Genomic DNA, 72089 nt, shown 5'->3' with positions numbered 1-72089 from the left:
TCCTTTTCGATAAAATTTAACTCGCGATGACCCCCGGCAGCCGCAACAAATGATTGGTATGTTTTGCTTGGTCTGATACCGGCCTCCTCGTTATTCTCTATTGTACGACGAATGGACATGCTTAGTTCCCTGTGCTGTTTGAGTATCTCTGCTTTGCTTGGACAGCAGGGGTGTGAATGATCGAGCACAACCTTTGAAATAATCCAAGCACCGACATCCTTCAATGTGTGTATATAAATTCTTGCAGGACAGTTTAAACCGGCTGTAGGATTGGTCTTCTCGGTCGGAGATATTTTAGATTTCCATTTTCTCTCTCTACTACATGTAATCAGTTGATTCTTAATCTCGTTTCCCTTCCTATTTGTGCACCGAACTCTTGTAGAGAAACCTGCAGCCTTGGCGTAGTTCCTGTAAAATTTTCCAGCATCTTCAAGGGTGGTAAAGGTCATTCCAACCTTCGGAACAAGCTCGTCATCAACAACCGAGAGAGGCTGCACAATACACCGTGTCAGAAACTGTGAATACACCCGTAGATATGATTCAAATACACCCAATCATGCCTAATATGATACAGCCGAACCGCAACAACTCAACTACACAATGACCTTTAAAGCCATAAACTGTAAATACACAGGCTGCAGAATACACCATGTCAAAAACTAAAAACACACCCAATCATGTCTCATATAATACACCTGAACAACAACAACTCAATTAAAATAACAAAACCAGTAGTGTAGATACACCCACACTTCTAGCAAAAATACACTCAAAAAAAGACCTGATCTACACCCGAGCGTCTGCTATAAATTCCAGGTAATTAATCACAACTAATACATTGAATCGACAGATTCATGTTAACGTGTTAGTTTCACATTCAATGTTCAGCAATTTTTCAACTACACAATGCTATACAAATTACTGAAAGAAAATTCATTATGTAAATCAAACCTCAGGAACTTCGTTAGATTCAAATTCATAATCCACTTCGCCTGGATTCAGCTGAGAATCTGAGGTGGAATGATCCATTATCTTCAAAACGAGTTCAAACTTTGATTTCAGAAAACAACAAATCAAAATAGAAAACGAAGCTCGAGTTGCAGAGAAAGGAAAAAGTAACGTAAACGAAGAACATACCAGTGAGAATGGGAGAGGAAAAGAACGATGGAGAAGAACGAGGGAAGACGCGCGAGAAGAAGAACAACCAAATCTCAAAATAACGAAAACGAAGAAGGAAACAAATATTTTAAATTTGGTAGTTAGATATACGCGGGATCTTGTATAGCGCGTGTAATCAACGTATGTGGAGCAGCGCGTATTTTCGTTTTATTGTTTAATGAGCTTGTAAAACATACAAGCCCTAATGGCTTGTATGCAGAGTTTTTCCGTTAATTTATAATCTTTAAAAGACTAATTTAATTAATAAAAATTTTCAAAAATAAATTTAGAGAATAACTCATCTTTCAAAAATTAAGTTGACTATTAATACCGTATTTATGTTATGGATGTGTCTGGTAAAAAGAAAAAATAACTAAAATAATTTGAACCAAATCCTACTTAAAATTTTCGATTAAGTCCAACAGATCAATTTCAAGGTTTCTACACAAATCCGACTAATCTAACCGTCGATTTTTTTATTATCTGTTTGAAAGTCTTAAAAATTAAGTTTGACCAAAGCATAAATTTTGTAAGAATACTCATATAAAATTATCTAAATTAACCATTAATATAAATAAAACAAAATAATTATGAAGTACTTATATTAGAGTAACTTAGATATATTTGATAAAATCTTGCATAACTTTCAAGTCTTTTTTAAATCATCTCTAATAATTCTCCCTCTTCCTTAATAATAATATAATTAGAAACAACCAAGATCTTTTATATTCTTTTTTTTTTCTAATAATTATATCTTGCTGCTGAAAATAATATCACATTTAACTAAACTTTACAATTATTTATCTCATCTCTTAAGATCTATTCAAATTAAATCAAATCAAATCAAATCAACCTTATTTTAAAAATAAAAATGAAATGAATGGTATCATCATGAATAATAATAATAATTATTATTATTATTATATTATTATTATTATTATTATTATTATTATTATTATTATTTCTGATTTATAAAACAAAAAATTTAAATTTATTTTTATTTTTTAATTTTTTTAGTAATTAAATATTATACTTTTTAGTTTTTATCAGATTACAATTTAATATATAAAATGAAAAATGTTTTAATAATAATAATAATAATAATAATAATTAATTATTATTATTATTATTATTATTATTATTATTATTATTATTATTATGTCCGACGTGGTTGTGCTCTTTGGGTGGAGAATGATGGGTTGAAAGGGGACCATTGAATCATATATGGATTCAAATAGAGTTATAATCTAAACATTGGTGGCAGCAGATAAGATTTTCAATAACTTCCTCTAAGGAGTTAACATTACAAATATGATTGAAACACAAATCTATGATATGATATGATTCGATACGATACATGCATGTGGCATGTGGCATGTGGCAAATGGGCATATCCATTATGAGTCATGAGCTGTACACAAGTCAAACCTTCTTATCCTCATCTTTCTTCTCGTGCCTTTATCCACCTCATCCTTAATCCTTATAACACATAAACAAATTATTTTGCAACAAATTATATAAATAGCATAATAGTCTAAAAAAATTAAAAAATTATCCAAATTTATTATTTTTAGTTATTAATTAGTTATTAATATTTAAAAAAGTAAAATATTAAATTAGTCTCTTATTTTTAGATGTAATTTTATTTTAATTCTCAAAATTTAAAGTATAATATTTGAATCTAAAAAAATTTTATTTAGAATAATTTACCTATTTAAAATAAATGAAAAAAAAATTTATTCAATTACAACAATTAAAAATTAGTTACTTGCATATTCTGATTCATTTTTATATAATCTGTGATAACTTTTTACGTTTTATAACTAACACATAAACCGTGGTAAACTCTAACGGTTTATGAAAAAAACATCATAAACATAAATTGTGGTAACCTTCCACGAATTATGAAGTGAACATTGGGAGGCATAAACCGTCAGTTTGGGCATAAACTGTGTTAGCCTACCACGATTTTATAAGATCAGTTTGAAAGGTTACCATGGTTTATTGGAGCTTACCACGGTTTATGTGTTAGTTGTAAAACGTAGAAGGTTATCACGGATTATGTAAAAATGAATCAGGACATGCAAGTAACTAATTATCAATCGTTGTAATTGAGTAAGCTTTTCCTCCATTTATTTTAAATAGGTAAATTGCCATTTTATTTAGTTTCAATGTAGTCTCACCTTGAAGTCAAAGTTAAATAATTAATAGAATATTCTATATGACAATAGTACAAGAAACAAAGTGGATAATTTAGAGAACAAATACAAATTCTAGAGGTACAAAATTAATAGTAGATACATCAATACATTTATCATTCTTTGGAGCTTGTACTTGTTCTCCAGATTATCGACTTTATTCTTGTACTCCTGTAATGTAAAATATTCCATTAATTATTTAACTTTGACCTTACAGTGAAACTACATTAAAGTTAAATGAAATTTTTTTAAATTCAAATAAGATATTTTAAACTTTAAAAACTAAAATATAATTATGCCTAAATATAACGGACTAATTTAATACTTTATCTTATTTAAAAATATAAAATAAAATATATTATTAAATTATTAAATTAAAAAATGAGATTAAAAGAATTGAATTAATAACTAAAAATAAAAAAATTTTGATATTTTTTAACATTTCTCATAATATAATATTAACGTGATATGTTATTATTTAACTGGCGACAAATACTAATTTACTCTTTTAGTCTCTAGAATATTCAAAAGATTATAAGTGATTGAGTCAACTACTTTTTTATTATTTATATGATAATGTACAATTAGATTATCGTATAATATACAAATAATATATAAAAAGAATAATGTATTATTTTATTTAAAGCATTAAAAAATATATATTTATTTTTTAATATTAAAAATAATAATATTCACATAAAAATTAATTATTATATATTTATATATATATTATTTAATTTATTTTTAATTTATATTTTATATAAATAATTATTTGAGTTTTTTATTTAAATAAAATATTTGGGCTTCTATATTACCTGATTCTCCTAAATAATTTTCTTGAATGTGAATCCCCTAAACCATATAATATATAAATCGTCCTAGGGTCGTGTGTTTTAATGAATATATAAATCATTGTACCCTAGGACGATTTATGCATGAATTGCATAGGTGAATAAGGCATAAATCGTCCCAGCCCACTGTGTGTTACGAATAACACGTAAATCATCCTAGCCTAGGATAATTTATACATTTTAACCTAAAACACTCTACCCTGGTACGATTTACGTGCTTCTTCCTAACCCTCTACCCCCTAACATGATTTACGTGCAAATCCCAAACTCACAAGCTCCTAGGATGATTTATGTGAAAACTTTTATGTATAATTCGAATTCTAACTCATTTAGAGTAAAAAGACATGTGTTTCTTTAATATATGACAACCATTTTTTGATGCAATCACACCATATTTACTACTATATCAAATTTGAGTTCAATTAAGAAGTTAATTTTTCAAGTTACAATTTTTTTAATTTATTTTTATTTTAAAATTTAAATTTTAAATTTTAAATTTAAAAAATATAAAAATAAAAAATTAATTTACAATAAAAAATAAACTAATATTAATTAAAGTTAATTTTCATATATTTATTCATTAAATTTATATTATGTTGACTTATTTATTTGTTCTAGAATATTCTACTACACAAATATTTATGTAAATCACATTATGGGCTTGATTATATATATACTATAAGAAAATGAAATATTTGTAACAAATATTTTGTAACAAAAATTTTGTAACAAATTTAAAATTGTTACAAAAAATTAATTTTTGTAACAAAAATTAGTGATTGTTACATAATAATAATAATATTTTGTAACAACAATACAATTTGTTACAAAACGTTTTGATATTTTGTAATAATTTGATTTTTTTGTTACAAATTATTTTGGCTTTTGTAACGAATCGGTGTGTTGTTGTAAAATTTTATAATATTTTGTAACAAAAAATGAAGTTGTTGCAAATATTCAAAATATTTTGTAACAAAATATTCATTTGTTTTAAAAATTCCAATTATTTTGTAATAAAAATTAATTTGTCACAAAATTTAATATTGTTTGTAACAAGTTATTTGTTTGTCACAAAATATAAGAATTTTTATAACTAAAAAAATTATTTTAAAATGTTAAAATATTTAAAATAATTTTATTTTGTTTCCAAAATTTAAGTTTTTAAAATATTATTTGTATTAATTAATTATTTTTTATGAAAAATCAAAGATTAAATGATTAATTTTTAAAAATGGTATATATTATTTTATATTTTTTATAAAATTAATATATAATTTTTATTAATAATCAAGTGTTAAATGTTGATTAAAAATTAATTTTTAAATTAAAAAAATTATTGTTAAATACAAATAAAAATCGTCCTAGGGCTTGTGGATTTGAGATTTGCACGTAAATCGTGTTAGGGGTAGAGGGTTAGGAAGAAGCACGTAAATCGTGCCAGGGTAGAGTGTTTTAGGTTAAAATGCATAAATCATCCTAGACTAGGACGATTTACGTGTTATTCGTAACACACAGTGGGCTGGGACGATTTATGCCTTATTCACCTATGCAATTCATGCATAAATCGTTCCAGGGTTCAATGATTTATGTATTCATTAAAACACACAACCCTAGGACGATTTATATATTATATGGTTTAGGGAATTTACGTTCAAAAAAATCATTTAGGGGAATCAGGTAATATAGGAGCCCAAATATTTTATTTAAATAAAAAATCTTAATTATTTTAGTTTTTTTTTTTTGTATATACCTGCCATGATTATAAATAAAAAAAAATGATAATGTAGTTATAAAAAGTACTATATCCTTTATGTTGGGAATAATTAACGATTCGATGCACTACTAATTCATAATGATTTTCTAGTCGGATTACAAAGTAAATTAGGGAAAGAGTATGAGTGCAAAGGTCCCTAGGTCAAGCTTGGAGGAGGAAAAAATACAAATCAAATTTTTTAGGGTTAAGTATTTTTTTGTTTTTACAGTTTTAGGTTAAAATTAAAATTGTCTTTGACCTTTTTTTGTTATTAATATCATCTCCAACGTTACAAAATATTATAAAATCGTCATTTTTCTAATTTTTGGACAAAAATACCCTTCGTCCATCATTTACCCTCATTTCTTTTTTTTCTTTCAACAACACAAACAGAGAGGAGGGAGAGCAAGAAAAAAACGGAGGGAGAGGTGGAGAACGAAGAGAAAAAAGAAGAGAAGAGGAAGAAGAAGGTGCCGCCAGTGAGAAAGGGCGTCGTTGCTGACGTCTCCTTCGGTGCCGATTCAATCCCGTTCTCTCGTTCGGCACCGACTCCTTCTCCGTCGCGCTCTTTCTCTCGTAGCGCCGACCTGCTTTCTTCCTCTCTCGCAGCGCCGCGCCTCTGTTCTGCCTGCTGCAGTGTTGCGCCTTCGTTCTGCCTCCTTGTCGCATCGCGCTTTCTTCCAGATCTATTCTGCTTTCTGTTCTGCTTCCTGTTCTGCTTCTCTGTTTTTCTATTCTGCTTCGTGGAACTCATCTCTTTCCAGATCTATTCATGTAGTTAGCTCTTTCCCTCTTTCGTGACTAAATTTGTGTCATTAATTATTTGAAAATTTTTTGGTTTAGTTTTTAATTTTGGCATGAAGTTTTTAGTTGTTACATGTGGTTCTATTGTTGCTGAATTTGTGTTGCTACTTCATTTACTAATTTACAATCCTATAATTTCTGTTGTTGATTTTAGATTTGAAATCATAGTTGATGATTATTGAATTATTGTTTGATCTAAAATTTTTATTAATTCATTTTGTGGTTGTTGCTGTTGGTGCGTCTGTATTGAAAGTTAATGAGTTTTTTAAGTATAAAAAAAGGGGAGAAGGTTCAGTTGGGAAGGAAATAGTTGGAGATAGTAGGTGGGGTAGTAGTGGTTTAGGGTGATGAATTGGTAATAGAGAAACAAAGTATGTTGATGATGGTGGTAATTGTGATGGTGATAAAGAAAGGAGCGAGAAGGAGAAATTCTGCAAGTGTATTAGTGGTGACTGGTGAGAGTGGGTGGAAAAGGGTTAAGGTGGTTATTTTTATTAGAGGTAAAATTATCCAAAAAATATTATTTTTTTGTGAAAAGGACGATTTTATAATGTTTTGTAATGTTGGTGATGATATTAATAAAAAAAAAGGTCAGTGACGATTTTAATTTTGACCCAAGACCTTAGGGACGAAAAAAGTACTTAACTCAATTCTTTAATATCAAGTCCTCTTATCTATTATTAAAAAATTAATAATCTAAAAAGAATAAACTATCATTTTTTAAATGAAAGATGAAAATAGTCACAAAAAAAATGAAAGATGAAAATGCTGATATTTTTATCTATGTAGACAGAAATTCAAGTTATATCTATTAAAGATAAATTTTTGTAGACAAAATTATTTAAATCCTAAAAAATTAAATAAAATTTTCAAACTACCATATAATATAACTTAACTCTAATTTCTAACTTTACTCGACACTACCATTTTTTTAATTCCAAATCTTACCACTACTCTCATTCCCAACTACCACCATCACTGTTGTCATCACCATCATCGCCATCGCCATCACCACCCTTCCTCCTCCCTCAACTTATGTACCATATAAATTCAACTTCCAGAATCTGACAATTTTTCTAATGGAATTCTAGATTTTCTCACCAAATTCGTCTAATTACTCACTTAATCAAACTCGCATACTATAATTCACACTCCAAAATTTTCATTTCCATTCGTCCCAAAACCCTCGATCGGCGTCAATTTTCGAACAATTCGATCGATTTAGCTACGATGACTCTCACGTATGGGTAAGATTCTCCGAAAAACTGCGAAGCTGTCCTCTAATTCTACATCGCTGTCTTTGTCTTCGATTTCAATAATTATGTTATCTACTTCTATCACCAAAATAGTTAGGAGGTTACATCATTTTAAGATTATAGGATATTTTTTTTTGAAGGGAATTGGAATTGAAAAATACATGGCTTCGGATGTGTTTTCGATTAGTTGCAGGAGAGGTAGTGGAGGTAGTTGAGATAAGAGAGAGAGAGGGGGATGAAGGGTTTGAAAAGGAAAAAAAGGAATATGAAGAGAGAGTGCAATGTGGATGCAATTAGGGATTCAAGTGCCAGGATTTAGAAGAGAAGAAGGGAGAGATCATTGTGAGAGAGGAAGGAGTTTCCGGTGGCTATCGTTGCTGATATTATTGCCGCCGGATTCTGTCAGTTGGAGGCGGTTGAGGGAGGAGGAAGGGTGCTAACGATGGCGGTAGGGATAAGAATAGTAGTAGTAGGATTTAGAATTGGGAGAGTGATAGTGTGCTCTAAATTAAAAGTTAGAGTTAAATTATATTACATGATAATTTAAAAATTTTATTTAATTTTTTAATATTTAGATAATTTTATCTACAAAACTTATTATTTATAAATATAAATTTAATTTCTGTCTTACATAGATAAAAATAGTAACATTTTTATTTTTAATAAATAAAAATAGTAATTTATTCATCTAAAAAGAATCATTATTGAGATATATAATCATATACTATCCACTACTAATAAAACATTTTCTAAGAATTTACTTATCAGTATTTCAATTCTTGGTTCATTGATTCATTCTACTAATTTTTAAGATAAAATGTTAGCATAATTAGATTTGAATTTTTTAAATTTTGAATTTTGTTTTAGAAAATAAAATATAATTTTTTATTATTTATTTTATAAATAAAAAAATTAAAATAAAAATTATTTAAAAATAAAATATTACACTTTATCTTTTAAAATAAAAATTTAAAATTTAAAAAATTTAAATTCGAGATAATTGTGACAAAATGTTACTGATGAAGCATAGGTCAATTTGTGAGCAATGGTGACATGATGACATGATGAGAGGGCAAACAAGCAAGCATGATAAATGACAAAGCCATAAAGTTCAACCAACCAATTGGAAACTGCCCATGCAATTTCCATCCATCTATAAGGTTGGAGCACGTGGGTGTGGAAATCGAGTATTTAGGAAAAAAGAAAACTAATTAAAATGTGATTAAAAAAGAAAGGAAAAGGAAAGAATGGATTGAAAAACTTGTCTATACAACAGACTGAGCAGAGATATTTAAGGCTAATTAAATGAATGGAGGCGTTATAAGAAATTTAATTTGCATTAATGGTCATCAGAGCAATGTCATTTGTGTAATGGTAAGAAGATAAACGAGATTTGTATGTTGATAAAATTAGAAATGAGAAAAGTTCAATTTCGGGTAGTGAAATTAATATCCTACTATTCTAGAAGGTTAGCATAATAGAATTGTTTAAAATTGTTTTTTAATTATATTCTAGAAAATTTTACAAATAATAATAATAATAATAATAATAATAATAATAATAATAATAATAATAATAATAATAATAATAATAATAATAAATTGTTACGATATCTTTCTTTATATAATATTGATATTTCTAGATTATTCTTAAATTTATTTAATTTTAAAAATTAACTATTAATAAAATATATGGCAATTTTTTTAACTATACACAATAACGATGATATTAATTAAATAATTAATTTATTTAATTTGTCTAAGTGTTGAGTCTAAATTCTATTTTATACTTGCAGCAATGCATAGAATCACAACAAATTAATGATTATAAATTTACAAATTTAATTAGTTTTACTCGAAAAAAAAAAAAGAGAAGTTACAAAGTTTAATTCAGTGCACATTTCATTTGTGTAAATCTTACTTTTATCTTATGATATATAATTTATTAGTGGGTACTCTATTAAAAATTTTATAATCATTTTTATATAAAAATTCTTTTTTTTTTAATTTTAAATGATAAATTATAAAATTAAATTTTAATATATTATAAAAATATTATTTTTATTTAAAATATAATTAAATAAATAAATTACATTTTTATACAAAAACATCTTTATTTAAATAATTTATAATCTATTTTATTTTGATAGTCCTTTTTGCATTAAAAGGAGGGAATATTCGTATTTGTCGTGGCTTTATGAAGCAAAATAAAGATGGTAAGAAGAAGATGTGGACCTGAGTCTGAAGTGACCCTCCAAATAATAAAAAATTAAATTAAAAGAGGGTAGTTATGAGGGTGACTCAGGCCATGATATGGATGTTTTGAAATTTAGATCTTATCCTCATTTCTAGTCCTAGTTGTCCTAATTGACATGTTATGAATTTCACACCATATATGAATATGATGATAATGCCAAACATTTAACTATTTATATATTAGTATTATCCATACACAACTTAATTAATAATTTAATTGGTCAAAGTTATCCAATCCTTCTTTTTTTCATTTGCAATCGTATAAATAAGAATCAATATTTTATTATAACTCCTTCAGAGTTTTCCGGTCATGAATTGAAGGCCTTTTGCATTTCCTAGATCAGAGAGAAACCAAGATTTTCTTCTATCTTCTTCTTCTTCTCTTCTTCTTCGATCTTCTTTGAATTTCTTGGCAGATATATGAAATAATAATAATGGGGAATAAGGCACAAGAAACGTTTATAGAAATGGGTAACGATAATAAGAAGAATAATGTGAAGGGAATAATAATGGAGGATCATTGTGAATGTAGCAGTGGTTCATCAATATCCATTGGATCAATCTCAGAAGACACAATGGATTCTTTGTGTTCATCATATTCATCTGATGAGTTGACTGAGGATGCATCATCATCATCATTTTCTTCTTCTTCATCATCATCACATTCAAAAGATGGACCTTTGTTTGAACTATCAGAGCTCATGAACCATCTCCCTATAAAGTAAGCAATATATCCTCATCTCTCTCTTGATTATTATTTTTTCAATTGTTATTATTATTATCATTAGTGCAATATTATTATTGTTCAGGGTTTTGTTTTAAGGGCACTGCTTATTAACATTTATATGTGAAGAGTTTTTTATTGAGAAATTTTATTTTATTTTGTGTAGTAACTAGTAACCAATGCATTCCATTCTTGGAAGTATGTTATTAAGTTTTATCATATATTATTATTAGAAACTTTGATGATTAGTATTTTTCCTCATATTGAGTTATTTATTTGTTTTTTGCTTAATTTTTAGGAGAGGGTTATCTATGTTCTATGAAGGGAAGGCACAATCTTTCACTTCATTGGGAAGGGTGCAAAGCATAGAAGATCTTCCAAAGAAAGGAATAACAACAACAACTTATAGCAAGAGAATGAAGTCTTGTAAAAGCTATGGTGGAGGCTTGGATAACCAAAATAATAATAATAATAGAATATCATTCACTCCAAAGCCTACAATATCAAAGAAAACTTCTCCATCCACAAGAGGGTCTTTTTTGTCTTTACAAAGCAAAAAAGGGAGTTTCCTTGGTGGATCTAGGCCTTCTATTTCTGTACACAAGAACTTTTGAATTGTGTTATAGCCATTTGGGAGCTTAGGTTTTTTCCATCATGTACAAAAATCCGGAAAATTTTTGTTTTTTAATCCAAAATTTCAGCTAATTATGAGTCTAATTTCCTAGAATTATGATTCCTTGTTGCTTTGTTTTCCATGGTGGTATATTATAACTAGGGTTCAATTATTGATAAGTAGGGAAATGAAGGGGCTATTAGTATTAGGTAATCACAATTATTGTGGGGGAAAATGGGTAGAAAGGAAACTTATGTAACCTTTTTTGTTTAACCTATTAAATAAATTTGGAAATGAGTTTCTCTATATCATACTAGTTATTCTTGATACTTGACATGGGTTGAAGCTAATGTTTGTGGATACTTGAAGCAATGTATATTCAATAAGGTTTTATTTATTCCTTTATTTATTTTTTAAAGTATATTCAAGGACATTTGAAATTGAATGAGCTAAGAAGTAAGAACCATAAACAGCTGCAAAAGAAATGGCTCCTTTGTACCCTGTGAGTCTGTGACACTTCATCATGAAGGAATAAAAGTGGAGGTTCAATACTATGTATTATCATCATACTATCAAAGTGAAAAATAAAAAGATAAGCATTAGTTATTCTATGTGGTAACTAAAAACTATATAACTTTGGGATTTCAAAGTGTAACTCAGTTTCTGGGAATGAAATTAGTCGACACAAAATCCATGTTTGGTGAACTGGTGAAGGCCAAAATAGACGGTTTAAGAATGGTGAGCTACCAAATTTAAGTGCCTTTGGATACTGATGGTAGTTTGTCAAATTAAAGTTTGAATAAAATTTAAATTTAAGTGCCTTTGGATTTTATAGGATTGATTTTGGGTAGAAGTAAGTTTGTGTTCATATGATTTATGTTTGACAATTTTATATTAAAATTAATTTTAAAAAAATAAATATTATTTGGATAATATTAGTTAAAATAACTTTTAATAGATAATTACTAAAAAAATATAACATTAAATTATAATGTCATTTTTTAATAGATGTTTAATTTTTTTATACTTTTTTTTATATTTTTATATAGTATATTTTTAGTACTCTTAATACCTTTTTTAGTACGCTATAATTTTTTACTATTATTATTATTATTATTATTATTATTATTATTGTTATTATTATTATTATTTATGGTTAATTTTTTTGTTTAATTTACTTTACCTAATAGAATCAATAAATTATATTATAAAAAGATAATAATAAATATAATGCACAAAAATTACCATTATAAAAATATATAATGTCAAATAAAAAATTAATTAAAAATATAAATAATAAATAATAGAAATAAAGAGAAATAATAAAAATTCTATAAATGATATAATAATACGTATAAAGTATAAAATTGGTAAAAAAAATAAATGTTAAATGTTAATGGCTAAAAGCCGGTAACGCAGAAACTAGAAAATTTTTGCTTTTTATAAACGTAGTTTTGTGACCAAAATTAATTCTGCGTTTATAGAGAGAAAAATTAGTCCAAAAATTGAAACCTTCAAAGGTAAAGAAAAATTAGTCAAACCAAAAATTGAAATTTTTAAAAAAAAATTATAACGTGCTTTTTCTTTCTAACTCGCTGCCAAACACACCCTTAGTCCTTGTAAGAATAAAATGTTAGTGTTAATAATCAAAATAGTTTATAAAAGATCAAATGTGTTTCAATTTAGTTTTGGAAATATCAACGTCTCAAATTAGCCTCTAACAAATATAATTGCGAATCAAACAGGAACACGGAAACACAAAATCAATGAGATATGGATAGAGATATTGAATTAATGTATTTTGTGTTTATCCTGATAGAAATGACATAGAAACACTAACAAGGAGCCCAACTTATTTTTTTTTTCATTATTCTTGTTAATTTTTTATAATTATTTTTATTATTATTATATTTTTTCTCAAAATTTTTGAATGAAAAAAAATAAGAACAAATTAGATTTTTATAATTTGTTTTAATTTATCATCAAACAGAATACAAGCACACAAAATTTTATATCTCTATCCTTTGTGTTTTATTCTTAGAGTTTTGTTTTATCCTATTTTCAGAAATAAACGCAGAGCGACACGCCATCATTTAATTAACAGAAGGAATAATTTGGTTTATTATTATATCTTTCAAGGCTAATTTAAAGCATATGATCTAATAAACATGTAATATTTCAAAGATTATTTTGGCAGCATAATTGTAATATATTATTGTACACACAATTTAATCATTCTCTTACAACTAATCCCATTCAAACAGTTAGTACAAATATAACACTAGTGTTAATCTGATAATTTTTTGGTGACTTAGTGTTAATCTGATAATGATAATACAAGATTGTATAGTTCAAGAAACTCAAGTATAAATGAAACCATCTACAATATCTTTTTAGAGTAATTAACCATTTCTGACCATGAAAGATTGAAGCGCTGACAATACTGACCATGACTAATTTAAATTAACTTTATAACCATAAAAGATTTGATCCGTTTGATATTTCTAACCCAACGTCAATTTTTTAAATTTTTCGTTAGTAAGGCTTCCTACGTGGCTGTTTATTATCCAAGGTGTCATTAATTTATTTTAATTTAATAATAAAATAATGTTACTAAACTAATCACCTAATCAGTCATCATCAGAGTCTTTTGGAGTCTTGGTACCAAATAGAAACACCAAGGGTTTCGCGCGCAGATGCTCCAGTTCTTCATCAATGGTGATATCGACTCTCTTCTAACCCAGCGGACGTCGTCGCTCTTCACTGGCTTTCATCGTCTGTGAGCGTTGCAAGTGTACTCGTCGTCGTGGAGGTCCTCTGTGTTGTGCATTCAGAGCTTGTACATTCCCGTGTCAGTCTTCGTTATCGCGTTAAGGTGCCCTCAAAGTACTCGCCGTCGCATTCCCGTCATCACTCTTGTTGCCTATGTTCCGGTTGGTGCCTGCTTCTACTCTTTCTTTTTTCCATTATTGTTTTTGGTTTTTAGGTTAGGGCAAATGCTGCCATTGCAGAATTCCTAATTTACTAATGATTTTCTTTAAAAATGTTACAAAAATTTTACTAATTAGGTTATTGATTGTTGGTGATTGCTGATTAATTTTACTAATCATCACTTGTTTAATTTCTTGCTTCTTTAGGCTGGACATAATAGAAGAACATGTCAAAAAAAGAAGGACGACATGGCTGTACCCAAAGAAGCAGGACCAGTAGCAGTCCCAAATGCAGCACCGACAGCAGTTCTAGATGCAGCACCGGCAGCACCAGCTGCACCTGTAACAGCGCCATCTATGGTGATTCCGACAATAAAATACTTATATATGTTAATGTAATTATTTTCTCATAGTTTTTAATTGTTAATGCAATTATTTCCTCTCTAAACAGATAATACCAAACCCTGATCCACTTATTCCTCCTCAAGCCAACCAACCTCCAATTCAACTGGCACCTATAAGATCACCACCAATCAGACCTTCAATGCAGAATATTCCCTCTGATAGCAAGAGGCCAGCCAAAAGGAAGAATACCAAGAGGCCTCCTCCAATTCTGTTCAACAACATGAGACCTCCTTCAATAAGCAACCCCTCAAGTAGGCCTATTGTTAGCCAAGAAACTATGCATGGTGCTAGTGTTGGAACCGACTCCAAGACTTGGAGCACCAACAACTGGATTCTCTAGTGGCAGTAGTAATTCCACACCTAGTTAGGGCCTAAGATTGATTGGATTAAGGAACTTTTGTTGTAGTGTTTAGATATGCCTGTTACATAGACCATGTTCACTTCAATCTTTTTGGAAACTTAGTTATAGTATTTTGGTTTAGAGTTACATTGACCATGGTTTGTTTTGTTACTTAGTTCTCATTAAACAACTATGATGAATCAGCATGAACTTATATGTTTACTATGTTAATGGGAGATGATTACATATTTGGCATTGTCCCACATTGATTTGGTACAAGAATTTTCATTTAGTAATTGTCACCATTCATATATATTGCTATGCGCAGGTTAAATTAGAGTTTATGATTTGAAATATAAGCAGCTATGTCAAATTTCAAATATCTAAAGGTTATTTTTGTCAAATTTTCATTCATTCGGTTCACAAATTTTCATTAACTGTTAATTGTCACAACTTATAATTGTTATATCAAAGTTAAATCAGTGTTTGTGATATGAAATATAACTAATTATGTTAAATTTTGAAATTTTTTAGTGGTTATTTTTGTCAAATTCTCAATTTTCGTGGTTAAATATGTCAATAAATATATAATTATCAGGTTAATTTTGTCAAAAAAAATTTAACAAACTAGAAACTGGTTCAACGCCACATTTCCCTTCCCATTCCAATTCAATATCAACCCAGGAAAAGAATATAATCAAATCAAACCTCAATTCTACATTTTAAACGCGAGAAACATGATTGAAAGGAAGCACAACACAAGTCCTGTAACAATGGACAAAATTCATATCCTAATTTCTATAATATCTCCCTTAATCTTTCCTATCTTCATAACTACTTTCATAATAAACATAGAAGAAGAAGCATGATAAACGCAAAAGAAGAAGCATGATTGCTATCATAATAAATCCATATTCTACTTTCATAACTACATTCTCAACCTTTCATAACTAGGGTTTCAGATTTTTGAATAACCCACACACTTATGAAGAAGAAGCACATATGGTTATTATGGTAAAATTAGGCAGTAAAGCCACGTTGGAAAGCTAAGTTGGAAGGATACTTGCCACGTAGGAAGCCTTACTAACGAAAAATTTAAAAAATTGACGTTTGGTTAGAAAGGTCAAACGGAGCAAATCTTTCATGGTTATAAAGTTAATTTAAATTAGTCATGGTCAGTATTGTCAGCGCTTCAATCTTTCATGGTCAGAAATGGTTAATTACTCATCTTTTTAATTAATGATTTAAAGTTGTAGGGTTTATGAAATCTATACTAGAAAATCATATTCATTTATTGTTTATCACTAGAGGATTAATGTTAGATTCATAAGAATAAATGATTGATTTATCCATTTAAAGTAATTTACGCGAAAAACTCTCTTTAATAGAATATATAATATGCTGGATATCTTACTCGCAGATTTATTGAAGTAGTTCAACACATTGTTGTACGACAGGTGAATTGTGGTACCATTCGAAAAATTTCTATAAATATCCAGAATGAAATAATTTCAGAAAGAATTTTGATACAAACATTAATGGTTGGTGTATTAATCTTTCTTAACAATTGTAGCTTAAAACCTGCTTTGAACAAACGTATTGGCATAGAATATTTCATCATACCAGACGTTTTTGTTTGATTCCAAGCACATATTTATACTCAAACTCATAATCTTAGCTTCACTCACTCGGAAAAACGTATAAACTATAACTTCTTGATGTTATTGAATATTTATATTTTATTTTAATATTCCGTGTCCTTTACGTGTCTAAAACTTAGGTTACAAGGAATATGATATAACTGTAAATAAATTTCAAGTGAACTTTCATTAAAATTTCTATGCTATAAAGCATTCCCTATCAACTATCAAGCATTCACTATGTTGCTGCTTTAATCTCAAAAATGCAAATAAACAAAAAGAGAGGTAGATATAGTAATATAATTTAAATTTAATTTTGATGCAGTTTTACTTGTGTATCTAAATATGTAATACTAAATCAGCAAAAATAACTACATTTTACCTTGACCACGTGAATGGTCATAAAAAAACAGATATAGTTTACCATAAGAGTTTTGATTTTGTGATTGTCCCTAAAACTTATGTACAAATAAAAAATTAGAGCTGCAAAAGCTTTAGAATTTGAAGGAATCCTTTTATGAAAGAGGTCAAATCTTATAAACAGGTACAATTCCAAGGAGATGGAAGCACTTTCTCATCACAGTTGCTGTTGCTTCACATAACAAGAGTCTACTACTTTCCTCAGGCGACCCGACAACCTGCCACGAGCGAATTTGTTCGATCAAAGGACTCACGAAAAATGTTAATGCGATGTGAGTCAACACAGCATCCCACACTTAATGTGTACACATAACTTATGACTTATCTAAACATTATTCTAATATTCTTTCACTGCGTCAGAAGTAAAGTTGTGAAAATAGCAAGGATAAATATACCATAAGTTGGCTTTAGAAGTATACCTGGCAATTAGAATAAAACTTTTTTGTGAAGATTTCTGACAAATTATAGAGGTATTCACACAAGACATTAGGCAATAAATTGGTGCATGCTTCCTCAATAACCTGAAAAAACAAAACCGTACAAAGATCCACATGACTACATGAGCATAAGTATGGTTTTTTGGACTACCCAGCCATTTTTGAATTGTGGTTTTATGTCAAATTCCTTTCTTGATGTGAATAGAGCTCCAGTAACATAGTTATAAATAAAGGTCTAAAGCTCAAGAACATGTCCTACCTCCGAAAATTGTATCAAATGAAGCCCCAATGCGCGCTCATCTTCGTGATCCAATGCTATTTTAGCATTCTGTCGCAATACGTTGTTAAACATAAAATAGATAGTAAGAAATATGCACTAATTGATCTTTAGCTTACTGAATAACTAAATAATATCACAATCACATTAAAATAGAAGGGTGCTAAATTGAAGTATACAAGTTAACCATGCCAGAAAGCAAACCTAGCCATAGCTCTGATATTTGTATCATGTATCTTGTAAAATCAAACAACAAAACAACTTCCAAACTTTTTCCCATTATGTGGGGTAATTGAAACTATACATATAAAAATACTGAAATAATTATGGATTTTTTTTAACAACTAACTACATATAACAGTTAATAAACCAGTACATCTTGATCCCAAGAAGAAAACAAACTTACTCTTTTTACTTCTTCTATGTCTTTACCAGATTTCCTGATGATCGAACAGATCCTAGCATGTGCATACAGCAAATAAACAGCAGTATTGCCCTGTTTCAGGAGTTCAATATGGTGAAGAGAACTACTAGCTTACAAGTCTGATCTATTAAGAGAGAAAAAAAGCGGCTCAACACATAAATAATGGTCATTAAAACTAAGATCTGTTTTGCTCTTGCTTCCAAAGCATGAAAACAAAATTTGCACAGCTATAGTTTTGCACCTTATCATTGAGCATCTGATCAAAGTTGAAGGTGTAATTTGTTTGTTTATTGTTCTTCAAGTCAGCATACCTGTAAACACTATCAAAGATGAGATTACAAGCCAACAACTCATTTAGGAGGCCAAGTTACATAGTTGTGACTTATCTATTTAGCATTTGACACTAGCAAGAAGAAACCTAAAGAATTAAAATCAGTATGTATCAACAGTATTCAGATCATTGGCAAAAAATCTTAAACATCCCACTTATAACAATTTAAAAAATTCAGTCCACAGGAATTCACAAAACTAACACTGCAAATAAGCAGAAAACAACATTGTACGACAGGACATAGTGTTGATTTAGAATAGAAAGAGGAGTAGTCAATGTGAGATGAGCTTACTTAACAGCACCATAACCAATTGCCTGTGATGTTTTCTCAACCTCCTCCTCAGGCCATCCTTTAGCTGTATCTGAAAGAACATAGGATTTGGAAGGTTAAAAATCTGGTGTAAAATCTGGCATGCATTCACAGATAAACAAAAATTCATGCCACAGATACTTGGATGAAGATAAGAAGTAAAAATTCAACCAGGAAACTGGTACTTTAGTACTTTACCACGTTCAAGAAGGGCAGTTTTACTGCGATTCTTGGCTTCATCAAGCAAATCAACCAATCTAACAACCTCAGTGCTACGAGTCCGAAATCTTTTTCCATCTTCCCCAAGAACAAGACCAAAACCTACATGAGTAGCTTTTGGGTATGAACCATCATCAGCTGGCAGCCAACCTGCGCGCTTAGCAGCCTGAAATGACAATTAACACTTTAGCTCATTGGAACATAAGCAGAAGCACTTGCAGTACCATGAAAAATTAAACAATTTTGTCATTTTAAAATTTGATTTAAAAGTTAATAAAACAAAAGCAAAGGAGTTGGACATATTTATGGATTAAATCAACACAACACACACACTTGATAAGCAAGAAGATAAAGTAACCATATGATACTATGATAATTATTAATTTAGGTATACCTTAAATAGCATATCAAAGTGTTGCTGCTGCCCAACATCTGTGAGATATATAATCCACTCAGCTTTTTCTTCGTTTATCCGATACCTACAATGGTTCAAATAAAAGAGATAATCAAAGTGGAGAAGGTTCCCCAGTAAATACATTTCCAATTCCACACAAAGATAACATTGCAGAGTGATGAAAATATCACATGAAATATCCAAGACAAATGTTGACAAAATAATTGAGTATACAAAGTCAGCAATTGTAACAGATTTCCAAAAACATGTACAAAAGCCTAAAGGCAGAAACAGACCGAAGTGCTGCTAGATCAGTTGAAGCATAGTTGTAACCACCATCACTCTTCACAACAATCAGTGGAATGTTTACATCCTGAACAAATATCACACGAGCACCTTTATCATCTTCAATGATTCCTTTTTTATTCAATTCCTCCAAAACCCCAGGGATATATGGATTATAGAAGCTTTCTCCCTGTGATCAAATATATCATCATTCAGTAGAATACTAAAAAAGGGGATATTTACTGATGTAAGTAAAAGATCCTCTAATTAGTTCAACATATACTCAATGTATTATTGATTCATTCCTACACTAAGTTTAAATAGTGGCATAATGAAATCACAAATAATGCCCTTCCAGCTACAATATTGATAAAGCAATAAACCAAATAGGAGTTCTATTTCATATAAAATTTCAATGCTAGTTGAGAATATAATTTCAACAGAAGACCAATTTAACCAGACATAAGAGAGAAAGAGAGCAGGTTCCCAATGATAATTTGAGTAAAGTAATCAACTAATCATACTATTAGTTATAAAGACAGAATCAGACCTATATCATGAATTGAATAAGAAGCATAGCAACTACCAAAGTTTCCAACATACCCAAAAATAATAAGCCAGCATACAATTCTCTGAGGTTTCATAGTTCATTGGGTGGGGGGGAGTCTTTGGATTCTTTTTTTTAAGGTACAAAAGAATAGGCATCATTGGTGAACAAAGTGATTAAAAAAGGAACCTAGAACCTTTACCTTTTCCTCCAATTGAATACCAAGGCGTTCATAGACCCTGTGGAATTCAGTTCTACTAATTTCACAAATTTGTTTCCAAGCCCTGTGATATGTGTCTTCCCCACCCTAAAAAAATTACATATACACAAAATTCAAAAGCAGGTTTCACAAGATTTATGAATAGAGAAATCAGGAAAAAAAATCAAGATATAAATTACCTGAAGCCGGACAACAGCCTGTTGAGCCCTTTGTTTAAATTCAGGATCACTGTCGAATCTCACTTTTGAGGCCTTATAAAATGTCTGAGAAATTCAGCAGCTCAGAAATATTAGAATCACTGATAATAATCCAACTTTTCCAGGGAAAAAAAAAAGTATCATAAAAAATATATGTTGTCAAAACCATAAACATTATCATTGCCAGGTTGAAGGCTCATTTGCAGTAATTCGTAAAGAGAAATATTCATGATCAAACATAACCCAAACAATTGCTTCACCCTTTACCTTCTTTCTACTTTAAAGAGAAATGAAGAGAGATAACTAATCACTTTTATTTAAGGCCTTTGCCCATTTAGAAGTTTGATAGCATTTATTGCAAATTGACTCCTACATACCTTAGGAATGCATAGTTTTGCTTCCATGCGAAAAAATTAATTTAATTAGAATTACTACACAAAAAAGAAAATTAACATTTGATATATTTGTAAGATGTGGATGAAGAAACACCAATAAAAATATAATATTTAAAATCTAGATAAGAATAATGGGAATAAATACATCTTAATGTATTTCTCACCTGAAGATCTCCAATGGCTGCTTCATTGACATCTTCTGGGTTTGGAAATTTTTCAAAAAGGAATTCAATGAGCATTCCAAACTGCAAAATAAATGGTTGGACTTGAAGCCATATGGTGCAAATACCAAAATGAGAACTTTCCAAAATGGAATGTTTTATAATTCAAGCAAATATGCCAAAAGGATATCCCTATAACAAATCAGAGGACATTGCTAATCAGGGAGAAGGTGAAACAGCTCAATATCCAACTATTTGCCCGAGAGATAGGAAACAGTGTCTTAGTAGAGATCACAGTATCACACAATGCCTGATTCCTCCTAGTTTTTTTGATAATGAAGATATAAAAGCAACTTAAAACATTTATTGTCCCAAACAGAATTATTATTTAGTTGCCAAGTCACCAAGTAAATGATAATAAACATAACTTGTCAAGTTAAATGATTGTTGCAAACGATTGGCCAGAGGCATATGAAGAAACCAAGCTTTGATAATAACCACATACAAGTTTAAATTTGATGACACAAATAGCATAATTTGGGATACTATATCTACCTGTGTTCCCCAGTCACCAACATGATTTCGGCGTAGAACCTCCACGTGTGAAAATTCAAGCATGCGAGCCAATGTGTCCCCAATAATGGTAGATCTCAGGTGACCAACATGCATTTCCTTTGCTATGTTGGGTGACGAAAAATCGACAACAGCTCTCTTGACTGGAAGGCATGGTGCCCATGTATCAATACCATCAATTAGCATCTTTTGTAAGCTCTGCAGGACAAATATTTTTCATGTTAATTGCAAACTGAATTCTTGAATAAGCTCAAAAATCCAAACAAGGTGAAAACAATTACTTTCTAGAGTTGCAACTTTCGATCAAGCCAGAGGAAACCTCTCCCAAAACCCCCAAAAAAAGAGGGGGAGGGGGACTTGGATATAAGATAGATACTACTTTTAGAACTAGAAGGTCGAAAATGCAGTCACCTTTGCTATCCAATTCCTTGATAAGACAACATTCACAAATCCAGGGCCAGCTACAGAGCATGATTCTACCATATCAGAAGGGGGAAGATTCTTCATTATGGCCTACACACAGTATCATTTGACACAGAAAAGTCAGAGTCTTATTCAAAAATCAATAATTCATATGAGAATTTAAAAGAAAATAAAGACTGGTGAAGCAGGAAGAAGTAAAAGAAACTTCACATGTTATACCTGCCCAACAGCAGTAGGACCCCTAAACTCTGTCTGCTTTCCTTTTATCTTAGACCATAAACCCATTGCATTATTACTGCCAAGGAAAAAACATTATTAATAAAACTTAGTGGTTTACAATGCTTGATAAACAATGCTATTACAGCCTCAGGTATATGTTGACTGGCGGGAAAATGTTTCAACATTCAACTCACCATTGGTAATCGCCAAATCTTACACCAGATTTTGCAATGCAAGCATCAACTAATGGTGCTACATCTGTCTCGCTAGGTACGGTTGCTCGCAGAGATACCCCAAACAGCTGTACCAACTGCCTTTTAACATTACCCATGTTTTCGGCACCCTGGATCGAAACAAACAACATTAGTCCTAAGATCAGCACCTTATTGCAAAAACTTAGGATGCCCTATGGGAACTCAATGAACTTACAACTGCCATGGTTGACAATGTCTGTGCCGTAGTTGCCGTTGTAGCAAATTAACCTGTCTACACAACAGCAACAAAACGGACTGATGTCATCGATGCAGGGTGTAATAAGCCTTTTAATAATCAACTTCTTAATTCATGACTGAAAATGTAACTTCTATTCCAGTGTACTTACACTTATTACGGTCTAAAACACAAGAAAGATTCAAACCCAAAATAGGATAATATATTGTAACAGAACTCAAGTTTGCAGTGTTGCATACTATCATCACCTTCAAACATTAACAAAGATAACATAATAGAAAACAGAAAACCCGTGTCTACAAACAGATAAGTTGTATACAAAACTTGAGAGCGAAAATCAAACAAGAGACCCTTCTAGCTCTTCAAAATAAAAATAAAAATAAAAGATACATCTTTTTAGCATGAGTAAGAAAGAAAAAGGGCAAACTATGAAGCTCATCAGATTGTGACCGTGCCGTGAAGTAAACTTATTTCTAGTGGAACAAAGCATAGAAATTGAAATGAATATTTGAAAGATAGAGAGAAAACTGACCAGAGGAAGAGTGTTACTTCTTGTGTTAGTAGATTCTCCTACAATTTGTTGAGCTTCCGTTATGGAATTGCCATTTATAGCACCTCAAAAGCAAATCAGCAATGGAGGGAAACAAGAATGGGACACGGATGCGCAACAAACACCGTTAAGCTTAACCACCCGAACCATGTTACTATCCCATTACTTTCCGTTGACTTTTTTTTTTAAAATAAAAAAATTGGTTTGAACATTCTCATCGGAGTTCAAGTGTTCAACACTCCCCGGTGTAGGATGGGTCGCCCGGGTCTGAATCGATTTGTTTTGGGACCCAAATCGGGCCAGCCCGGTTCAAGATGTGGCATATCATATTAGCATTTACACTTTAATTCTAAATGTTCAATGATTTAAAGAACAAAAACGAACTATAATTCAAATAATATTTATTTTATACTCATTTAAAAATTATAAATTCAAATCTTACTTTTAATTTTAAAAAAAATAAATATAAAATATATTTCTAAAAATTTAGATATAAATATATGATTAAAAAATGAAAATAACAAAAATATGCTTAAAAATATAACTACGTATATATACAAAATTCGTCATTAAATTAGTCACAACTATAAAATGTTTCGAAACGAATTTATTTTACTTCTAATAATTATTACATTTATAAGATTTGGTTTAATAAAAATCTCATTTTTAATAACTAATATATCAACGGTAATTTTTAAAATGACATATCTAGGGAGGCAAGTACAAGCGGAATTCTTTTTAAAATATAGTTTTTACAAAATTATATATTTTTCGTTTTATAAATCAAAGTAAGCATAACTTTTAATAAATATAAATAACAAAATTATATCTAATAAAAGTAAGTAAAAATGGATTGTGCCAATGAGTAATAGCTCAAATGGCATAGTCACTCCATACTCAATTAAGAAGTTGCTTATTTGAGTCTCCTATATTTGGTAAAAAAAAAAAAAAAAACAAAGTAGAAATGGACTGCTGCGCGCTTCAAATTTTTGATATTTTGTGTAAATAGATAAATAAATTAATTATTTAATCAACTCAAATTAGTTTAATTTAAAATAATTATAATAAATATAAATAAAATAAAAATTTGTATCTTGAATAAAATTTAGTATTCATAATTAATTAAAATCAAATTTAAATATTTATTATTATACAAAATTATATATTTTTTTAAATTTTAATAAATATAATCTAATTTTTTAAAATTTTAAAAGTTATCACCAACTTTTTAAAATTATAAATATACACACATAATATTTTAATTTATTAAATACTAAGTGCTTGTTTGGGTGCCATTATTTTAATAAAAAAAGATATTTTTTTAATAAAAAAAGATATTTTTTTAGATATTTTTTTTTACTTTTTAACGTGTTTGGCAAATTTCTAGTAGTAAAAGTAAAAGTATTAAAAAAATAAAAAAAAGATCTTTTTTAAGAAGCTGTAATTTATATCTTTTTTTTAAAAGATCTTTTTTCTTTAAAAAAATATATTTTTCATGTAATAAATAAATAAAAAAGTACTTTTATATTATTATACCTAAATATAATTAATAAATAAAAATAATTTTTTATATGAGATATCTAAACATAAAATTACTTTTATTTCTTCATAAAACTTTAAAAAAGAAATAATTAAATTTTTTTTTTTTAAAAAAATTCACCAAAACAAGCTTTAAGCGAGATGCTTGTAGTTTTGAGTAGCAGTGGAACAGCAGTTACAACTTACAACCTTTTAAAAAACTTTACTTACCAAACAAGAGCTATACTTGAAAATTTTTCAATGGGAATAGATTTTTTTTTGTATGTTTTAATTATTATTATAATAACGTATGATCTATCATCATATATTCTTGGGTAAAAAACGTAAATAAGCCAATGGAGCTCAGAAATTACTAAATTCGTTAAATTGAAAATTGTCTCAGGAATGAGCCAAAGCACTTCTTTATGCAATTCGAACCAGCTTAGTTCGATTTGCACTTGTATATAATTCGAACTGAATCAACTCGAATTGTTTAGCGAAATTAAGAGTAATTCGAACCAGCTTGGTTCGAACTAAAAACATACATAATTCGAACTAGATGAGTTCGAATTATATAGGAGGAAGCTTCCTAAAGTAATTCGAACCAGGTTAATTCGAATTACACACAGCACGCGTTTCCAAGTAATTCGAATTTGACTATTAAAAAATTAATAATTTATTAAAAAATTTATTAAAAAATTAATAATTTAAAAATTAAAAAATATATATATATATATATATATATATTATTTCATACATTAAAAAAAAAGCTAACAAAATATTTAATTACGAGACTTCTTTAAAATATTTGTGATCTATCAATTCGAATTCCATACAATACTCTTTTGTCCATTTTTAATAGCTTATGAATATTTTTTAATAAATTTTTTTAATAAATTTATTTAAATTATACTACAAAAAATATTTTATCCTATGCAAAATAATTTTAAAAAAATGGCTTAAAAGATGTTATGAAATATTTTGTATTAGAATAAAATATATCTTTTAAGTCATTTTCATAACATCTTTTAAGTCATTTTTTAAAAAAATGGCTTAAAAAAATAGCTTAAAAAATGGCATAAAATTATTTTGTATTAGAGTAAAATATATTTTTTAAAAAAATAGCTTAAAAGATGTTAATATATTTTATTCTCGTAATATATTTTAAGTCATTTTTTTTTTAAAAATGGCTTAAAAATAGCTTAAAAGATGTTATGAAATATTTTGTATTAGTATAAAATATATCTTTTAAGCCATTTTTATAACATCTTTTAAAAAAATGGCTTAAAAGATGTTATGAAATATATTTTATTCTCACAAAATATATTTTTTAATTGTTTTGTATGGAATAAAATATTTTCTTTCATTTCTAAATTATTATTGACTATGTAGAGTATTTTATTTAAAATTTGAGTACATGCATGTATTTACCTAAGTTATTAGAACATTACAAATTTTTATAGTACTCCTAACATTTTTTAAGCCATTCTTTTTAAATTATTTTGCATAGGATAAAATATTTTTTGTAGTATAATTTAAATAAATTTATTAAAAAAATTTATTAAAAAATATCCATGAGCTATTAAAAATGGACAAAAGAGTATTGTATGGAATTCGAATTGATAAATCACAAATATTTTAAAGAAGTCTCGTAATTAAATATTTTGTTAATTTTTTTTAATGTATGAAATAAAATATATATATATTTTAATTTTTAAATTATTAATTTTTTTAATAAATTATTAATTTTTTAACAGTCAAATTCGAATTACTTAGAAACGCGTGCTGTGTGTAATTCGAACTAACCTGGTTCGAATTACTTTGGGAAGCTTCCTCCTATATAATTCGAACTCATCTAGTTCGAATTATGTATGTTTTTAGTTCAAACCAAGCTGGTTCGAATTACTCTTAATTTCGCTAAACAATTCGAGCTGATTCGATCCGAATTATATACAAGTGTAAATCGAACTAAGCTGGTTCGAATTGCATAGAGAAGTGCTTTGGCTCATTCGTGAAGCAATTTTCAGTTTGGCGGATTTGCGTAATTTATGAGCTCCCTTGGCTCATTTACGTTTTTTACCCTATATTCTTTATATAAAATTTAAAAAAATGTGAAAAAGATTTTAAATCATAAAAAATTATCCTTGATAAAACAATACAAAAAAATTAAGAGGATTCATATTTATTTTGAGAATGGATATGGAATCTTTTATAATTTATAAGACGTTATTCTCGTTTTTATCTTTCAAAATTATTATTTTTATTTTATTTTATTAGCGCAAGAAATTTTGGGGCATTTTTGGTAGCATCACCACCAAAACGCAAAAGTGGCGACCGCAAAACGCAGACATAAAAAATCACAGCAATGGAAGCAGCTTAGCATCATGCAAAAGGAGCATCAGCATCAGCATCCATGGCCTTCTTCTTCTTCACTCTTCTTATAGAATGAAAAAGTGCTTCTGCGATCGAAACTCACAACGCAATCTTCATTCTTCAGCACCATCACAATGGGTAACAAAATCGCGCGTACCACCCAGGTTTCGGCTACGGAGTACTATCTCCACGACCTTCCTTCCACATACAATCTCGTCCTCAAAGAGGTCCTTTGTCGTGGAAGATTCTTCAAATCAATTCAGTGCAAGCACGATGAGGGTTTGGTGCTCGTCAAGGTTTACTTCAAGCGCGGTGATTCCGTCATCGATCTTAGGGAATATGAGCGTAGACTCTCTCACATCAAGGACGTCTTCCAATCCATCGAACATCCTCACGTTTGGCCGTTTCAGGTTCCCCAATTCATTGACTTGCCAGTGAATTTTTGTTTTTTTTTTTTTGTTTTTTGTTTTTTGTTTTTTGTTTTTTGTTTTTTGTTTTTGTTTTGTTTTGTTTTTTATGTTATTTATCTTATTGTTCGCGGTGTTTAATTGATTGGGATGTGTTTGGTTTTGGTAGTTGAGGGTTTTCACTATGGGGGGCTTAAAGCTTTGAACTTTGATGTGCCAATGAAAGCTCGTAGCTTCACTTTGTTGGGTTTCTGATATTTGATGGCATTTGTGGTTATTTACTTGTTTGGTTTAGTGTACTGCCAAAGGAAAATTTTGACTTCACAAGGTAACTTTAGTAGAAGCAACTCATCGGCACTTCTACCAGAGCGGGAAGTAAGGATTTTGATTCTCGTATAGGTGAACTTGTTTTCTGTAGAATTGACTCATTCAGTGTGTTGAATTCACCTTCAAAAGCTAGCTCCCAAGACTAGGATTATTGACTCTAGGATCAATAAAGTGCAGAGTGTACGATACTTAATTGCTTTCTTGGTTTATAATTTTAGAGGTTCGGGGAATCTGAATGGATAAAAGGTCCATTTAGTTTTCAAGAATATAACCTTTTCCCCCTATTTATTGTTTTCAATATTTTAAAAAATGCCACATTATACCCTGTGTTGTTTAAGAGATTAAGAATGATTGAAAGCTCAGCATTTCAGCTTGTTATTTTCAGATTCAAAGGCGTAAAAAATATGGGTTTATGTATAGTTTGTAGTTGGACAGAATTTTGAATACTCTCTTGGCTACTGAAAAGATATTTTGCGATTTTATGCCAATTTTGGATTTACAGGTTTATTAGATATAGGGTACTTTATCTACTTTTCTAACTATTTCGTTCGGTACTTGACTTTAAGTAGATCTTTCTCATTCCTGATGTGGTGGTGTCATCTTGCAGTTTTGGCAAGAAACAGATAAAGCAGCATACCTCTTGAGGCAATATTTCTTCCATAATCTGCATGATCGGCTAAGCACTCGGCCTTTTCTCAGTTTTGTTGAGAAGAAATGGTTGGCTTTTCAGGTCTTGTTTACTCTTCCAGTTCCCTAGAGTGTTAGCATTTGATGTTTTGGTATCTTTGCTGACACTATATTTCTTTTTGGATAATATACAGCTGCTTTTAGCTGTGCAACAGAGCCACGAGAAGGGAGTATGTCATGGTATGTCTTGGTTTAATTGGATTTGAAGCCTTGCCTCAAAAAAAAAAAAAATGCATATTAGCAAGAAGAGTGGAGAGGGATCTATTAGCAGCAGCATCTTCTCTTATCATGGCTTGGCTTGACTTGTGCATTTACTTGTATTTCTGCAGGGGATATTAAGTGTGAGAATGTGCTGATTACATCCTCGAATTGGCTGTACCTTGCGGACTTTGCATCTTTCAAACCTACTTACATTCCATATGATGACCCATCGGATTTTTCTTTTTTCTTTGACACTGGTGGAAGAAGACTCTGTTATCTAGCACCCGAGGTTGGCCTCCCTTTGATATCTGTTTAATTTATTTTTATTATCTATCTTATTACATTTTGTTGGCTCAATCATGATGTTTAATGCTAATCATGTGTAAAGCTTGGTTTAATATTTGGCCTCCCTTTGTTTAATGCTAAGCTTGGTCTTGCATGTTCTTTTGAAACTATTCCATATGATAGTGCTGTGTTTTGTGTTCTTCCTTTTTGTAATTGATCTGAATTTCATTATACACGGGCAAGTGGTCTTACAAGATAACTTAATATTTAGAGGCTTAATTAATAAGAGAATTTGGCAAATGCTAAATGGCTTTTATTAAAGCCTTTGGATATTTTCAATACAAATCGAGGTGTGCAAATTGAAACTCTGGTGAATTTAAAACCTAAAATCTGTCATGATTCTTGGAGCACCCACTCCCAACTTTATCTTTTGTATATTAGCAGATTTGTCCAACTTTATTGCAGAATTATTGCACAGGGATTATTCGTTTTTTGCTTATTTGAAATTACATATATAAAATTAACCTATAATTAGCGAGTCAGAAGGTTAATCCTTCTGGTATGTGTGCTAAGATCTGTGCTTTTTTACCGGTTGCTATTTGTCCTTCCCTAACATGATTGTAATCCCACTCACTCTATTTTTTTCATAAACTTCTTTGGTTGTTAGCGATTTTACGAACATGGAGGGGAGATGCAGGTTGCACAAGATTCCCCTTTAAAGCCTTCTATGGATATATTTGCTGTCGGGTGAGCATTCCTTGCTGCAAGAATCTTAATCTAAGGAGAAATATATAATTTTCCAGTTGTTCATGTTTCATGCTGCAAGAGTTTATGTGCATGAACTTTTATTAACTGAATGGAAAAAGAATTATGTATAGGTGATATATGATCAACAAGGCATTATACTGCTGTAATTATTGATGACGTAGAGGTGATACCTCAGTATGATCTGAAGTTTATTTATTTTATTTTTATGATTTGGATCTATTTATTAAATAAGAGAGATGCTAATTTATTGTTTTTGGCCATCAACTCTATTCTTTTAGTCTAGTTCCTTTAGTTTAGTAATCCAACAACATACTTTATTCCATACTTTTAAACATTGATGGCTATCTGATGGCCAAAAACAATAAATTTTGATGGTGCTCTAACATTCCTCTTTAAATAACTAGAATACTAGGGATGTGTTGTAGAGAAGCCATGTTCTCACCATTTTTCTTTTTGGTTGTGTTATTTATTTTCTAACATGTACATGTCATTTTGCCATTTCAGCTGTGTTATTGCAGAACTTTTCCTTGAGGGGCAACCGCTGTTTGAACTGTCTCAACTTCTGGCTTATCGTAGAGGGCAATTTGATCCAAGTCAGCATCTTGAAAAAGTAATCTATCTATCTGTGTGTATCCTCATGATTCAGTCTTCAGTACTTTAAACATTGGATTTCAAATGATGCAGATACCAGACCTTGGAATCCGTAAGATGATACTACACATGATTCAGATAGAGCCAGAGTCTAGACTTTCTGCTGAAGGATATCTAAAGGAATATGCTGCAGTTGTATTCCCAACCTATTTTTCACCATTTCTGCATGATTTTTACCGCTGCTGGAGCCCTCTCCATTCTGATATGAGGGTATTTGGCTTTACTGAACTATATTTAGCCCATGACGAAATATGGCTTTATGGAAAAATCCTATAACTAAATCATTCTATGTGTGATCAATCAATGTAGGTTTTATTATGCCAAAGTGCTTTCCAGGAGATACTTAAACAAATGATGAACAACAATTCATCCAGTGATGTAAAAGTTACTTCTGGTGAACTTTTGGAAGAGATGGTTGCAAAAGAAAGTGTGAGTTTCATGAAGGACTCACTGATTAGGAGAGAGGACATAGGCAAAGGCTTACTTCATGATCATTATAGTGGCATACTGAGGGATGCTAAAAAGAATAATATTCCATCTAGCCCCCGGGATGTGACTGGAAGTTCACCCAATTCTACCTTTCCTGAAAATCTAAAATATCTGCAATCTTCTGGTGAGCTGCTTCAGACTATTACCAATACGTTTCGAGGAAATGGCCATCCCTTTTTGAAAAATATTACTTTAAATGATTTGAATTCTTTGATGTCTGAGTATGATAATCAATCGGATACATTTGGAATGCCTTTTCTGCAATTACCAAAGGATAGTATGAGATGTGAAGGCATGGTTTTGATAACATCTTTGCTTTGCTCCTGCATACGCAATGTCAAGTTGCCTCACCTGAGGAGAGCAGCCATTCTCTTGTTGAGGGCTTCTGCCTTATATATTGATGATGAGGATCGGTTGCAGCGTGTTGTCCCATATGTGATTGCAATGCTTTCAGATCCAGCAGCTATTGTGCGGTGTGCTGCTTTGGAGACTTTATGTGACATTCTGCCTTTAGTTCGGGATTTCCCTCCCAGTGATGCAAAGATATTTCCTGAGTATATTCTTCCAATGCTTTCTATGCTTCCTGATGATCCAGAGGAAAGTGTGAGAATATGCTATGCCAGCAACATTTCTAAGTTGGCAGTAACAGCTTTTGGATTCTTTGTACATTCAATAAGCTTGAGTGAGGCAGGTGTTCTCGATGAATTGAGCTCGCTGCCAAAGCCATCAATATCATCCAGTCAGACCTCTGGAAAAGTCAAGAGGATAAATAGTGATGTTCAACTTGTGCAGCTTAGGAAATCAATTGCAGAAGTTGTCCAAGAACTTGTAATGGGACCAAAGCAAACACCAAATATTAGGAGAGCACTTCTTCGCGACATTGGTAAACTATGCTTTTTCTTTGGTGTGAGACAGAGTAATGACTTTCTCTTACCTATCCTGCCTGCTTTCTTAAATGACCGAGATGAGCAGTTAAGGACAGTATTCTATGAGAAGATTGTTTATGTCTGTTTTTTCGTGGGCCAAAGAAGTGTAGAAGAATATCTATTGCCTTACATTGAGCAGGCTTTAAGTGACACAACAGAATCTGTCATTGTTAAAGCCTTAGATTGTCTGACTGTTCTTTGCAAGAGTGGGTTCTTCCGGAAAAGGATACTGCTTCAAATGATAGAGCGTGCCTTTCCTTTATTGTGTTACCCTAGTGCATGGGTACGAAGATCAGTTGTCTCTTTCATTGCTGCTAGCAGTGAGAGCTTGGGTGCAGTAGATTCTTATGTTTTCCTGGCTCCTGTTATACGGCCTTTCCTCCGTAGACAACCCACATCTCTTGCTTCAGAGAGGGCTCTTTTGCGATGTTTGAAACCTCCTGTTTCAAGACAGGTCTTTTATGAAGTTTTGGAGAGCTCCAGGAGTTCAGACATGTTAGAAAGGCAGAGGAAGATTTGGTATAGTTCATCACAATCTAAACTATGGGAAATGGATTTACTTAAAAAGGGAATTGAAGAATTGGGCTCATTAAAGAACTTGATTGACAAACAAGGTACTGAGGCTCAACAAGTTGTTGACACTGCTGCCCAACATCCAGGGCCAAATGATTCTGACAAAGCTGAGGCAAAATTAAGAGATATGGGGGCCTTTATCCATAACGATACCAATATGGTGGGACCTCGTGATCCTCAATCCATGGAGAAGTTACAGTTTTCAGGATTTATGTCACCACATTTTAGTGGTGTAAAGAGTATGACATATGAAAAGCCGTCAGAAGGAATACCTTTGTACTCCTTTAGCATGGACAGACGGGGAATAGGAGTCCCTCCCGCAGCATCTGATTCTCCACTGCAGATGAATTCTCTGAGTGTCAGTTCATCTGCTATGCCTTGGGTTAATCCACTTAATAAGTCCTTTAATTTAGCTAGTTCAGTTCCAGCACCAAAGCTCTTTTCAGGTTCATTTAGCATCAGCAATGGTTCTAAACAGTTTCATCGAGTGGTACATGAACCAGATGGCAAGGAGAATGAAACAGCCTATGTTAATAGTACATTTCAAGATGTGGGATTATCTGCTAATATTAAAGGCAATTCAAATGCACTTGAAGATGCAACTGCCCAAACTGATCTATCAGGATTTCCATCTTTTTCTAAAACATCTGTTCCGGATTCTGGCTGGAGGCCTCGAGGGGTGCTGGTTGCACATCTGCAGGAACACCGTTCAGCAGTAAATGACATAGCAATTTCTGCTGATCATAGTTTCTTCGTGAGTGCTTCCGATGATTCCACAGTGAAGATTTGGGATTCCAAAAAGCTAGAGAAGGACATATCGTTCAGGTCAAGGCTAACATATCACTTGGAGGGAAGCCGTGCACTATGTGCAGCAACACTTCCCAGTTCTGCGCAGGTAATAATCGGAGCATCTGATGGATTAATTCATATGTTTTCTGTTGATCATATTTCAAGAGGTCTAGGAAATCTTGTTGAGAAGTATTCTGGTATTGCTGATATCACAAAGAAGGATATCAAGGAAGGTGCCATAATCTGCATTTTGAATTGCCCCTTGGATAATTACAACATTATGTATAGCACCCAGAATTGTGGCATTCATCTGTGGGATACTAGGTCAAATTCCAGTAACTGGACCCTGAAATCTACTCCTGACGAGGGTTATGTTTCTTCTCTGGCATCTGGGCCGTGTGGTAATTGGTTTGTATCAGGGTCATCCAGGGGTGTAATCACTCTCTGGGATCTGAGGTTTCTTGTGCCTGTTAACTCTTGGCAGTATTCTCTTGCTTGCCCTATAGAAAAGATATGCCTCTTTCTTCCTCCAAATGCTTCTCCGCCTTCAACTGCTAGACCCCTTGTGTATGTTGCTGCTGGTTGCAATGAAGTTTCTCTTTGGAATGCAGAGAACGGTAGCTGCCACCAGGTATGAGGTTGTTTTTGTAATTGCTTATGGATGATAAAAGCAGTACGCACTAGAACAAATCCAGTCACAGTAAATGTGCCATTTAGTTGGTTTTCTAGAAAAGTTTACATCCTATATTTTTCTCAATGGTACTTGGATCAGCTATAGTTTCTAATTTATTGTCTTGTACCTTCACAAATCTTCCTGCAGGTATTGAGGATGGCCAATTATGACGGTGATGCAGAAATGTCTGATCTTCCTTGGGCCTTGGCCAGGCCTTCAAGTAAGCCTACTTCTCAATCAGATCCAAGACGAAATGTTAATCGCAAGTATGGAGTTGATGAGCTGAATGATCCTCCTCCTCGTCTTCCTGGAATCCGTTCATTACTTCCCTTGCCTGGGGGTGATTTATTGACTGGAGGCACTGATTTAAAGATACGTCGATGGGATCATTACAGGTTTTGCGCTGAACTTAAACCTTGTTTCCCTGATTTTCCGCAAAAATGGTTTCATTGAATATGTGTTTGTATCTGTTTTTGTTGCAGTCCCGACAGAAGTTACTGTATCTGTGGACCAAACATTAAAGGTGTTGGGAATGATGACTTTTATGAAACAAAATCTAGTTTTGGAGTGCAAGTTGTACAGGTATTTTACTGTATGCTTCTCCTTACAATTTCCAACTTTTTTAAATTATGGGCAGCTAATTTTACTTTCTACTCCAACAAACAGGAGACGAAGAGACGCCCTCTTACAACCAAACTGACGACGAAGGCAATTCTATCTGCGGCTGCCACTGATCCTGCCGGTTGCCATCGTGATTCTGTTGTTTCCCTGGCTTCTGTTAAGTTAAACCAGAGACTCTTATTATCAAGTGGTAGAGATGGAGCCATCAAAGTTTGGAAGTAAATTACTAAAGTTCTAGTGGCATGTTGTACAAAAGTAGTGCCAATTTATAGGGTAAGTAAAACTGTACATAAGGTTTAGGAACTAACCCATCAAGTTGTCATTTAGTCTCACATCAGAACAGTTTCCAATTTTTCAAATACTCTTGATATGTACAGAAGGTATTATGAATGAATGGAGAATTGGATCATTTTGGAAATTATAACAACTGAAGCTTGTTCAAAGCAGTGTGATATTGTTAACATATTTTATGCATTTCTTTTCAACTATATTGGTTAATAAGGTATTTATACATATCATTAATCATTAATTCATATTAGACTAAAACCCGTGCGGGTAAATTAATTATAATATATAGTATAAATTTAGAAATGTTATATTATTTTTGAGTTAATATGTAAATTGTACGATTATTGATTTGGCTGTTGTATATAATTTAATATAATTATTTAAGTAAAAAGTAATACAAAGTGAAGTGTTATTCATTTTTGAAAAGATATAAGTATCTGATGTTAGAGTTGTATAAAATTATATTTTTATTTGTTATTTGTTTTTTTTGTATTCTTTTTAGTTATTAGAATTAATCTTCTTATGTGGTGATTGTTCTTTTATTTTTGTTTCTTGTTTAAAGAGGTTTGTTTATTCATCCTCTCATATGTTCTTACGAGTTTTGTAGTATCTTTTTTGTTTCATTTTTGTATATAAGTTCATCATCTAAAGAAGTTTTTGTTTTTTTGAACTGTTTTAAAAATATAAGTATTTTTGTTTTATATTTATCATTTATTATAATTATCTTAAGACAGATTATTTTTTCTTTATTTGCTAGTGCTAGAACATGAGAGAGGGGTTGAATCAAGTTAACTCAAAAATAAAGTTTTTATACTCTGTTTTTGCGGAAGTTAATTATGTAGGAGATTTTTTTTTGTTTTGTCTCTAAAACTAAATAAAAATAGAGAAGGGAAGAAGAGAATGAGGCCAACATGGCAGCATGTATCTTGGTTCGATTTTCAAGTACCATGAAACCTACATCCAATTTTCACCACAACCATGGTGGAATTTTCACTATAATCAAACAAATTACAAACACCAATGCTAATGAATTATAACCTAATTCATCTAGTATCTTTCACTAAGCTTTCTAATCCAAAGCCTAGTTACCCAAGTGTTGTCCTGACTTGGAAGGAGAATCTAACCAGATTCAGAAACACCAAGTGCTATCCAACTTGGCAAGGGGAACTAGTCTTAGTTCAACAAACTCAAATAAACTGAAACATTTCTTTGACTTTTTCATGCATCTTTCTTGCCTTTTCTCTCATAACTTTTTCAACTCACATTCATAAGCCTTTTTCTCAAATACAGAAAGATGACATTAGATAGCTTATAGCAAAGAAAATCTAAATGAAGCACAAATTGAAGGAAAAAGAATTCAGCTCAAGTATGTTGAGATGATACTCTTGTATCACTCTCTTTTCCTTATCTTCTAATATTGAAGTGAGGCCAGCTTTATAGATGCAACTTGATCTCCAATTCTTTTTCATTGCCTCTTCCAATTCCTTGTACCATCTGTCCGTTGAAACTATCTTTATTTGCATGTGATAATTTTTCACTCTTCTCTATTACCTCTGCTGTCCGAGGAGCTACTCCACTACTTCTGCACTCTTGCATGTTTGTGTTTTGCTCTCCCGTTTTTTGAACTTTGCTTTACTGATGTCCTTGGAGTAGTAGTATTATCCTTGTGTCTTTGTTGTTTTTCTAGAGCCACAGTCTTATAATAGTGTCAAATATCTCTTTACCTTTTTCTTCTTTTGTTCCAACCATGAGCATTCCGGTTCTCTCTTGGCTCATAAGAACTGATTTGTTGCTCATTAAAATGTAATGGGCTAAAGCTTTGGAGCCTTGATATTTGAAGTTGCTGAAGCAACATGAACTTGGACTTGGAAATAATTAAATGGGTCTGCATCATTTAGCACACACATTAAATAAATTTGAGCTTTCAATGCAAAGAATGTTTGTCATCATTTATATAAAATTTAAAATCAAACTTAGTTCAATTACTAGTGATGTGTATATTTTTCATAGATGAACTAGAAAGACTTTGAAAAACAAACTATCTATTCATTTGCTTATTTTTTTTCGGAAGATGGTGTTCATGATATAATTTTGAGGTGTTTTTTAGTTCGCTATTAATTAAAGAAAAGAATTAAGAAAAATGAATGAGAATATAAACACAAAATATAGTATAAAATTCTGAATTAATTTGATTAATTATGATATATTAGAATGTACCTAATAAAAAAATTTTGTGCCAAATTTGGATATGAAAAGTTTTCAACAATTCATTAGAAATTATAAAATAAAGTAATAGTAGTACTATTACTATCTATATTAGTTAAAGTGTGTGAAATTTAAATATTTATAACTAAAAATTTTTGTGATTATTATTATTATTATGATACTTTTAATATTGATATTTTTTTCATTTAATCTGCACTTAATGTTTTAATTAAATAATGATAAATAATAAATTTAATTGATTAAGGAAATTAAAATCATAAAATTCTATTTTACTTAAAGATAATTGAATGGTTACTATCTATTGCCATGTATTTAGAATTGTTAGAGAAAATAATGTGATTTAAATTTATTGTATAAAAACTAAAAAGTTAGTATATAAAAATAGATAGATAGAACATGCTATTTTAGTACGTAGTCCCTTCAATCCTTCCATAATGCCAATATTTTATTAGCTTAGAGTACAATGCAAAAGGATCCAAATTGATCTCATTATTTAAGAGTGAGAGCCATGCCCATGTATATACATACACACACGCACACTTATAACCAAAATAAATTATGTGCAAGTAATAAATGTTCATGTTAATTGACCAATGAGAACTAATGAGGCATGTTTGATGACTCTTGAGACTCTCCAAACTTCATGTTGTACACGATGCCATGACTCTGCAGTTTGTAGATTTTTTGCCACTCTCACAGCATCACCTATTCCCGGGAAAGATTGAGAGCCGTAGTCATTATTTTTTGTTGGACCATATATCTGCAAAATAGGGGAATGGAAAACAATTAAACGGAACAGGACTTGGATAATCTTTTTCTTCAATCATACCAACAAAATGGGGAGAAATGCATGTTTGGTTTCTGTCTTATTTCTTGATTTTGGTTTTTGCATCTTTTATTTTTAGTAGTAAAATCATATATCCTTGTTTCATTGACATTTTCACTATATATATATATATAGCTGTTCCATTTTCTTGATTTCTTCAATTTCATCTTTCTCAGAAGTTAGAACCCTGGTTTCATTCAAAACAGTAGAATTCATCTAATATTCACATGGCCTTTGTTAATGAGACTATGTGATATTATAAGTCAGAAGAAGAATGAGGGAACTGGCCTAGAAAACACTTGCTTCTTAGAGTAAAAAACTATATACTCACCAAATGCTTATGCCATGTCATTCCTAAGAGGCCATCTCTGTCAGTGAATGCACGTTCAGCCATCATAAGTCTATCATTCACATCTCTCACTTTCATTTGGTACTCTTTCCATGTTCTCCAACCTTTACTTGCTTCTATTTCCTGAACAAAAAGAAAAAAAAAAGAAAAGAAAAGAAAAGAAAACACTTTATCATATGGTACTTGTTATTTTAAGAACTTGTGTTTGTTTTAAGTTTAAACTTGGCCAAATGATACCTTTCTCTGGTCATTTATCTTGATTGCCGCTTTCTCAAGCTCCTTGATTGACTTCAATATAGGAGACAAATTTATGTCTTTATTTGAAATCTCATCTTCCAAGTTCTTCACATTAAGCTGTGATTCAAACATTTTGGTTTCATGAATATCTTTATAAAATTCAGTTACAACGATCCTTATCTCATAATGTGAGGTCGGCTACATAGATTATATGGCACTATATTGCCACGTCGAATTCAGTGACAACAGTGTGAGTGTGAAAAGTACAAAAGTTAACAAACCTGGAGCTCCTTAGCATAGGATTGATAATCAAAAGGTAAGAACTCCTCATCTGCAAGCCATAATGCTACTAGACCCCAAACACTTGCAGCTGTTTTCCACAACAGAACCAATTGTCATTCAAGTGAATTAAGTTTATATAGTTATAGTTTCCCTTGTGGTTTCTATAGTTCCTTGACCTATTCTTTCACATAACGTATGAAATGACTAGATCCTGTTACCACTTGTTAGGATTTGATTCGATTGAATGCGGAGAAAAATTCTCATATCAAATAAGGTCATGAAGTGTCGAGTTATACAATAGCAAAAAATGATGACAGAACTTTCCCATTTGTAACACTCTGTATATGTTGTGAATATACTAATTGTGGAAAAGTTAACATATTTTAACCTGTAGTTGTATATGTAATTATTAAACTCTTAAGTCTTCAAGAAACATTTTGATATCATTAGAGTTAACTGAGATGGAGTTTAATGTGACATAAACTGAAAAAGGAAATTGAATGTCACCAACCTGCAACATGCCTATGAAACATAGGATCTCCAAATTTCTGCATCCAGATGAAATCATCATACAGTGAGTGGTATACTGGATACTCTGCAGTGTCTGCGGATAAAAAAAAGGAAAAAAAAATAGTTTGATCATTGCATATTTGAAAGGATCAACATGCTACAAGGACATACCAAATTTTCATAGTGACAAATAAAATGGAACAGAGGGAGTATTATTAACGCATCCGAATCTTAGTGATTAAATTAATGTGTTATGTACCTCCTCCAAAGGCTAAATCAATTGATGGAATTCCCACATGCTGCACAAAAGGTTTATAATCTGATCCTCCACCACCTAATCTTCCAATCTTTCCATGTAAAGAAATAGTTCATGATTATATATAGATGTTCAAGTTATGCTGCTATTTTAAAGTTCAATCAATCATATACTGATCACTGGCCAGTTTGTTGAAACTAAAAGCATAGTAAATTGCATGCTTCTACTTTACTAATTTTTTGACAATTGCAATATGCTTACCAAAGGAGAGGTGCCAGAACTAGTCCAAGCTTCATAAAGGCTCTGTGATGAGTTATCTGGGTCTGTGACCTAAATAAGAGTCAATATTTAACAAGAAGTTCTTGTCTCCTTTCACTGATTTTTTGAGAAAGCCTACCCTAGTCAAGATTATCAAGTTAACGAGTAATGAATAACAAGTTTATTATGAGTTGAGATTTATGATTCAAGTTAACCTAATAGCCACGAGTTTAGTTGAAGTGTTGAGTTTGATTACCTTGATCCTATTAATTTGTAGTAAACTTTTTGGTCATACCTGCTGAGTTGCTTTTTTGATCAATTCATCAAGCTGTGGAGTAGCCATGGCATTGAACCCTGCTCCACCAACAGCACAATCAGAATTCAAGTAAGCCACAGCTCTTGAAGCAAGAATTTCTCTGTTCTCTTCTACCCATTCTGTTGATCCTATCTGAAGGGAATTATGATCACATCAAATTCAAAAAACATGTATAATGATAATAAGAAGAGAGGGTGAAAAATAAGAGAGAAAATTACAAGGCCATATTCCTCAGCATCCCAATTGCATAATATAATTGTTCTTCTAGGCTTCCACCCTTGTTTTTGAAGCTTCCCAAATCTTTGAGCAATCTGAAATTTCAAAAGACATGTTCCAATAGTTCCTCAATGGTTGCCGAAATCACAAAAGCATGAGTGCAAAAACAAAGCTATATTTACCTCAAGTAATGCTGCAGTGCCACTATTTGGATCAACAGCTCCAAATGTCCATGCATCCCTATGGTTTCCTAGAATGACATATCTACAAACAGTTGCAATGCAACAACAACTAAATAAAATAGCTGAAAACAAACAAAGGCTATGGATTTTCAATTTCTGAGTTCTCAACAAGTGGCTAGATTACATTGATTTCAGAAACATTATGCTAAGTATATTAGTCCATACAATAATGCCTATTGATCATTGGAGAAAATCAGGAGTTTGAAGTTCTGACATACCGGTCAGGCTCTTCTGCTCCTTCAATTACACCAATAACATTTTGAATTGATGCAATATTCTCCTGCCCCTGAAACCAATATCCAAAATTGCATTTATCAATTAAGGGGCCTTTTTGCATCTGAACATTTTCACAGGCTGATCATTCAATAAATGTTTCTTAAATATGGAAATGATCGTACCATCTAACGGTTATAATTTAGTCAAACATGTCAAACCATCTAACGGTTCTTACCATAAAGTTTAATAATAAATAAAATGATATGTTGACAAAAAATACGACAATAATTATGTTCAAATTGTCAGTATTGGACTAGCATTATAACTTTGCAGGGCCTAAATAGGATCATATAGTTAAATTGGACTACATAACAAGTAGTGGTCAAATAGATTTCAATCAAAAGAATTGTCCCAAATTAATAACCATAACTTGTAAGGTAGTGATGGACGTTTATCCACCACAAATAACAAATCTCTTCATGATGAAGTAGAATAAAAAACAAAAAACAAAGGGAAAAATACAAAGAAGAAAGAGTTATGAACTTATACTGATCAAGAAGCTTCAACTATATTAAATGGATAAGATTTAGATACCTTGAAAGTGAGGTTGAGAATTCCTGGCCCCGGTCCAACCCTGTAAGTAGGAGCATCTTTGCTTCCTTGCCAATCATGTTCAGCAACAGGTCCACCAATTGACCTCAGAATCTTCTCACCATCTGCACCAGACACTGGCAATGAAGGTATAAGAGGAACATCACCTTCCTTCTCCACCTCCTCCTTGGTTAATCTCTCACACTCACCATCACCACCACTACTCGCCTATGTTGCACAAATACAAATATTAATATTCAATTATTGAACAAGTTTTACGTATACACATGCAATAAGCAAATGCCAAAAGATTCGTTATGGTGTTTTGAAGTCATTAATCAAATTAGTCCTCAAAATTATGCCTTGTAAGTCACCTTAGTCTTCTTATCAACACAATCAGGCACCAAAGTGGTGAATCAATCACATTACATACATAATTGATCTACTAAATTATCATTCCTTCATGTAAAAGTGGAAGTAGTGATGCATAATTGATCTAGATAAAATTTTCAATATTCTAAATATTTATATAAAAATGGAAGTATTGATGCATGATAGGTTGCCTACTCACCCAACCTGGTGTTGAGGGATCACCAGTCCCCTGATACACTGACCCCACCTGGACCCCACTTGGTGGCAGCCACTTGCCATCAGGAAACCACCTTCCACCGTCGTCGCCACCACCACCGTAGTCTTTCCGATCAGAATACACCACCACCCCAACAGCACCTTCATCATAAGCATTCTTCACAATATCCCCTCTAAATATCTTCCCATACCTTGCCAACACAACACAGCCTGAAACATTCACACCCATCTTCTTCCTCAGACTCAAATAGTCCTCCACTCTTCCATAGTTCACGTAAACCACAGGTCCTTCCGCAGTTCCTGACTTTGCATATGCATGGAACGTTGGAACTACCTCACCGGAAACAGCCGCATAAGGGTCACCCTCATACGGTTCTTGCTTCAAGGAGAAGCTAAAGGGAGGTTCTTGGGGAGTAGTAGTGAGAACCAACGAGCGGGAGAGAGGGTATGAGAGAAGAACATGATAGGAAGCCATGTGAGAGGGTATGTTTGAGGAAGTGAAGACTTTGAGGACGTAGTTTGCAGCTTGGGAGTTAGCTTCGGATGATGCTATGTGGGGTCTGTGGGTGAGAGCTTGGAGGTGGTTGGATATGGAGACATTGCTGGAGAGGGAGGTGGAGAGGAAGAGGGTGTGGTAGTTGCTGGATTTTGGGGTTGTTGGGGATGAAGTGATGAGGAGGAGGAGAAAGGAGGTGGCTATGGCTAATAAGGTGGTGATGGTGGTGGTGGTGTTGGCGGCGGTTGCTGCTACTGTGATCATGGTTTCTATGGTGTTCTGTTTTTGAGGGACTGCTCTCAGTCTCAGCTGTGGTCTACTTTAGTTTAGAGGTTGGAATCATTGGATACACAGTACTTTGCTTTGGGTGCTTTTAAAGGGTATTTTTGTCAATAAAAATTAGTATTTGCACCAAAAAATATTATGCGAGCAGATTTGAGAAAACAATAAATAGCTTCTTGATTTTTCTAAAACTCAAGATATTTAAGTTATTTTAAAAATTTATTTATTTTTATATATTTTAGATAAAAATATTATTTATATACTAAAATCAATCATTAAAACGTACGTATTATTTAATTTATTTTTAATATATATTTATATTTTAATATATATTTTATATTAGTAACTCATTTTGGTAATTAATTTTAATATGTATTGTATAGTTGAATAATTTTTTTATATTTTTAATTAATCAGAATTTTATTTATATTTGAATTGAAAATTTAAGAATTTATTTATCTTTTTAAAAAAAAATTAATTATCTTTAAATTTATAATTTTCATTATATATGAGTTTCAATTTCTTCGTTTAAGAGTAATTAGATTTTCATTGTCACTTCATAAATTTTCATTTTAGAAGAGTTTCATCTTTCACAAATCACAACAGAGTTTGTGGTTGATTTGGTATTGCTATTAGTTTTTAGAAATTACCTTTTAAAATTTGCGTTAGTTATATTTAGAAAAAAAAAATGTTATCTCCACGTTAAAAATAGATGATCAAATTTGTAACTATATATTTATATATTTTATATTTTAACATGTAATCAATATATGTCTAATGTAATGCCTAATTATTTATGTATATCTAGCATAATATTAAAAAATTAAGTAAAATTTGATTTCGATAAACATGTCTTTCAAAATTAATATTTAGTTAATTATTTTAAAAATCCTAAATATTATATGAGATACGAATATAAGAATAGATAAAGATATTAATTAAAATATAAAAATTATATTAAATCTTTCAATTTCTAAAATTACAAGCAAATTTTGAGAAATAAATTTATCGTTGTTTAAGAAAAATCTTATGGATAGAGTATTAGTACATCTGTACATGAAAAATCTCCTCCTCATTAGTAGGTAATAGGTTGCTGTTTAAGAAAATGAGTATGTATTTTATTATTTTTTATTATTATTGGTGTTTTGTTATCACGAAATTGATGGATACTAAAACCAGTTTGGAGTCCTGTGATACATATGAATTCTAATCGAATACAAAGATCATTGTCACTCGCAATGGGATGTTAATGCGATACATTTCCTTTATATGTGAGTTCAAATAAAAAAAAGTTAAGTGCATGATTAAAATTAATTATCAAATTTAATCATCAAATTAATTATTATATATTTATGTATAAATATATGTGTTTTTTTTTTGGGATACTGATCTACTCGCAAAAATCCACAATTGGATGGTGAGGGTTAAAGAGACCGCCACAACAAATACAAGCAGAGCAAGTTACAAATGACCATGAAGACAAAAGACTCCCTAATATAACCCAATCAAAAGCATCAAAGACAAATCAAAAAAGGAACCACCAGAATCTAAAAAAAGAGACTTAATAGTTACTCCTGGATGCAATGGACAAACCAATATATCAACCTTCATCTATAGATCTGCAATGATAAATCAAACACGCTGCAAAAAGTAATGGTTAAATACAATTAGGGTAAAGTATAATTTTTGTCATTGAAGTTTGACAAAAGTTTATAAAATATCCTTAAATTTTATTTTATTTTAATTTTGTCCCGAAAGTTTTCGATTTGCATCAAATATACTCCGGACGGTTAATTTTTTAAAAAATTTAAGATTAATTCAACAATAATTTTATAAGAACAATCCTCAATACAAGCAAATCAAATATAATTTTTATGCATTATTATTAGATTAGTCTTAAATTTTTTGAAAATTTAGCCGTCAAGGGTATATTTGATGCAAATCGAAAATTTTTGGGATAAAATTGAAACAAAATAAAACTTAAGGATATTTTTAAAACTTTTACCAAACTTCAAGAACAAAAAATATACTTTACCCATACAATTAATATTTACATTAATTTTTTAAAAAATTATATATTTAGAATATTAACTTACTCAATTAACGAAATATATTTACGGTATAAATTTATGTGTCACTAGTATTTTTATTTATAATATTATTACGTAAATATAAATCTTTTAAAACTATCTCGATTTTGTTTTAATATTATAAATCATGACACAAAAGATTTATAAAAAATTATAGGGGACAAATGTAACATCCTACCACACAGATCTTTACATCTAGGATGTAAAACTGAGGTGGTGTGGTATTACGACCTCTAAACAAAAAGTATATAATAATATATTATAAAGGTTGTAGTTTACTAGGAGCCTTGAAAAATGGGTGAAACAAAATCGCAAAATAAAAAGCGCAACACTCAGAAGACAGAATTACTTGCGTGATAAGAAACCGTAAGAGTTAGAGATATGAATAAGCGAAAGGGTAAAAGAGGGCCAAGAATACAGTTGAACTAGCTCCTGACTCAGCTTGCGAAGTCAAGGTTGGCCGGAGAATATATACGTACATAGATATACATAATAATAACCCAAAAGAACATGTTCAAAACCCTAGTTCTCCATAAAACCGCTAAGAGGTACATAAACAAAGTGTTCTTATATACAAGTGGAGAAACTATATATATATATATATATATATATATATATATATATATATATATATATATATATATATATATATATCAAAGAACAAAAGGAGATCCCAAAGTAAACCACTTTGCCGCAGAAGCTTCAGACGCCTACCGAGGTGTCGCTCGACCTGCATCTGAAAACAACAACACCGTATGGGATGAGAACCGGCGGTTCTCAGCACGGTAAAGGTGCCATGCATATAATATATAAGGTCTTGGAAATGCCAGAGGCAATCATAGAATGCCGACTCTCAAATTTTAAAGCTTAAATTACTAAATAGAAATCATAAAAAGGGTGGTCTTCTAGGGAATTCTAAACCTAGCTTAACCTTTAACCTTAACTCTAAACCTATCCACCTTTCCTCCGTACCTCCATCTCCAATGATTCGCATAGACAAAACAAATAGACAAAGTAAACATAGATAGAAAACAAGTGGTTCAAGTAACAATTACAACAATTAGCAGAATATAATCAATTAGGCATTCCCAATTAAGGCATAGCAAACAAAGCACACATATACATATGATGAATGTCTATCCTACTAGCCGTGAGCTCACGTGTCGGTTACTTTTCCAGAACGCGACACATCGGGTAGCTAACGCAGACATTGGTGTTCTTATATACAAGTGGAGAAACTATATATATATATACACATCAAAGAATAAAAGGAGATCCCAAAGTAAACCACTTTGCCGCAGAAACTTCAGACGCCTATTGAGGTGCCGCTCGACCTGCATCTGAAAACAACAACACCGTATGGGATGAGAACCGGGGGTTCTCAGCATGGTAAAGGTGCCACGCATATAATATATAAGGTCTTGGGAATGCCAGAGGCAATCATAGAATGCCGACTCTCAAATTTTAAAGCTTAAATTACTAAATAGAAATCATAAAAAGGGTGGTCTTCTAGGGAATTCTAAACCTAGCTTAACCTTTAACCTTAACTCTAAACCTATCCATCTTTCCTCCGTACCTCCATCTCCAATGATTCGCATAGACAAAACAAATAGACAAGGCAAACATAGGTAGAAAACAAGTGGTTCAAGTAACAATTACAACAATTAGCAGAATATAATCAATTAGGCATTCCCAATTAAGGCATAGCAAACAAAGCACACATATGCATATGATGAATGTCTATCCTACTGGCCGTGAGCTCACGTGTCGGTTACTTTTCCAGAACGCGACACATCTGGTAGCTAACGCAGACATTGGTGTTCTTATATACAAGTGGAGAAAATATATATATATATACACATCAAAGAATAAAAGGAGATCCCAAAGTAAACCACTTTGCTGCAGAAGCTTCAAACGCCTACCGAGGTGCCGCTCAACCTGCATCTGAAAACAACAACACCGTATGGGATGAGAACCGGGGGTTCTCAGCATGGTAAAGGTGCCACGCATATAATATATAAGGTCTTGGGAATGCCAGAGGCAATCATAGAATGCCGAATCTCAAATTTTAAAGCTTAAATTACTAAATAGAAATCATAAAAAGGGTGGTCTTCTAGGGAATTCTAAACCTAGCTTAACCTTTAACCTTAACTCTAAACCTATCCACCTTTCTTCCGTACCTCCATCTCCAATGATTCGCATAGACAAAACAAATAGACAAGGCAAACATAGGTAGAAAACAAGTGGTTCAAGTAACAATTACAACAATTAGCAGAATATAATCAATTAGGCATTCCCAATTAAGGCATAGCAAACAAAGCACACATATGCATATGATGAATGTCTATCCTACTGGCCGTGAGCTCACGTGTCGGTTACTTTTCCAGAACGCGACACATATGGTAGCTAACGCAGACATTGGTGTTCTTATATACAAGTGGAGAAACTATATATATATATATATATATATATATATATATATATATATATATATATACACATCAAAGAATAAAAGGAGATCCCAAAGTAAACCACTTTGCCGCAGAAGCTTCAGACGCCTACCGAGGTGCCGCTCGACCTGCATCTGAAAACAACAACACCGTATGGGATGAGAACCGGGGGTTCTCAGCATGGTAAAGGTGCCACGCATATAATATATAAGGTCTTGGGAATGCCAGAGGCAATCATAGAATGCCGACTCTCAAATTTTAAAGCTTAAATTACTAAATAGAAATTATAAAAAGGGTGGTCTTCTAGGGAATTCTAAACCTAGCTTAACCTTTAACCTTAACTCTAAACCTATCCATCTTTCCTCCGTACCTCCATCTCCAATGATTCGCATAGACAAAACAAATAGACAAGGCAAACATAGGTAGAAAACAAGTGGTTCAAGTAACAATTACAACAATTAGCAGAATATAATCAATTAGGCATTCCCAATTAAGGCATAGCAAACAAAGCACACATATGCATATGATGAATGTCTATCCTACTGGCCGTGAGCTCACGTGTCGGTTACTTTTCCAGAACGCGACACATATGGTAGCTAACGCAGACATTGGTGTTCTTATATACAAGTGGAGAAACTATATATATATATATACACATCAAAGAATAAAAGGAGATCCCAAAGTAAACCACTTTGCCGCAGAAGCTTCAGACGCCTACCGAGGTGCCGCTCGACCTGTATCTGAAAACAACAACACCGTATGGGATGAGAACCGGGGGTTCTCAGCATGGTAAAGGTGCCACGCATATAATATATAAGGTCTTGGGAATGCCAGAGGCAATCATAGAATGCCGAATCTCAAATTTTAAAGCTTAAATTACTAAATAGAAATCATAAAAAGGGTGGTCTTCTAGGGAATTCTAAACCTAGCTTAACCTTTAACCTTAACTCTAAACCTATCCACCTTTCCTCCGTACCTCCATCTCCAATGATTCGCATAGACAAAACAAATAGACAAGGCAAACATAGGTAGAAAACAAGTGGTTCAAGTAACAATTACAACAATTAGCAGAATATAATCAATTAGGCATTCCCAATTAAGGCATAGCAAACAAAGCACACATATGCATATGATGAATGTCTATCCTACTGGCCGTGAGCTCACGTGTCGGTTACTTTGCCAGAACGCGACACATCTGGTAGCTAACGCAGACATTAGTCTCTAGGTTGCGCATCTCCAGGAGGATCATAAACGAAGGAGAGTGCCTTTCCACCTTGCAACCAGAGAAGAACGTGGGGGATACAATACGAAGGAGAGTGCCTTTCCACCTTCCCCACATCCACATCATGACAAGAGAGGAAACTTCCACCCTCAACTTGCCATCCGAACCCATGTTCAAATTAATTACGCAAGCGAGATTACACCCAGACCTTGCCATTCCGACCATTTCGGCCACACAACAGTCATCTTAAATCTCATCATTTATCACCTCATGTTCTTACATTTTCATTCAGCTTCACACCATTTCCCTCATAATTCATCTTGTTTACCCCTTTTCTTCATTCTCAAGTTATCTCAAATTCTTAACTTCTGCTAATTACTAATCTCACTAGCAAAATCTAGGGTTAACAGGGTAAAAATAAGTGGTTAAGAGTTCAAAATCAAATCTAAATCTCAAAACTCAGGTGCTGGAAAACAGGACGTGTGCATACGCACAGGTATGTGCGTGCGCATAGCTCAGCAAAATATCAGGACGTGTGCATGCGTACACATCACTTGGTGTGCATGCGCCTCACCTGTGCTAGCGCCACCAGCATAAGGCCTATCCTGGTGTGTGCGTGCGCACATAGCGTGCGTACGCACAAGTAAACTTTTTGCTTCTATTGGGTGCGTGCGCATAGCTGTGTGCGTGACACACATAAAAAAAACCTGATACTGCTATAATGTTCAAATTTTCAGTTTTTCGCACCGATTTTCCGGCGTCCATAACTTCCCCTACAAAAATCGGTTGTTCGCAAATTTTATATCAATATCAAGCTTTTAAGACCTTATTTAATTTGAAACAAACCTCATTTTTATCCAAAATTTGAGGAGTGAGTTATGGATTACCAAAATTCATCAAAAATAAGTTTTTACCAAAATTTACCAAACCTCCATTTTTACCAAGATCTCATTTTCAACCAAACATTTCACAACCAAGGTGTATCAATACTCAACTCCATACCTTCCATTCATTTTACAACACACCACACCAAACATTCTCAACCATTCAATAACTCCCTACATGTACACATACATTTTCACAATTTCAAATCCAAAACAATGACAATTATGCTCATGTTTAAACCTAGTTCCCTTATCACACATACTAACATATACATTTAACTCTTTTATTCAAAAATAACCAACCATAAATACATCACTTCACTCTCATAAGTAACTCAACATTTACATCAAGGATTTGCTAATTAATATCAAATATGCTAAGTCAACCTCCATCAAACTCAATTAAATTCATCATCAAGCACCAACTCCACACTTACAACATAACTATCAATCACCACTCATTATCAATATCATGTAATAAATCCATCAAAGGTTGCTAAATATTAACATACATGCATATTTCAAGTTATCCTATATTTCTCTAACCTAAGTTTTCACAGGGCATTACATATTAAATACGCGAAACCTAAACCATACCTTGACCGATTTCCACATATTTTTCAAGACAACCCACTTAGACAAGGGCAAACCCTCAACACCGAAAATCAGCTCTATCACCAACCAAGATCTCAATCAAGCTTCCAATGGCTCCAAGGACTTCATATCATACATACATACACACCTAACATATATATATATATACAAAATTCAATACCCAAGAATACTTAATCAATAAATTAGTTAGGTTTTTAGGATTCTCACCTTATCAACAAAAAATTAGGACAAGACTCGCCAAGTCCACCAAGTTAATTCGATCCTAAACACCGAAATTATACAAAATCTCAACACCAAAGTCCAATAAATTCAGAACTGAAAATGAAGAAATTGAAGAAGAAAATATGGCTTTCTTACCTTACAATATTATGGGCTTTGTAGAGCTTAACGCCGCGGTCGCGTGACTGCAAACGGATCGTCAATCGGAGCTCCGGATCAAAAGTTACGTGGATTTAAAGTTGAAGTGAGGGTTAGGTTTTTATTTTTGTTCTTCTCCCTCCATGAAAGTTTCCCAGCGTAAATGATGAAGAAGAAGGGAATAAGGAGCTGTATCTCTTTAATGGGTTGGGTTCAGTTGGGTCTTGGGTCTATTTTGGGCTCGGTTCAACCGGTTCGACCCGTCCAACCCAATCTTGAGACAAAATCTTTGAAATTAGTGTCAAAATTCTCGTTTTAACGAGTTCTATCCTATTTTAATATTAGATTTACATTTTTTATTTTTCTTATTAAAATTTAATTTATTGACTAATTATTTGCTAATTTTCTGGGGTTTACAACAAAAGTTTCTATCGATTAAAAAGACCAAAATTTTTGTAGATAAAGAAAATTAAATAATAAATTTTTAGTTATTATTTTCATGTGAAAGAATTTAAATTTTTACTAATAATTAATTTTAATATTCATTATCTAAATCTTGAAAGAATTAAATGTATTTACTTTTATATTTAATTAAGTGTTAAGTCTATTGCACAAATAAAAATAATTAAGTTCATGCTTGTAATTTAAAATAATATTTTTTCTCTCTTTATATATAAAATATAATTAGATATTAGTATAAAAAAATTATATTAATAGTTATAAAATTAACTCAAAATTAATTTTTTTTGAAACAATTGAATCTTGATTCTAATTATTAATCACAATATTAGTATTTTCTCCAAATTATATATAATAAATATTTGAAGAAAGAGAAGTAAAAATATAGTTAAAAAAATAAATAGTAAAAATTTAAAATTAAATAAAAAACTAAAAAAATATGTATATAATAATAGTATATTTTTATGTGAATAATATTATGGGATTAGTTTTTTAATTATATTTGATTATAAATTTAATATTTTTTTATAATTATATAAATTTATTTGAATTATATTATTTTATTAATTTTATTTTTTATAGAACACAAAGGTAGAGAGAAATGGTGAATGAGAGAGAAAAGAAAGAGAAAGATAAAGAAAAATAAAGAGAGAGAGAGAGAGAGAGTTTGTTAAATTTAGAGGGAAAGATTTTATTGTAATTGTAATAAAAGAATATATCGTGATATATTTTAATTTGTCAAATTAATAATATAAAATAAAAATTTTAAGTTAGATATAGAGTGGGAAGGGTATAGAGAAATAGAGGAGGGAGAGAGGTAGATAAGAGGATAGAGAAATGGAGTTATTATTTTTAGAGAAAAATATTTCATCTCAATTTTAATGAGAGAGTGTCATGTAACATATTTTTATTGTATGTTAAATTAGTAATATAATATAGCTATATTTTAATTTTAATTTAATTTTAATTGTAATTAGAAAATTCTATGTTGTACATTTTGATTGTCAAATTTATAATTAGTCATTGATAATGATATATAAGAGAGATAGAGTAGATGAAGAAATAAGAGTTGAGAGAGATAGAGAAAAGGAGAGAAAGAAGGAGATAACTCTTTAATTTTGAAAAGAAATATTTGATTTCAATTGTAATAAGAAAATGACATATGACACATTTTGCGTGTATATATATATATGTATATAATAGTATAAAAATGTTTGTGTTATACTAATAAGTTTTTGTGTTATGTATAAAAATTTATGTGATATGTGCAAAAATTTGTGTCATATCAATAATTTCTGTGTTTTTTTTGACAAAAATAATTATACTATGTCGATAAAAAGAAATATGAAGAAGAAAAAGCGTGTAAAATGTGAGTAAATTTTGTTGGATTTAAACCAATTTGATTCAATTTTGTTACTAAAAATACTTGTATATGTAGTATTACTGATGTACATAATTGTTAATTTTTATTTAAGAATTTATCGTTAACTAATAAATCACTACATGTATAAGGTAGAATTTGAACTTTAATATTTACTTAAGTTGATAAGTAAACTAATCACTCGATTAATCTAAATTTGTTGTAACAATATATATGATAACTCTCTAACTAGAGTTATAATTTGTTATCTTTTACTGTAGTTTATGAAGTTATTTGGTTAACATTTAATAAATATCTCTATGCTAATTTAATTATTATTAACTAGTAGTGTTAGACAAATAAAGAGTGATATTTATGTAATTTTCATATTACATTATTGAAGGAAAAATCAATCAAAGAAGCTCAAGCATGTGAAAAAATAGTAAAGCTAATTTTAGAAAATATATAAATAAATAATAACTAAATAAAATGAAAGGTAATAAATAATTTTAGTTTATAATCTTAGAATTTTAATGGTTGAAAAAGAGAAGAATTATATACCTCTAATTAAAGGATGGTTCATATTGAAGAGACTCACCTATAAATTGAGTTTTTCTTTAATTCATTTCAATCAAGTCATCCAGATAGAATAACATAATATTTCTTTGAGTAGTTTTCTCCTATATATGATAGAGAGAAGTGTGTTCTCCTTTTGTCAAGAGAGAGTGTTATTGTAGTCTCCTTGTGATAGAGAGAAGTTGTAATTCTCAAAGAAAGTTATTCAATTGTTTTCATATTTTATACAAATTTCTAATTTTTCATCTCTATATTTTGCTGTGTCATTTGTCTGGTACCTAACAGTGGTATCAGAGCCTAAGGTTGCTGATTAATTTTCTTTTTTTTTTTCGCTGCGAGTTACCGTCTAAAAAAAATGGCAGCAAAGTATGAAATTCCAAAATTTAGTGGGAGTAATTTTTTCATATGGAAATTGAAAATAAAAGCCATTATGAGAAAAGACAATTGCGTGACAGCAATTGAAAGTAGACCAATGAAATTACAGATAAAAAATGGAAGGAGATGGACAACAATGCTGTTGCAAACTTACACTTGGTAGTAGTTGATTCAGTTTTATCAAGTGTAGCAGAGAAAAAGACAGCAAAGAAAATTTGGGATGCTCTCACCAAATTATATGAAGTCAAGTCACTTCACAACAAGATATTCTTGAAGAGAAGACTTTATACTCTTCGAATGAGTGAATCCACATCGGCAACAGATCACATCAACAATCTAAATATGCTATTTTCCCAACTCTCATCGTTGGAATATACCATAGCGAAAAATGAACGTGCAGAGCTCTTACTTCAAAGTCTACCAGATTCATATGATAAGCTTATCATTAACTTAACTAATAATGTTTTGACTGATTATCTTTCTTTTGATGACATGGCTGCTGTGGTTCTTGAAGAAGAATCTAGGCGCAAGAATAAGGAAGATAGATTAGAAAGCTCAAAACAAGCAGAGGCTTTGTTGATGACAAGAGGGAGATCAATGGAGCGTGGTTCCAGTAGGAGTCAAAGTAGACCAAAGTCACAAAGTAAGAAGCAGGTCAAATGCTACAATTGTGGAAAGAGAGGGCACTTCAAGAAAGATTTTTGGAATAAGAAGAGTATAGAGAAGATTCCAAAAGGATCAAGTTCTCAAGGATGTGTTGCAAGTACCTCTGATGATGGAGAAATCCTGTATGACGAAGCAATAATTAGTTCTAAAGGCAGTAAACAGCTCACTGATGTTTGGATTGTTGATTCAGGAGCAACATGGCACATGAATCCTCATCGTGATTGGTTTTGTACATATGAACCTGTCTCGAAAGGATCGGTGTTTATGGGAAACGATCATGCCTTAGAAATTGTTAGAATGGGTACTGTCAAACTAAAAATGTTTGATGGTTCTATTCGTTCACTTCAAGGGGTAAGACACGTGAAAGGCTTGAAGAAGAATTTGTTGTCGATTGCGCAATTAGATGAACTTGGCTGCAAGACCCATATTGAAGGTGGGATCTTGAAAGTTGTTAAAGGAGCTCTTGTGGTAATAAAAGCAGAAAAGATTGCAGCAAATCTATACATGCTTGTGGGAGATACTTTGCAAGAGGCAGATGCATCAGTTGCTTCAACAAGCCAAGAAGAAATGACGATGATATGGCATTGCAAACTAGGCCACATGTCAGAACGAGGCTTAAAGATTCTTGTAGAACGTAATCTCATTCCCGGGCTCAAATCGGTAAACTTACCGTTTTGTAAGCACTGCGTTACAAGCAAACAACATAGATTGACGTTTGGTAGATCAACTGCTCGGAGCAAGCACATATTGGAGTTGATTCATTTTGATGTGTGGGAATCGCCGGAGATGTCCCTAGGAGGAGCAAAATATATTGTATCATTTATTGATAATTACTCTAGGAGGCTATGGGTGTACCCGATCAAGAAAAAGTCAGACGTGTTTGCGATGTTCAAAGAGTTCAAAGCAAAGTTAGAACTTGAATTTGGAAAGAAGATCAAGTGTTTAAGGACAGATAATGGAGGAGAATATGTTGATGGTGATTTTCTAACATTTTGCAAGCAAGCAGGTATTCAACGACAATTCACAGTTGCATATACGCCTCAGCAAAATGGTGTAGCAGAGCGAATGAATAAGACTCTCCTAGAAAGAGCACGAGCTATGTTGCAAACTGCAGGTTTAGCCAAGTCTTTTTGGGCAGAAGCTGTTAAAACCGCCTGTTATGTGATAAATCGGTCACCATCAACTGCAATTGGGTTGAAGACACCAATGGAGATGTGGCAAGGTAAGCCACCTAATTATTCTTCTTTACATATATTTGGTTGTCCTGTGTACGTAATGTATAATTCACAGGAAAGAACAAAGCTGGACCCAAAGTCTAGAAAATGTATATTCTTGGGTTATGCTGACGGAGTTAAGGGGTATCGCCTGTGGATCCCACTACCCGTAAGGTAGTTGTCAGCAGAGATGTGATATTTGCAGAAGATGAATTGCAAAAGGAACAAGAAAATGACAGCACTGTTAAAGAGATAACCACTGTTCAAATAGATGAAAAATGCAGAGAAGGTGTTCTTTCTGAAGCAGAACCACAGCACGAAGAACAAGAAGCAGAGGCCAATGACATAGAAGTTCGTCGATCCACTCGACAAAGAAGAATACCATCATGGCACTCAAATTATGTTTTGACAAATCATGATGCATATTGTCTTTTGACAGAAGATGGAGAACCAACAACTTTTATGGAGGCTATGCGCAATCCAGACGCTTCTATGTGGATGACAGCAATGCAAGAAGAAATTGAGGCATTACATAGAAACCATACCTGGAAACTTGTTGAACTTCCAGCAGGTTGGAAAGCCATTGGTAACAAATGGGTTTACAAGATCAAACGAGATAGTAATGATCAGGTGGAACGATATCGTGCAAGATTGGTTGTCAAGGGATATGCTCAGAAAGAAGGTGTTGACTTCAATGAAATATTTTCTCCAGTGGTGAGACTAACTACTATTAGAGTAGTTTTGGCTATGTGTGCTGCATTTGATTTACATCTAGAGCAATTAGATGTAAAGACTGCTTTTCTTCATGGAGAACTTGAAGAAGAGATATATATGCTCCAACCAGAAGGTTTTGAAGAACAAGGAAAAGAAAACTTGGTTTGCAGGTTAACTAAGTCTCTGTACGGTCTAAAGCAGGCGCCAAGGTGTTGGTACAAGAGATTTGATTCTTTCATTATTAGCCTTGGATACAACAGACTTAGTTCAGATCATTGTACTTATTACAAGAGGTCTGGTGATAATGATTTCATCATTCTGCTGTTGTATGTGGATGACATGTTGGTGGTAGGTCCCAACAAAGATCAAATCCAAAAATTGAAGGCACAGTTGGCTAGGGAGTTTGATATGAAAGACTTGAGACCAGCAAACAAGATTTTAGGGATGCAAATTCACCGAGACAAAAAAGATAGGAAGATTTGGCTATCGCAAAAGAATTATTTGAAGAAAATCTTGCAACGCTTCAATATGCAAGAATGTAAGCCAATTTTAACCCCACTTCCTATGAATTTCAAATTATCCTCAAGTATGTGCCCTAGTAGTGAAGCAGAGAGGATGGAAATGTCTCGAGTACCGTATGCATCAGCGGTGGGAAGCCTTATGTATGCCATGATCTGTACAAGGCCAGATATTGCTCAAGCAGTTGCGGTGGTAAGTCGATTTATGGCAGATCCGGGTAAAGAGCATTGGAATGTTGTTAAGAGGATCTTGAGATACATCAAAGGGACCTCAAATGTTGCATTATGTTTTGGATGATCGGAATTCATTGTCAATGAATATGTCGACTCAGATTTTGCAGGTGATCTTGATAAACGAAAATCTACTACAGGATATGTGTTCATGCTTGCAGAAGGAGCTATGAGCTGGCTATCTAAATTACAAACTGTTGTAACTTTATCTACTACAGAAGCTGAATATATAGCAGCTACACAAGCATGCAAGGAAGCTATCTGGATCCATAGGTTGATAGAAGAACTCGGGCACAAACAACAGAAGATTTCTGTGTATTGTGACAGTCAGAGTGCCTTGCACATTGCAAGGAATCCTGCCTTTCATTCAAGAACAAAACACATTGGAGTAATATCACTTTATTCGGGAAGTAGTAGAAGAAGGAAGTGTTGATATGCAGAAGATTCACACGAAAGATAACCTAGCAGATGCCATTACAAAACCAATCAACATAGAAAAGTTTAAATAGTGTAAATCCTCATACGGCTTATGGAACAGCAACATGAATTTTAAAAATTTATCAAAATTAGCTTTAAGTGGGAGATTGTGAAAAAATAGTAAAGCTAATTTTAGAAAATATATAAATAAATAATAACTAGATAAAATGAAAGGTAATAAACAATCTTAGTTTATAACCTTAGAATTTTAATGGTTGAAAAAGAGAAGAATTATATACCTCTAATTAACGGATAGTTCATATTGAAGAGACTCACCTATAAATTGAGTTTTTCTTTAATTCATTTCAATCAAGTCATCCAGATAGAATAACATAATATTTCTTTGAGTAGTTTTCTCCTATATATGATAGAGAGAAGTGTGTTCTCCTTTTGTCAAGAGAGAGTGTTATTGTAATCTCCTTGTGATAGAGAGAAGTTGTAATTCTCAAAGAAAGTTATTCAATTGTTTCCATATTTTATACAAATTTCTAATTTTTCATCTCTATATTTTACTGTGTCATTTGTTTGGTATCTAACAAAGCATGCTAAATTTTAAATGTCAACTTATAGATACATTTGGTTTGGACTAAAAAAGGCTAAAATTTGCAGAAAATCAACAAAAACACATGATTTTTATCAAATTACAGCTGAAAGGCTATGAAAGTCAAGATATAAGTTAAATGAGAATTACAATCAAACTTTGCAGAAATTTAAAAATTTGCTGTTGCCACAATCATATTTTCTTCAAATTATGCATGTTAGGAGTTAAAAATTAAGCATTTCTTACTTCATGAAAGGAGAGCACACTTAGAACTTTAAACAGAGTTTTATAGGGAATTTTATATATTTTTAGTGAGAATTACCCTCAAAATAAAAAATACATATTAGAGAAAAGATAGTTAGAAGATTAGAGTTTGAAATTAACAATCTAATTTTACTCTTAATAATGTATATTTCTCTTCTCCGCCCCTTGTTTATTAAAGAATTTAATTATTTTTTTTGTAAGTACTCAAAATACTAGAAGAAAGATTGTATTAAATATTATATTTAATGTATAAAGATGAACATATTTTTAATTTATTTTGATTGAAAATTTTATTTAATTTTAATGTTAAAATATATTTGGTGAGTAAATTTTGGTTCTTTTATTCACATAAATTGTCTATAAAAAAATTTATAAAATTGTATAACGTCGAATGATGTTATATATCCTTTTGGATAATAATAACTTAACGGGAGTTGAGATAGTAAATTTATATTATTATTACTTTATTGTTAAAGAGTTATATTATTTGAATTTGGAAAAAAAAAATATAGTAGAGTAAAGTATCGTTTTTGTCTCCAACGTTTGGAATAAGTCTCAAAGTTATCCTTAACGTTTCAATCGTCTTATTTAAGTCCCTAACGTTTCAAAATTGACTCAACGTTGTTCTGTCGTTAGGGATCCATTAACAGAATTGGCGGCGGGACAAAATTGAGACGATTTTGAAACATTAGGGATTTAAATAGGACGAAAACGTTGGGAACAAAAACGATACATCGAAATAAATTTTAATTTTATCTTTCAGTAATATCAATTTTTTACTGTACATAGTATTCAATTATTTTTTAATCACATCTAAGTAAATTACAGTTAACCATATTACTTTCATTCTAAATAAATTAAATTTTTTTTATAATTCACTCTTAAAGTAATGTAATTTTTTTATAAATAAATAAATTTTACACTTTCATTCTAAATAATGTAATTTTACTTTCATTACTTAATCATATTACTTATATTTTTTTATAATTTTACACTTTCATTCTAAATAAATTAATTTTTTTTATTATTTTACACTTAAAGTAATGTAACTTTTATATAAATAAATAAATTTTATACTTTCATTCTAAATAATGTAATTTTACTTTCATTACTTAATTACATTACTTATCATTTTTTTTATAATTGTATACTTTTATTCTAATCACATTACATTATTTATTTAGAATGAAAGTGTAAAGTTTATTTATTCATAAAAAAATTGCATTACTTTAAGTATAAAATTACAAAAAAATAAATTTATTTAGAATGAAAGTAATGTGATTAAGTGTAATTTATTTAGATGTATAAAAAATTAATATTATTGAAAGATAAAATTAAAATTTATTTTTATGTATCATTTTTGTCCTATTTAAGTCCCGAACGTTTCAAAATCGTCTCAATTTTGTCCCGCCGTCAATTCTGTTAACAGATCCCTAACGGCAGAACAACATTGAGTCAATTTTAAAATGTTATGGACAACTTTGAGACTTACCCCAAACATTGAGAACAAAAATGATACTTTAATTTACTCAATATAGTATATATTTTTTAATTTGATTCCTATTTCTATTCAGTTATTCTTGTGCTTTAGAAATAAGGTCAATTATGTTTTATATATATATATATATATATATATATATATATATATATATATATATATATATATATATATATATATATATAGGTACAAGTAATTTTTTTGAAATAACTCTAAATTTATTTCAACTATTGTTTTTTTTTCAATGGTATTTTAGTTCTATCTTATCAAAATAAAGTATGACTATTCAAATTTTATTGTCAGAATCACTCTTGTGAGGAGCATTAAAAATTAAATTTTAAATTTTATATAATTTTATATTTTTTTGGATATATTTTTTTTTTTGTGATCCTACAATTAAAATGCTAATGGGAGATAAAAAGTTGATCGTTATTTGAGAATATTGAGTTTGGGAGGAAGATAGTCATCAAATTATTTTAAAAGCAAATTCAATACCTTAAGAACAAATTAAATGTCATTTGGTATATCACTAAAAAAATATCTTATTTTATGTGAGATATTATATATTGGTGTTATGAATAAAAAATTTAAGTTTATAAAAGACGACAACATTTGAGACTCATTTTGTTAATTATCTGAAAGTATTAAGTAATTGGTATTTAAAATCAAATGGATTAAATGGATAATGTAGAGATATAAAATATGTTTTGTTGTAAAGTATTTCATTCAAAAATGAAGTATTGAATTTAAGGAGACTTTTTTTTTTTTTTTTTCAGTTTTACGAAAAAATTCATTTAGAACTATACTAATATAAAGAATTGTTTCTCAATAGCAATGCTGATATGACAATTGATATGATACATTAGATAATTGTGTCATAAAATGCAATAAGTATATAGACAGCTATTTAAAGAATTCTATCTATAAACTCAATAAAATTTTCTATCATTAATATTTCATATTTTATCAAATTATTATCTTATATAGTCTTTTAAAATAAATGTGGATGATAATTGTATATTAATTCGGTGGGAGTAAATAATATATTTTTACTATTCTTGTATGTTAATTGTATGCAAAATTGTAAATAAGATTATATACTCAACTCTAAGGGAGATAAGTATAGATTTATTAGGTGTTTCAAGAAAGTTATAAAATTAAAAAATACATAAAGTTTATTATGTTTAAACAGTAGTATGATGGATAATGAATTTGTACACTTACACTTAATGTGTATCTTATTGATATCTTTAGCAGAAATTTAAATAAGTTAAGAATGGATCACTAAATAGTATCCAAACAAATTTTGTTATAACAAAATATTACATGTTCACATATATGAAGTCATAAAATAAAGTTAAAGATTATTTCGTATGCAGATTGACTTTATTAGATGTCTAGATAATTTTGATCCATTGCAGGTATATTCATATATTTATTGAAAGAGCTCTTTTTCTATCAGAAGAATTACGATTCATTCCTATTAAAAATACAGAAGGCTTTAGTTAAAAAAGATAAAAAAAATTAAACTTTTTTAATTATATTCACAAATTTAAATACGTTTCTACACTTTTAAATATCTTTTTAATAATTTAACATGAGTAATCTTACTATTAAGCAAACCAACCATTTTTAACCAACGCTACAAGAATAACAAAATATGGATAACCTCTTGAAATTGTTCGTAGGCTGTCTTTTCTTAACTCTTGCTCTAAACTTAAGTTAGGTCTTCTTAACCGCATAAAATTATGAAGGATACTAATCATACTTTTTAATTAATTCAAATCACATCATAAATAATTACGTTACCTATATGTTTGAACTAAAATCTTAGTTTTTTATCCAAAATTTATGACATTAATCAAGATTTATGAATTTTGTCATCAAAATAAAATCGTGAAACAAATCACGATTTCTCGTTATTTTGTTTTGTATATTTAAGAATAGTGATTTAGAACTATATTTACATTATTTTAATAATTCATTGTTTAAAATTACGGTTTAAGTAAAAAATACAGTATAATCATTTTTATTTTAAAATAATCACATAATATTTTTTGTTTTTTTTTTTTAAAATAAAAACCACATAATAAAAGAGATCATATATATGGAGAATCCATGGTGAATGTTGAAAGTTGAAACTATGTTTAGCTCTTTAATTTAAGTAAATAAATTATCTTGTTAGTGAATAAGCTAAGTTGCATGAAGGGTCAGTTAACTACTTATTGTAGTAAACTTAGTTATTGAGTACATTGGTGAAGGTGGTTAGTTCTATATGTATAAATAACGTGGTTTGTCATAATATTAAATCGGAAAATTCCAAACTCATCGATCACTAAATGGTTCCATCACCAAACTTTAGCATATGTCATTGTCACTATTAAATCACATATTACATCTAGATTTTGATATATAATTAATAACTTGAAAGCTATTATTATGCAACTTGCAATATTTAAATTTGCACACCACACATCATTTTCGTGTCTTTATTGTATTTGATTTATATATTCGTCTCTTTTGAAATAAGTATAAGAAAAATACTAAACTAATTTTAGTTATATATAAATAAGTCTTTGAATTATTCCTTGACAAAACTTTCAATGCAGATAGATAAATTAGTTTTCACTTGAATTAATTGGATTTATTAGCTCTTCTGAAATAAGGGGAGTATATTTTAAATAATAAAGTGAATAATCTCAATTATCAATAAAATATTAATAAATAGTTCAGGACTATAAAAGATATATAAAAAAAATTATATGTTTGACATTTTTTTTCTAATTCACATTCCATTTTATTTAGCATTTAATTATTCCATTTATTATTAACCAAAACAAAGTGTGCATTCTTAATTAAAAGTAATTTAATAAGACGATTAACAATCTTAAGAGAGAAAGAAATAGAAATACTTTTTTATTAAGTTCCATTCTCACTAAAAAAATTACAAGTTAGTAAGATTGTAAAAAAGAGTGTATTCTCGATAATGAGTTATAATGTCTTTTTTGGGAAAAGTTTGAGAGCAGAAATAAAAAATTTTACTAAAAATTGTTAATTACCTAAACCCTTTCAAAAAAACTATCCTTTTATAATTAGTTTTTGGTGGAGTGTGTCTATTAAAGTTTTCTTCTTTTTCTTCTTCTTTTTTTTTTGTCATAGTATTTCTTAAAGTTTAATTGACATTTTCATCATTTTTTTTATTGGACATAATTGACATTTTCACAATTCTTCCCTTTCCTTTTCTGTTTTTTTCCCCTCTTTTCTTTTGGTCTATGTTGACAATCCCATGAATAGTTCGAGCTCTTTTCTTACATGGTGAAAGATTTCGGTCGAGTTAAACCCCAAAATGGTCCCTGAAATTGGCGTCGTGTACTAAAATCGTCCCTAAGATCCCAATTGCATCAATTACGTCCGTGAGATTGAGAAAAGTGCACCATATTAGTCCCTGACCCATTTTCCCTTCACGACGTGATGACATGGCTGGATGACGTGGATGGTAAGTGACACGTGTCACTCTATGATTTGGCCACGTGTAATGATACGATGATGTGGTGATCAGTGACACGTGGCATGCTGACGTGGATAGTTGTGCCACGTGTCACAATGTTATTTGGCCACATGTCCATTTGTGCCACGTGTCGCAACCGTATTCGTCCACGTGTCATCCATTATGTCATCGTTGTAGATGCACCAAATTAGTCCTCCACTTTGCATTAAGTGACTTATTTTAGTCCCTGAAATTGAATGTCGTGCACCAAACTAGTCCATTCACCAATTTTTTTTCATTTTTTTTAAATCTAAAATTTTCAATATCTTAGATGCACTAATTTCAATTCTATTTTTTCATATATCATTTAAATACAAGTGCTTTCATAAAAATTTTTAAGATTTTAGTTTTAATTATATAATTTTTTTTAATAATTTAACATTGATAATTTTTGTAATATATATGTTATTATAAAAAAATAATTATATGATTGATTGGATACTTTTTGTTTTCATAAAAAAATATGTGCTTTTAACAAGAAATCAATAATTAAAAAATATATATTTTTTATTCTTATGAAATATACGTTTTTGTTATGTGTAAATGAGTTAGATTGAAGGTACTTCAAGCACTCTCACTATCATCTCCGACCTCTGCAGTATAAACGAAAGAGGTCGGAGATGGTAATGAGGGAAACTTGAAATGCCTTCACGTCAACTCCAAGACGTCAGTTAGAGGTATCCGCAAGAGAAAAAAATATTTTATAAAAGTACTGAAAGAGGTTGGAGATAGTAGTGAAGGTGCTTGAAATACCTTCACGTAAACTCCAAGTCGACGGTTAGGATATTCGCAAGAGAAAAAATATTTTATAAAAGCATTTTTATTTGAATAACATGTGAAAAAATAGAATTGAAATTAATGCATTCAAAAATATTGAGAATTTTGAATTTATAGAAAAAAATGAGAAAAATTTGGTGAAGGGACTAGTTTAGTGCACGACATTCAATTTCAGGGACTAAAATGAGTCACTTAATGCAAAGTGAGGGACTAATTTGGTGCATCTACAACGATGACCTATGGATGACACGTGGACGAATACTGTTGCAACACGTGGCACAAATGGACACGTGGCCAAATAACATTGTGACACGTGGCACAACTATCCACGTCAGCATGCCACGTGTCATTGATCACCACATCATCATATCATTACACGTGGCCAAATCATGGAGTGACACGTGTCACTTACTATCCACGTCATCCAGCCATGTCATCACATCGTGAAGGAAAAATGGGTCAGGGACTAATATAGTGCACTTTTCTCAATCTCAGGGACGTAATTGGTACAATTAAAATCTCAGGAACAATTTTAGTGCACGACATCAATCTCAGAGACCATTTTGGGGTTTAATTCATTTCGGTCCTAAACGTTTTCATTTTGGGCAGTATGGTATTTTACTTTAAGAATAAAAAATTGTTTTAATCTCCACATTAGAACTAAATCATACTTTGTTCTTTAATGTTTTAAATGTATTATTTTAATCCCAAAGAATTTTAAGAGTCCTATTTCAAACAATGATGTACAACTTTAATGAAGCATTAATGCAGTATCAGACGAATGAATTTTAATTTGATTTTAAATTATTGTTTGTAACTCATATTGGCCACATATCTTTAAGATATTGAAAAACATAAATCTTATATCCTATATTCTAAAATTATAAGTCTTAAATCTTAAACTCTAAATTATAAATTTTATATTTTAAATTTTAAAATATAAAAGAATAAAGTATTTTTTTGTTCTCAACGTTTGAGATAAATTCTAAAGTTGTTTCTAATGTTTCAATCGTCCTATTTAAGTTTGTGCTATTTCAAAATTGACTCAATGTTGTCGTGCTGTCAGGGATCTGTTAACAGAATTGACGGCGGGACAAAATTGAGACAATTTTGAAACGTTAGGAACTTAAATAGGACGAAAATGTTGGGGACAAAAACGATACATAGAAATAAATTTTAGTTTTATCTTTCAATAATATCAATTTTTTATTGTATATAGTATTCAATTATTTTTTAATCACATCTAAATAAATTACACTTAATCATATTACTTTCATTCTAAATAATTTTTTTATAATTTTGCACTTAATTAAAGTTATAAGTTAATATAAAAAAATAAAAAAATTTATTTAAAATAAAAGTAGTGTGATTAAGTGTAATTTATTTAGATGTGATTAAAAAATAATTGAATATTATATACAGTAAAAAATTAATATTATTGAAGGATAAAATTAAAATTTATTTCTATGTATCGTTTTTGTCCCCAACGTTTTCGTTCTATTTAAGTCCCTAACGTTTCAAAATCGTCTCAATTTTGTCCCATCGTCAATTCTGTTAACGGATCCCTAACGGCAGGACAATATTGAGCCAATTTTGAAACGTTAGGGACTTAAATAGGACGATTAAAACGTTAGGAACAACTTTAAGACTTATCCCAAACATTAAGGATAAAAACGATACTTTACTCATATAATATAAACCCTTTAAATAAATAAACAATTTAAAATTTAGAGTTAAGATTTAGGAGTTAATAATTTAAAATTAAGTTTTAAATTTATATATTAATATTTAATAAATAGAGTTTAAGTAATAATAATAATAATAATAATAATAATAATAATAATAATAATAATACTAATAATAATAATAATAAACAACGTATCTTTAAGTAAATAATTTGTTAAATAATCTTGTATATGATGATGATGATGATGATGATGATGATGATGATGATGATGATGATGATGATGATGATGATGATGATGATGATGATGATGATGATGATGATGATGATGATGATGATGATGATGATGATGATGATGATGATGATGATGATGATGATGATGATGATGATGATGATGATGATGATGATGATGATGAGTAATTAATACGTTAGTAATAAATTTTTATTTAAATTCTAAAATAAATTATTTAATTTATTTATTTCTAGAATATTTTTTTAAAAGTGAATAATTTTAAAAGAGTAATACTGGTGGGGATTATGTGATAATCTTTTATATTAAGTATAAAAAATATAATATAAATCTACAAAAAATATTTTTTAGTAATTATATATTTATTAAAAATGTATTTTGACTATTAACATCATTATTCAAGTACTATATATTTTCTATAGTAGTTGCTTTTTAAGTATATGATAGAGTAATATTACATGTATATTAAAAGCAGCCATTAAAATCAGCTACCAGTATAAAATATATGTTAAAATATAAATATATATTAAAAATAAATTAAATCACACATGTATTTATATACAAATACATTAGTAACTGATTTTAGTGATTAATTTTAGTATATAAATAATATTTTTGATAAAGATATATAGCATTAAATACTATTAACCAAATTTCAATCAAATATAATTAAATCTATAGAATCACATTAATTAATAACAACATAATTTCATATTTATAAACACTAATTCAAAAATACAATTAACCTTGCAGCTTCGTAAAACTCTTGAATGATAGAGTACTATGCTTAATAATAATGGTGATAAAATAGAAAAATCACAAATTAAATAATTATAATATGTTAAATTCAAAAATTTCCAAAATAAAATTAAAAAATTCTATCCAGGCGTGTCTATTATCCTAAGATCAATCAACTTACCCAAAAGAAAAATGAAAATAGCCTTTTGAAAATTACAAATTCAATGCACTACACCACACTATACTATAAATAGATGAAATTAGTTAGTTAAATCTCACTAATATATACTTTTTTTTTCAAGTAATTTTGCTCTTATTATTTAACATTTTCATTTACTTCTATTTACAAGAATACATGGATAAAAATAGAGTTAACGAAGTTATATTTAAGTGAGTTAGAATTAATGTCAATAACTCAAAAAGAGGATAACACATATAAAGAATATCCAAACTGATCCTATTAAGATATCTTCTAGATCTTTTATATAATATTACTTTTTAGTAATGTATTTTTTTACCAAATATTAAGTGCTAATATAACTAATGGTGTATTACTCTATCCTATGTTTTTTTTTTCCTTCTTTATACTGTCACCATAACACAATATTGCTGAAGTGAAGTTTATTATCAGCAAAATATAACAAATATTTTAATTTAAAAAATATAATAAATTAATTTATCATTTTTTTTGTTATTTGTGGACTCTTTTCCTAATTTTCTTTTGTTAAGTGTTTTATAATAAAACAATATTATGTCCGTGTTCGATCATTTTTTTATCTTTGACGTTGTGATATCCTTAAAATTTGTTTGTTTTTACTTTTAGTCATATTTAGTTCTCTCATAAGTTTGGCTTTTTTTTTTTTTTTTTATTTACTTGGACTTCTGATTCTATAAAATATGAGACACATCTTATAAAACTTATTATTAACTCAATTAAAAAATTAATTAATTTAAAATATAAAATCTATTTTAATAAATCAATCAAACTTTCTATGTAATTATAACCTCATTTTTCACTAATTCTTATGCGTTCAAAATCATAATTGTAAAATATTTTAAAATATTTTATGTTTTTAATAGATAAACAATACAAAATATAAAGCATTGAATATACACCTCAAGCAAGAGAAACAAATTATTAATAACCTTAAGAGGATGTACTCCATGAATTAACAGAATTTTTTGATTAGTTTACTCCAACCTATAATGCCTTTCTTTCATCTTATGTCACTCAACTTTTATAGTACTTTTCTGAGATTTACTCAAACCTCATTTCTATGTACACTCTCTTAATTCACATACATATACTTCGATATTTTTTATTTTTATAGTCTCTATATTTTCAATATATCACTAACAGATGCTTTTATGAAAAAAGTTCAAGTCTTCTATAGACAAAAGTGTTAGAACAGATCCAAACAAAATAACCAAAAGACTAATTTCACTTGACTATTTTATTTGATTATGTTCTAACACTTTTACCTAGATAAAAATTGAGTTTTTTCATAATAATATTTATCAGTGATGTACTGAAAAAGAAACTATAAAGGAAGAAGAGTTTGAAAATATTAAATGTATATGAAAATAAGATTTGAGTAAATCCTCGAAAAAAGTACATAAAAATTTGGTGGCATAAGGTGAAATAAAAGAATTCTAAGTGGGGATAAACCAATAAAAAAATTCGATTAATTGAGAGTACATCTTCTAAAGATTATTAATAATTTGTTTCTTTTGTTTGAGGTATTGATGCACTACTATTTCGTGGTACATTTTAGGCTGAATTGAGTGGATTATATTCACTATTCTCACATTTATTCATATAATTTGCATGTTTTACATTTTCCTTCTTAATTTTGTATTGTGATTGAAAACATGCTTTTTTGGCCTTAAATTCGCTAATTTTAATCTTCTCTTATTACCATTTGATGCCGTGATATATGTGTTCAGTGTTTTCAGGTTTCATAGAGACTCTTGAGTTATCAAAAGTCTTTTGTTGATTGGTAATTAAGATTGCCGGTTAGCTTGAACTCCACGAAAACTAGTCTCTCACTATGAGTTGACTAGGACTTGTGAATTCAAGTTAATTGTGTGCACTTGACCTTCCTTCATTGGTTAGAGGTTAACAAAGTGAAGGCAATTCACATTTACCATCACATTTGATGATGATAATAAGGATAGGACTTCTAAATCTCAATCCTTGCTAAGAGTGTTCTTAATTATTAGTTTATTTTCTTGTCATTTATATTCCTTGTTCAACATTTAAAAACCCCAAAAATACTTTTTCATAACCAATAGTAACATACTTTACTGAAATTTCTTGAGAGACGACCCAAGGTTTAAATACTTCGGTTTATTTTTATTGGGTTTGTATTGTGACAAACAAATTAAATTTTGATTGAGGTTTAATTGTCGGCTTAGACCATACTTGCAACGCGATATTTTTGTGAAAATCTTTATCGACATTTTTCCTCCGTCAAGTATGTACTAAGTGCTTCGTATTTTTATTATTTACCTATTAAAACATGAGAAATAATTTTAAAACATTTTACTACTATGATTTTCAGTGTGTAACCCCCTACCACACCGAGCTTTACGCTTAAGCCGTAAAATAGAGGTGGTGTAATATTATGACCTCTAAAACATAATGTATACATATAATAGCAGAAATGTTATAATATACAAGGAGCCTTGAAGAATAGATGAAATAAAAGTCGCGAAATAAAAGCGCAACGCTCAAGAAATGAGTTAACTTGCGTGTTAAGAAAACTATAACTATCAAACATAAGATAATAAAAGTAAGAATAGAGTGCCAAAGATACAAAATAACAAGCTCCTAATTCAGCTCGTGAAGCCAAGGTTGGCCGGAAAATATTTACGCATATATACATACATATCCAAAACCCAAATATACATAAACAAAATCCTGTCTCTCCATAAACCTCTAAGAGGATAAAAAAGAACAAGTTATGCGGAGAGAAAGCTAAGTACATATATATACATCATTGTACAACAAAATAACCTAGTAACCACTTCGCTTCAAGAGTCCAGACGCCTAACGAGATGCCTCTCGACTTGCATCTGAAAATAACAACAACATAGTATCAGGTGAGAACCAGAGGTTCTCACTATGGTAAAGGTGTCACACATAATATATAAGGTCCTGGGAATGCCAGGGGCAATCCTAGAACGCCGACACTCAAATTATAGAGATTAAAGTATTAAACAGAAGCCATAAAAGGTGGTTTACTAAGAGTATCTAAACCTAACTTAACTTAATCTTAAATCTAAGTCCCGTACTGTCATTCCTCCATACCTCCATCTCCGTTAGCATTTCATAGACAAATAAACAGATAAAGACAAGCACAAGAAGGTTACAAGTACTGCAGGTAGCAGGTATACACTTAACATAGTAAATGCACTTAGGCAAACCCAGTTAGAGCACAAACAAGTAATTCAATTAATATGCACATGATGCATGCCTATCCTATATGGCTAATGAGCTCATCTGTCGGTTATACAGCCAACCCGGCAAGTCCGGTTTGCTAAACCATTGGACTGTCCCCCGACGTGCATCCCCATGAGTCTATGCAAAGCTTTTACTTATATATATATAACATTTCTTAATGGGGGTACCTTTCCCGGGAATTTATAAGTGCTCGGTCACCCTTACGTCGTAGGGTCAACAGAGTATCGAGTTTTCAATCAGGTACACGTGGTGGCAAGCCACGGTACTTTATCCAGGGAACCTCGTATCTCAGATCATGTAATCATTCAATCTAAGTATCATACATGATCATTCATTTGATTATCAAGCCAAGTATCATACAAGATCATCCGTAACATTTCATAATCACTTCATCACTTTTCAGCTATACTTCATCTCCAAGTTATCTGCATTTCCTAACTTCAACTGATTATCAGGTTTAATAATATTATTAGTGACTAAAGGAATGAAAATAGAGGTTTAGAAGTTTGAAATAAAGTTTAAAACTCAAAAATCATATTTGCTGAAACAGGGGCCACGCGTACACGTGGCTCACGCGTACGCATGGGAGTGTAAAGGTGTAACTCGCACGCGCGTCCCTTTGTCATGCGTACGCGTAGGTGAAAACTTCATGTCACGCGTGTGCGTGGATCACGCGTACGTGTGGACATGCTTGTTAGCTCCTTACGCGTACGCATGGGAACAGTCGCGTACGCATCGCCAAAAATCCATGCCACGCATATGCGTGGGCCACGCGTACGCGTGGATGTACATTCTTAAAAAAAAAGGATCAACCAGAGAGCTGCACAATCAGAAAAATGTCACCTGCATATTTACATATTCCACACCAACATTTCCGACGGGCATAACTCAATCGTTTTAAATCGTTTTTCTTCCGTTCTTCGAACGGCATAAACTTCACGAACCCAATTTTCCTTTAAAACAAGTTGAAATCAATTTGGGGTTCCGGAAGCCAATTTATAGCCCACCAAAATTTAGTCCAAAACTAAAGTTCTACAAAGCTCATAAACCTCATTATTTCATTCAAAATCTCAATTCCCATTCATTATCATACCTACAATTCTCAACATAACAAATTCTTCTTTATCATCAAACAACCACCATAACAATCTATTACTTGAATCAACAACAAAACACATTCATTTTCCTAAAATCCATCAAACATTACCAACCAACCAACAAGCATCAAACCACAATAATTCATCAAATCTCCAATTATCCAACAAGCCAAATCAAATATGTCCATTGTCAAGATACTAAACATTAAGTATACACATGCATTCCAACTTATCCTATGGTCATCTAGTCTAAATTTTCACAGAACATTATATATTAAATGCAAGAAACCTAAACCATACCTTGGATGATTCCCACGTAGCGACCAAAGCAATTCACCCAACACAAACACATCCACAAAGCTCAATCAAAATACTAATGCGCAGCCTCCACCAAAATTCCAACGTCCACAATTTTAAGCTCTAATTATTTATTCACAACCTAATACACATTCATAACACATATATATCCAATTTAATACTCAAAACATAAATTCAGTAAAATTAAAATGGAATTATAGTATCCTCACCTTACCCAAGCTTCACATAAGCAAGAGTAACATTTTTCTCAAGCTAATTAGATCTTAAAACATCAAAGAGTAAAGAAATTCAACATCTCCACTTAATTTTCCAAAAATTGGGGAAGAAGGAGGTGAGGGTGAATAAGCGGGTTGCCTATAAAATTGTTCCAGTAAAAACGTAGAGCTCAACGCGGTGGTCACGTGGCCACAAACGGTGCAGCGATCGGAACTCAAACGGAGGAATTACGGCGTTTTGATATTTACCGTAGCATTGG

At 30.8% G+C, this 72089-nt stretch overlaps 5 protein-coding genes and 1 long non-coding RNA gene across 8 annotated transcripts; 3 read left to right on the top strand and 3 right to left on the bottom strand.

The window, feature by feature from the left end:
* The first annotated feature begins 10442 nt into the window (after window positions 1–10442).
* LOC112751290 (uncharacterized) lies at window positions 10443–11918 on the top strand. The gene is made up of 2 exons (XM_025800371.3): window positions 10443–10996; window positions 11298–11918. The coding sequence occupies exons 1-2, from the start codon at window positions 10710–10712 to the stop codon at window positions 11611–11613; spliced, it is 603 nt and encodes a 200-aa protein (XP_025656156.1). The 5' UTR covers window positions 10443–10709; the 3' UTR covers window positions 11614–11918.
* A 2363-nt stretch (window positions 11919–14281) lies between these two features.
* On the top strand, window positions 14282–15643 carry LOC112747241 (uncharacterized). The gene is made up of 3 exons (XM_025795203.3): window positions 14282–14545; window positions 14750–14902; window positions 14994–15643. The coding sequence occupies exons 2-3, from the start codon at window positions 14792–14794 to the stop codon at window positions 15285–15287; spliced, it is 405 nt and encodes a 134-aa protein (XP_025650988.1). The 5' UTR covers window positions 14282–14545; window positions 14750–14791; the 3' UTR covers window positions 15288–15643.
* A 1576-nt stretch (window positions 15644–17219) lies between these two features.
* On the bottom strand, window positions 17220–23978 carry LOC112751289 (arginine--tRNA ligase, chloroplastic/mitochondrial). 2 transcript variants are annotated; one of them, XM_025800369.3, is made up of 18 exons: window positions 23742–23978; window positions 23189–23245; window positions 22954–23102; window positions 22760–22835; window positions 22529–22630; window positions 22100–22315; window positions 21548–21628; window positions 20971–21054; window positions 20774–20878; window positions 20036–20214; window positions 19740–19824; window positions 19325–19511; window positions 19109–19178; window positions 18727–18796; window positions 18468–18557; window positions 18044–18112; window positions 17767–17868; window positions 17220–17565 (listed from the first exon to the last, which is right to left on the bottom strand). In XM_025800369.3, the coding sequence occupies exons 2-18, from the start codon at window positions 23195–23197 to the stop codon at window positions 17455–17457; spliced, it is 1785 nt and encodes a 594-aa protein (XP_025656154.1). In that variant the 5' UTR covers window positions 23198–23245; window positions 23742–23978; the 3' UTR covers window positions 17220–17454. The 2 variants fall into 2 exon arrangements, with proteins under 2 accessions (XP_025656154.1, XP_025656155.1); XM_025800370.3 differs by having other exon boundaries at window positions 23189–23241.
* A 3477-nt stretch (window positions 23979–27455) lies between these two features.
* LOC112751288 (serine/threonine-protein kinase VPS15) lies at window positions 27456–35490 on the top strand. The gene is made up of 11 exons (XM_025800368.3): window positions 27456–28060; window positions 28992–29114; window positions 29206–29251; window positions 29401–29561; window positions 30225–30304; window positions 30830–30935; window positions 31010–31186; window positions 31286–34384; window positions 34574–34821; window positions 34909–35008; window positions 35093–35490. Exons 1-11 carry the CDS (start codon window positions 27785–27787, stop codon window positions 35267–35269), a joined length of 4593 nt encoding a protein of 1530 aa, XP_025656153.1. The 5' UTR covers window positions 27456–27784; the 3' UTR covers window positions 35270–35490.
* Window positions 35491–37988: 2498 nt separating this feature from the next.
* Window positions 37989–43397, bottom strand: LOC112751285 (probable glutamate carboxypeptidase LAMP1). The gene is made up of 13 exons (XM_025800366.3): window positions 42432–43397; window positions 41864–42088; window positions 41272–41339; window positions 40994–41075; window positions 40814–40906; window positions 40575–40727; window positions 40283–40351; window positions 40025–40112; window positions 39767–39859; window positions 39255–39343; window positions 38974–39090; window positions 38719–38859; window positions 37989–38321 (listed from the first exon to the last, which is right to left on the bottom strand). The coding sequence occupies exons 1-13, from the start codon at window positions 43206–43208 to the stop codon at window positions 38139–38141; spliced, it is 2178 nt and encodes a 725-aa protein (XP_025656151.1). The 5' UTR covers window positions 43209–43397; the 3' UTR covers window positions 37989–38138.
* A 2549-nt stretch (window positions 43398–45946) lies between these two features.
* Window positions 45947–51007, bottom strand: LOC112751286 (uncharacterized). 2 transcript variants are annotated; one of them, XR_003176341.3, is made up of 4 exons: window positions 50845–51007; window positions 50695–50749; window positions 50470–50614; window positions 45947–46052 (listed from the first exon to the last, which is right to left on the bottom strand). It is a non-coding gene; the product is annotated as an uncharacterized lncRNA (long non-coding RNA). The 2 variants fall into 2 exon arrangements; XR_003176342.3 differs by lacking the exon at window positions 45947–46052 and adding an exon at window positions 48308–48506.
* Window positions 51008–72089: the final 21082 nt, after the last annotated feature.

This window comes from Arachis hypogaea, chromosome 15, assembly GCF_003086295.3.
Source record: "Arachis hypogaea cultivar Tifrunner chromosome 15, arahy.Tifrunner.gnm2.J5K5, whole genome shotgun sequence".
Taxonomy (NCBI): Eukaryota; Viridiplantae; Streptophyta; class Magnoliopsida; order Fabales; family Fabaceae; genus Arachis; species Arachis hypogaea.
Note: the sequence above shows the minus strand (reverse complement) of the source record. Positions and strands in the feature narration are given on the sequence as shown.

Coding starts and splice junctions, on each gene's coding strand:
- LOC112751285 (XM_025800366.3), bottom strand. CDS start 43,208: ATGATCACAGTAGCAGCAACCGCCGCCAACACCACCACCACCATCACC. Junction 39,860..40,024: donor TGATTTAGCCTTTGGAGGAG/GTACATAACACA, acceptor TTTTATCCGCAG/ACACTGCAGAGTATCCAGTA. Junction 38,860..38,973: donor AGATAAATGACCAGAGAAAG/GTATCATTTGGC, acceptor CTTTTTGTTCAG/GAAATAGAAGCAAGTAAAGG.
- LOC112751290 (XM_025800371.3), top strand. CDS start 10,710: ATGGGGAATAAGGCACAAGAAACGTTTATAGAAATGGGTAACGATAAT. Junction 10,997..11,297: donor ATGAACCATCTCCCTATAAA/GTAAGCAATATA, acceptor CTTAATTTTTAG/GAGAGGGTTATCTATGTTCT.
- LOC112751288 (XM_025800368.3), top strand. CDS start 27,785: ATGGGTAACAAAATCGCGCGTACCACCCAGGTTTCGGCTACGGAGTAC. Junction 34,385..34,573: donor AGAACGGTAGCTGCCACCAG/GTATGAGGTTGT, acceptor ATCTTCCTGCAG/GTATTGAGGATGGCCAATTA. Junction 34,822..34,908: donor CGTCGATGGGATCATTACAG/GTTTTGCGCTGA, acceptor TTTTTGTTGCAG/TCCCGACAGAAGTTACTGTA.
- LOC112747241 (XM_025795203.3), top strand. CDS start 14,792: ATGGCTGTACCCAAAGAAGCAGGACCAGTAGCAGTCCCAAATGCAGCA. Junction 14,903..14,993: donor CTGTAACAGCGCCATCTATG/GTGATTCCGACA, acceptor CTCTCTAAACAG/ATAATACCAAACCCTGATCC.
- LOC112751289 (XM_025800369.3), bottom strand. Junction 22,631..22,759: donor GTCCTACTGCTGTTGGGCAG/GTATAACATGTG, acceptor TACTGTGTGTAG/GCCATAATGAAGAATCTTCC. Junction 17,566..17,766: donor AGTTTTATTCTAATTGCCAG/GTATACTTCTAA, acceptor CGCTCGTGGCAG/GTTGTCGGGTCGCCTGAGGA.